This window comes from Vulpes lagopus, chromosome X (genome assembly GCF_018345385.1).
Source record: "Vulpes lagopus strain Blue_001 chromosome X, ASM1834538v1, whole genome shotgun sequence".
Taxonomy (NCBI): Eukaryota; Metazoa; Chordata; class Mammalia; order Carnivora; family Canidae; genus Vulpes; species Vulpes lagopus.
Window position 1 is genome coordinate 44,214,393 of NC_054848.1, and position 72,089 is coordinate 44,286,481.

Sequence of the window (72,089 nt, forward strand, 5' to 3'; positions counted from 1 at the left end):
GAGAGTAGTGTAAAGTACCCTTTCTAAACTTGATACTATTCAACCAATGAAAATCTATCATCTTGCCCCAAGAGCTATCACCACATTGCAGTAAGATGCTATGATAAAATGGTTTCTTTCTTCTTCCTTCCAGTTGCTACTTTTTATGTCACCAGCATGTCAGGGTTTGTCCTACTACTTAGCTTAACTGCCTAGAATGTCTGTTATGAAGTTTAGGTTCAGTTTCAGTATGATAGAAATTGTTAGTAAGAGAAGGCTGATAGCCTTGCTATAGAGAAGTCCCACAGAGTGAAGATTGCACAATACATCATCTGGGCTTTGATTTGTTCTTTGTTCTAAAGGGTCAGAAACTATTTTATCAGAATATTAAGGACTCATAGACTAAATTGACTGACTTGGGGGCTGAGCTATACAAAGTAAATTCATACAAGACTAATGTATAAATAAGAAATGTCTCTAAATTTACTATGTGCAGAATGGAATTCTAGTGCTCTCATTTAGTGTTCCTCCTTTCCCTGAATTATAGTGTAGAGGCTATATTAGAAAATCAAAAGGTACTTCGGTTAAACTTGCAATTAGAAAAAAAAAAAAAAAAGCTTGCAATTAGAGCCCAGGTGGTGAGTCCCAAGTATGTTCTTCCAAAGCCACTGGAAGTCTTGATAAACTGATACTATCTCACCACGTGTTTATTTAACTGGTTTAACTTTCTAGGGTTATTTTATTACCAAGTCCATAGGTGGTATCTCACTGTTGTCTTCCATGTTACTTGAGTTGAGCTCCCTTTCATAGTCTTCTTTAGGTGGTCTTAGTTTGGCAAGATTTTCATCATGAAATCCAGCTGTATTATCTCAGGCTGTGGTTGCTCAGTCTGCACCATCAATCACTGTATTCTCAGGGATGACCTCAAATGTATTCAGATTGCAACAAGCCACAGTGATGCAACCACTTGTCAGTATTACATTTCATTCCACATATGCTTTTGATACAATAACATTATGATTTCCCATTTTTCATGGCTTGGGAATAACAGCCAACTTCAAAATCATTATTGGTGCCAATGATCATAGGTTTCAGGTCTGGATCATCAGCATTAGGGGTGATATTATCAAGGTAAGCATTTATGATAAGCACCTGTTCTTCAAATAGGTTACTTCACCCACTATTAGCCTGACTTCTGCAATAATTTGTGCTTTAGAGTGAATCACTGTCCTAGGTCCTGTAGTTATATCACCCCAGGTTTCACTTTCTACATACACAACTGCTCCAGGAGGAATCTTTACTCTTTTGAGCCTTCTCTGCCATGGTTTGGCCCCTGTCTCTCATGGAATTATTTTTTTAAATGTTTACCATAGCATATAATGCATGTATTGTATTTTCATTACTGATATAAAATTTCCTTTAAATGGAGTTGAGTAAAAGATGATACAATATATAGGAAATATTAAGAAATATGTGGGTTTTGAGTATATCTTGTAAAGCTTAAAGTTATAAGACATGCATAACTGAGGTGCTATTAAAAACAATATGCTAAAGTCAGGCTTTATGGGTACTTTGCTAGATAGCAGGTGGGCTGCTAAAAATATTTTTGTTAATGAGATTATCCTAGAAAGCCTCACAGTACACAAAAAGTTTGCTTGAAAGCTGATCTCAAAAGTTATAGAAATTATACCTCAAAAATAGTATCCACTATATCAAGTCCTTATTACAAGTGTGCATTTATCCTATCTGTGTTGCCTATAAAATATTTATTATGATAGCAAATAGTTCTGCCCACGGTATTTACACAAGTGTTCTTTACCCTGGATATTCAAAGATCAATGAAACATTGTTTGTCATAGTCATATATTTCACAACCGTATGTTGGAAGCAGACAAATAAAAACACACATAGACGCTGAGATATAAATGGGTACACACTGTAGTGGGAATACTAAGGAGGGGCACAGAGGAAGTGAGTGAGAGAAATTGACAGAGAAGGAGTATCCCAAAATTCCAAAATGGAGGAGAGTTGTCCATTCCTTGCTAAGGTTGAGGTATTCATTTGTACATAACCATTACTTTCATCTTTGAATTCACATTCTTGGTTTTGTCAGTGTAAACCTAAATAAAATATATCTCTATATTTTTTATAAATTTATTTTCTATTGGTGTTCAACTTGCCAACATATAGAATAACACCTAGTGCTCATCCCATCAAGTGCCCCCCTCAGTGCCCATCACCCAGTCACCTCCACCCCCCGCCCACCTCCCCTTCCACCACCCCTAGTTCGTTTCCCAGAGTTAGGAGTCTCTCATGTTCTGTCTCCCTCCCTGATATTTCCCACTCATTTTTCTCCTTTCCCCTTTATTCCCTTTCACTATTTTTTATATTCCCCAAATGAATGAGACCATATAATGTTTGTCCTTCTCCGACTGACTTATTTCACTCAGCATAATACCCTCCAGTTCCATCCACAACGAAGCAAATGGTGGGTATTTGCCGTTTCTAATGGCTGAGTAATATTCCATTGATATATAGACCATATCTTCCTTATCCATTCATCTTTTGATGGACACTGAGGCTCCTTCCACAGTTTGGCTATTGTGGACATTGCTGCTATAAACATCAGGGTGCAGGTGTCCCGGTGTTTCATTGCATCTGTATCTTTGGGGTAAATCCCCAGCAGTGCAATTGCTGGGTGGTAGGGCAGATCTATTTTTAACTCTTTGAGGAACATCCACACAGTTTTCCAGAGTGGCTGCACCAGTTCACATTCCCACCACCAGTGCAAAAGGGTTCCCCTTTCTCCACATCCTCTCCAACATTTGCGGTTTCCTGCCTTGTTAATTTTCCCCATTCTCACTGGTGTGAGGTGGTATCTCATTGTGGTTTTGATTTGTATTTCCCTGATGGCAAGTGATGCAGAGCATTTTCTCATGTGCTTGTTGGCCATCAGGGTCCTTTCTGATTCCACACAAATCTTAAGATGATTTGTTCCAATTCTCTGAAGAAAGTCCATGGTATTTTGATAGGGATTGCATTAAATGTGTAATTTTCCCTGGGTAGCATTGACATTTTCACAATATTAATTCTTCCAGTCCATGAGCATGGAATATTTTTCCATCTCTTTGTGTCTTCCTCAATTTCTTTCAGAAGTGGTCTGTAGTTTTTAGGGTATAGATCCTTTACCTCTTTGGTTAGGTTTATTCCTAGGTATCTTATGCTTTTGGGTGCAATTGTCAATGGGATTGACTCCTGAATTTCTCTTTCTTCAGTCTCATTGTTAGTGTATAAATGCCACTGATTTCTGGGCATTGATTTGTATCCTGCCACCCTGCCGAATTGCTGTATGAGTTCTAGCAATCTTGGGGTGGAGTCTTTTGGGCTTTCTATGTAGAATATCATGTCATCTGCAAAGAGGGAGAGTTTGACTTCTTCTTTGCCCATTTGAATGCCTTTTTATTTCTCTTTGTTGCCTGATTGCTGAGGCTAGGACTTCTAGTCCTATGTTGAATAGCAGTGGTGAGAGTGGACATCCCTGCCGTGTTCCTGATCTTAGGGGAAAGGCTCCCAGTGTTTCCCCACTGAGAATATTTGCTGTGGGCTATTCATAGATGACTTTTAAGATGCTTAGGAATGTTCCTCTATCCCTACACTCTGAAGAGTTTTGATCAGGAATGGATACTGTATTTTGTCAAATGCTTTCTCTGCATCTATTGAGAGGATCATATGGTTCTTGTTTTTTCTCCTGTTGATATGATCTGTCACGTTGATTGCTTTACAAGTGTTGAACCAGCCTTGCATCCCAGGGATAAATCCCACTTGGTCATGGTGAAAAATCTTTGGGATACAGAAAAGGAGTCCTGAGGGGGAAATGCTTTGCTATACAAGCATCCATCAAAAAACTGGAAAGAACTGAAATACAAAAGCTAACCTTGCACCTAAAAGAGTTGGAGAAGGAACAGCAAATAAAACTTTCACCCAGCACAAGACAGTTAATAAAAAAAAATCGAGCAGAATTATATCTTCTTTATCCAATTATCTGTTAATGGACATCTCGATTCTTTCCACAGTTTGGCTATTGTGAACATTGCTGCTATAAACATTGGGGTGCAGGTGTCCCTTCAGATCACTACATTTGTATCTTTGGGGTAAATACCTAGTAGTGCAATTGCTGGGTTGTAGGGTAGCTCTATTTTTAAACTCTTGAAAAACCTCCACACTGTTTTCCAGAGTGGCTGCACCAGCTTGCATTCCCACCAACAATGCAAGAGGTTTCTCCTTTCTCTACATCCTGGCCAACATTTGTTTCTTGTCTTTTTAACTTTAGCCATCCCAACTGGTATAAGGTAATATCTCATTGTGTCTTTGATTTGTATTTCCCTGTTGCCAAGTGATGTGTTTGTGGTCTTTTTAGATTTTTTCTGGTAGTTGATTTCTAGTTTCAAAACATTGTGGTAAAAAAAAATGCATGGTATGACTTCAATCTTCTTCATTTGTTTAAACTTGTTTTTTGGGGCTAATATGTGATCTATTCAGGAGAATGGTCCATGTGCACTTGAAAATAATGTATATTCTTCTGTTTTAGGGCAGAATGTTCTGAATATTTCTGTTAAATCCATCTGGTCCAGTGTGTCACTCAAAGCCACTGATTCCTAGCTGATTTTCTGTTTGGACGATCTATTCATCAATGTATATGTGGTGTTAAAGTCTCCTATTATTATTGTATTTCTATCAATTGTTTCCTTTATGTTTGCTATCAATGGTTTTATGTACTCAGGTGCTCCTATGTTGGGTGCATAAATATTTACAATTGTTACATCATCTTGTTGGATTGTCCCTATTATTATTATACAGTACCCTTCATTTCTTGTTAAAATCTTTTTTTAAAAGATTTTATTTATTTATTCATGAGAGACACAAACAGAGAGAGGCAGAGACACAGGCAAAGGGAGAAGCAGACTCCATGCAGGGAGCCCAACATGGGACTGGATCCCAGGTCTTCCAGATCACGCCCTGGGCGGAAGGCGGTGCTAAACCGCTGAGCCACCCAGGCTGCCCTTTTGTTAAAGTCTGTTTTGTCCAGCATAAGCATTGCTACTTGTGTTTTCCCATTGCATCCATTTGCATAATAGATGTTTCTCCATTCTCTCACTTTCAATATGGAGATGTCTTTAGGTCTAAAATGAGTCTCTTGTAGGCAACATAGAGATTGGTCTTGGTTTTTAAAATACATTCTGTCACCCTATGTCTTTTGATTGGAACATCTAGTTCATTTACATTTGAATTACTTATGGATAGATATTTATTTTATTTCTATTTTGTTACGTCTTACCACTGCTTTTGTAGTTTTTCCTTGATCCTTTCTTCTCTTGTTCTCTTTCATGTTTTTTTTGTTTTGTTTTGTTTTTTAACTTTCTTTAGTGATATACTTGGTTTCTTTCTCTTTATTCTTTTCCTATCTATTACTGGTTTTTGATTTGTGGTTACTATTAAGTTTTTGTATATAACATCTTCTGCATGTAGCAGTCTATATTAAATTGATGGTCACTTAAGTTTGAATCCATTCTTTACTCATCTCCTCCCCACATTTTGGGTATATGGTGTCATATTTTCCATTGTTTTATTTTATGAATCCCTTGACTAATTTTTACAGAAATATTTATTTTTACTGATTTTGTGGGTTTTTTAAATTTTTATACTATAACTTATGATCTTACCTTCCTACTCAGAGTCTTCTTTTTTAAAGATTTTATTTTTTTAAGATTTTTATTTATTTATGAGAGACACACACACAGAGGGAGGCACAGACACAGGCAGAGGGAGAAGCAGGCTCCATGCAAGGGAGCCTGAGGTGGGACTCAATCATAGGTCTCCAGAATCACACCCTGGGCTGAAGGCAGGCGCTAAACTACTGAGCCACCCGAGCTGCCCAGATTTTATTTATTTATTTATTTATTTATTTATTTATTTATTTATTTGAGAGAGAGAGAGAGAATGAGTAGGAGGGGGAGCAGAGGGAGAGGGAGAAGCAAATTTCCCACTGAGCATGGAGCCTGATGTGGGGCTCAATCCCAGGACCCCGGGATCATGACCTGAGCCAAAGGCAGACATTTAACCAACTGAGCCACCCAGGCACCCCATCCACTCAAAGAGTCCTCTTTAATATTTCTTATAGAGCTGGTTTCGTGGTCATGAACTCCTTTAGTTTTTGCTTGTCTGAGAATCTCTTTATCTCTCCTTCTATTGTGAATGATAACTTTGCTGAATAAAGTATTCTTGGCTGAAGATTTGTCCCTTTTGGCACTTTGAATATATCATCCACTCCTTTCTGGCCTGCAAAGTTTGCTGAAAGATTTGCTGATAGCCTTATGGGATTTCCCTTGTATATAAGTGTCTTTTTCTCTCTTGCTGCTTTTAAATTTTTTCTTTAGTACTAGTTTTTTGCCGTTTTGGTTACTATGTGTCTTGGTGTGGAGCTTTATGTGTTGATTTTTTTGGGAATCTCTGTACCTCCTGAACCCTGATATCTATTTCCTTCCCCAGATTAGGGAGATTTTCAGCTATTATTTCTTCAAATAAATTTGCTTCCCCCTTTTCTCTCTCTTCTCCTTCTGGGATCCCTACAATATGCATATAATTATGCTTGAGTCACTAAGTTCCCTAAGACTATTTTTCATTTGCATAATTTTTCCTCTCATTCACTCAGCTTGATTAGTTTTTATTACTCTGTCTTCCAGGTCATTATTTAATTCATTTGCTTCATCTAGCCTCCTATTTTATCAAGTGTATTTTAAATTTCATTTATTGTGTTCTTCATCTCTGACTGGCTCTTTTTTATCTCTTTGTTAAGTTCTCATTGATATCTTCCACTCTTTTTTCAAGTCTGGTGTGTATCTTTATGACCATTACTTTAAGTTCTCTATCAGGTGTATTACTTTTATCCATCTTGGTTGGGTCTCTTGCTGTGATTTTGTTCTGTTCTTTCATTTAGGATATATTCCTCTGTATCCTCATTTTGTCTACCACTGCTGTTTCTTTATTTTAGAAAAGTCAGCTATGTCTTTCGCTCTTGAAAGTAATGGCCTTATGAAAAATAGGTCCTATACCACCCTGCAGTGCAATATCCTCTGTTCCCTAGGACCTGGAACTTCAGGGAGTGTCTCCTGTGTGTACTATGTGCCTTCTGTAGAGTTCTGGCTGGTTTTTCCTTCATTCCAGTTGTCTTCTGTGGCTCTCTTTGCCTACTATGAGCTGTGTTTGTTTACTAGTGAAGGTGGCATGTGTTTTAACAAGATATACACCAGTCTGATTGCTAAGTGAGACCTGCCACCACCACCACTGGAACTGAATTCTCATAAAACATGTGGATCAGGAGATTAAGTGTTGGTGGGATTTATGCAGGTCTTCTGGGGGAGGGGTCCACAGTGCTGGAACTGAGGCAAGTATGACTAGGAAGGGTAGTATACATGCACCCCAATGTTTGTAGCAGTATTATTTACAATGGCCAAATTATGGAAACAGCCCAAGTATCCATCAACTGATGGATAAAGATGTGGTATATATGTACACAATGGAATATTACTCAGCTATCAAAAAGAATGAAATCTTGCCATTTGTAATAGCATGGATGGAGCTAGAGAGTATTATGCTAAGCAAAATAAGTTAGTCAGAGAAACACAAATACCATATGATTTCACTCAAGTGTAGAATTTAAGAAATATAACAATCATAGGGGGAAAAGGAGAGAGAGGCAAACCAAGAAACAGATTCTTTACTATAGAGAGCAAAACTGATTATTACCAGAGTAGGGGGCTGGGTGGTGAGGGATAGATTAAATAGGTGATGGGATTTAAGGAGTACACTTGTGATGAACACTGAGTGATATATATAAGTGTTAAATCACTATATTATACACCTGAAACTAATATTACACTGTATGTTAACTAACTGGAATTTAAATAAAAACTTTTTAAAAAGAAAAAAGAGTGTGTTTTGCAGAGCACAAGTGTTTAATTTTAACTGACTCTAAGTTATTAGTTTTTTCTTTCATAGATTGCACATTTGGTATTGTATCTAAAATATGATTTCCAAACCCAAGGTCACCCAGATTTTTCCTATGTTATCTTCTGAGAGTTTCATAGCCTTGTGTTTTGCTTTTAGATCTATGGTCCAGTTTAGGTTAGTTTTTGTGAAAGATGTAAGGTCTTGTCTACATTTATTTAGTTTGCAAGTGGATGTCCAGTTGTTCTAACACCATTTGTTGAGAAGACTGTATTTTTCCATTAAATTACCTTTGCTCCTTAATCAAAGATCATTTTTGTATATTTTTATGGATGTATTTCTTGGCTCTCTTCTGTTCCATATATCTCTTTTAATTATTTTTCCAATACTATACTGTCTTGATTACTGTAGGTTTATGGGAAGATTTGAAGTTAGATAGTGCCAGTCCTCCAACTTCTTTTTTCTTCAATATTGTGTTGACAATTCTTATTTTTTGTCTTTGAACATAAATATAAAATCATGTTTTCAATATCTGCAAAATAACTTACTCTTACTTTGATTAGAATTACATTGAATCCATAAATCAAATTGGGAAGAACAGATGTCTTGACTATTGAGTTTTCCTATATGTATATATGGAATATTTCACCATTTATTTAGTTCTTTGATTTTTCATCAAAGTTTTGTAGTTTTCCACACATAGATCCTATACATATTTCTCTAGATTTATACATTTCACTTACAGACTTAATACAATCCCAGTGGAACTCAACATAACCATGTTAATATGCCCCTATTAGAATAACATTGAAAGAATATATAATTTAAGAATAGAAAATCTGGTTGGCTCAGTGGTTGAGTGTCTGCCTTTGGCTCAGGTTGTGATCCTGGGATCTGGGGATTGAGTCCCACATGAGGCTCCCTTCGAGGAGCCTGCCTCTCCCTCTGCCTATGTCTCTGTGTCTCTCATGAATAAATAAATAAATAAAATCTTTTAAAAAAAGAATAGTACTATATGTTGGCAAATCGAACTCCAATAAAAATATACAAGAAAATAAAATAAAAAAGAATAGTAAAATCATTTTTAAGAGCATAGCATTCCAATGTTTGGAGTTACAATTATTAAAAATTTCATTAATATTGCTTAAGTATTATTTCCTAATTATTTGAACTTTAACTCCCATCTTTTATCTTCACCAACAAGGAGAGAGACAAGAGCAATCCTCACACTTGCTTTTGTAACAGAAATTTTATCTATGTATAAAGGGGTTAATGCTTAACATTGCCTAGGATCAAAGAAAAGGAATGGGTCATCCAACATTGGTAAAGAACAAGTCTATGCACTAGGCCCCAGATTAAACATTTCCTCTTCCTTAATTCTCATAACGTCTTGCTATTAATGCCAATTATATAAATGGAAACCAAAAGTTGGAGTGGAGTTAGGATTTGAGTTCAAGTTTTTCTAGATCCCTAGCACTGCCATCATGACTTATATAAAGAATTATTTCATTGACTGCTGGTTTTTTATTATGGCATTTTTAGTGGCACACAGAGTTTACAGCTTAGATATGATCCTCACCTGCTTAAAAACACTAGGTTCCCCGAACTGTGTTTGCTGTGTTGTTTTTTTTTATGCTGTGTTGTTTTTTATTCTTCTGCATGATATAATTAATAATATAGACCTTTATCCTAGTATAGATCTGTATTCTAATCACATTTCTACCAGTTAATAGTTGTGTAACCTTGGACCAACTGTTTAAGTAGTTGGAAACTCAGTTCCCTTGGCATTCATAAAACTTCATAAAGTGACTCAGAAAAAGATAATATTTTGTTTTGCCATGAGTCCATGCAACCATTTTGATAAACTCTGCATGTCCACAAGGATTCAATGACATTTTGGGTAGTAATAATATTATTGTATTGCCTATATTGTGTGATGTTAGGTGTATTATTACCCAGCCTAGTGTAGAATGTAAAGAAACAAATTTGGCCCGCATCTAGCCACATTGGAATCAAAGCCTCAAATAAAAATAATCAAGTTAGGGGTATCTGTGTGGCTCAGTCAGTTAAACATCTGCCTTCAGCTTAGGTCATGATCCGAGGGTCCTAGAATTAAGCCCCACATCGGATTCCCTGATCAGTATGGAGTCCGCTTCTCCCTCCCCGTCTGCCTCTGCTCCTGCTCATGTTCTCTCTCTCTCTCTCTCAAATAAATAAAAATCTTTTTAAAGATTTTATTTATTTATTCATGAGAGATACACAGAGAGGCAGAGACACAGGCAGAGGGAGAAGCAGGCTCCTCGCAGGGAGACTGATGTGAGACTTGATCCCAAGGCTGGGATCATGCCCTGAACCAAAAGGTAGATGCTCAACCATTGAGCCACTTAGGCGTCCCCAAAATCTTTGAAATAATAGAAATAAGCAAGTTAAAAATTATAATATAGGAAAATCTGAATTCTCTCTAAGCATCTTAGTAATTTCCATGGAACTGGTGGGTATAAGCTTTGCAAAGAACTTCCAAATAGAATCATATCACCTTGCAGAGGAAGAGACCAAGAATGTATTTGATCAACTAGAATACACTAACACCAAGTATATGTTGGGTACTGCGCTAGGTATGGACACAGAGATGAAGCATATAGAAATCCTGTCTTCAAGATGCTCAGAGAAGAATCGGGGGCGGGGGGAGAAACATAAACAGATAAATAAATCATAACCTTTCTTCATTATCAATTCTGTGCCATGTAAATTTGCAAATATATAGATATAGATGTTTTCATTCTTTTTAAAAATTTTCTAAAAGATTTTATTTATTTATTCATGAGAGACAGAGACAGAGACACAGGCAGAGGGAGAAGCAGTCTCCATGCAGGGAGCCTGACATGGGACTCGATCCTGATCCCAATCCCGGGTCTCCAGGATCACACCCTGGGCTGAAGGCGGCGCTAAAGTGCTGAGCCACCTGGGCTGCCCCAGATGTTTTCATTCTTTGAAAAAAATTATCTTTTAAAATAAAACTTAACTCTAAGGTTAAAAACTAAGAATACAAAATTATGTTATAAAATATTTTTAATGAAATTAAGTTTCAGTATAAGTAATAGTAAGCCAATATGTGTATTATACTATTATATATAATTTCATTATATATTTATTGTATATTATATATATTATTTGTATAGGTATCAGTGATAGAGGGTAGATAGCTAGTGAATGCTGGATATGGGACTTTACACTTAAGTATGCTTGACACTAAGCTGATCCTTTTTCTGCTTATTATGGCAACACTTTACTTATTCCATATGTAGTGGCATGTATAATTCCCAATGAGACAGTTATCCTCAAAGGGATTCACATTTTGAAAATCCAGGCACACAGCAAGCCTTAGCATCCCCATAAAGGGCAAGGTCACTGTCAGTCAAAACTCAGATAAGTAATGTGCTAAAACCAACAGGTCATTTGTACATATCCTGACTTTTGTGTGTATTAAGAAGGAGCAGAGAGCTTGGGAAGTGAGAACCACAATATTGGGCCCTTCTATGGAAGGCAGATTTTTTACCCAGTATGAAGGGTTACGAAGCTGCAGTGGCCTCTATGTTTCTGCCATCTTAGTAAAGTCTAGTGCTAAGAGATCAGTTCTTCAGAAACAGTTGTCTGGGAAAGGGAAGATGAAAGACCTGGCTCAGAGCCTTGAACCGTCATAGCTAGACAAACCTTTCACCTCCAGGGTTCCCATATGAGGAAGTACCAGAAAAAGGTTTTTTAGAGACTTTAACAGATTTTAAGTAGAGCCAAAAGAGCTATGGAACATGTTTTGGTAGCTAGAAATGAAACACATTGCAGGTTGGAGTCAAGAGACCCAGAATTGAAGACTGACTCTACTATTAGCTACCTGGGTGGTATTAATTTTAGAACAGTCCCTGATACATTGTATTCACTCTGTAATATTCATCAAATGAATATGTTTGCCCAACTAGACCAAGAGACCCTTGAGATTAGGGACCCTATTTCACTGGTTTTTGTAAATTCAGCATCCAGTTTACTGTCTAAATACTGTTAAGCACCAGTAAATTTTGAGTTAATCACTATTTTGTAAGTAACATTGATAAGAAAATCATTTGCCCAATGTGGACATAGCACCAAAGATATTATTGATGTAGGCACCACTTATTTTGCTTTTATGTATAGGTATGAAGCAAACCCTTCTAATAAGATGTGAGTTTTTGAAGACAAAAATATCTGACTCATTATCTTTGGCATTCCACATGGTAACTAGTATTTAATAGTACATGTAAGAATTTACTACAACTTTCCTTGATCTCAATCATTCTAGTGTCACTCTTAATGATTTTTACTTTATCTGTGCACAGTCTGTACTTTTACATAATATGTTTTTGTTTTGTTGAAAGAAAAAATATCTTTTAAAATGAATCATAGCTCTAAGATTAAAAACTAAGAACACAACATAATGTTATAAAGTATTTTAAAATGAAATTAAGATTCAGTACAAGTAATAATAACCTGGTGATATGCATTATACTAAGTACTTTATATATCTTCTCTCTTTCAATCATTATGATAGTGCTTCTACAAAATATTTTTCCCATTACCACAGATGAGATTAAGACTCAAGGAAGTTAGGAATAGTCTAGGGTCACACAAAGACACAAAAGACAAAGGGAAAAACAAAAACTCTGACTCAAGTTTTTTGGGTGCTAAAGCCCACTTGGAGTACACTGTGGCAGTTTCCCAATTATTCCTAAGTGCTTCCTCCTGATCCCTTTCCCCCTTTTCTCAATGATTCAGCCCTCTGGTTTTCAGGCCATCTCTTCTTCATACTTTCAGCAATTTCTCACTCCACAGGCCATTCCCCAGGTCCTCTGGCTCACTGCCTGTGCATCTAACATTGAAGCATACTAGAAGAGAGGAAAATGGATATTTTTAAGTCTTTCTGAGAACATAAAGCAATTGTTATTTACACCTTCCTGAGAACTATTAAGGAGTGACCATCTGAGAAGGGCTCTTTGTGATCTAGTTTCTGGGTATGAGAATGCAGATAGAGGCCTGAAAGAGAGAAGGAACTTGTCCTCCTTGTACAAAGAACTGGAGGAGGAGATAGAGCCTGGAAGATAGAGGTTTCTGTGGAGGGAGGCAGGGACAGTGAGCTATGGGCTGCAAGAACTGTAGGAGATAAGGGAAGATACAGAACTCAGCTCATGGTAGGCACCCACTAAATGTCCTTGGGTTTTAAGTAGAGAGAGATGTGGTAAATTATGGTGAATTGTGTAATGAGGAAATTTCTTTCCAAGTTGAAGCTGTGAGCAGGAACTTTGCCTGTGTGTTCACAAAAATCTTTCCTGTGTTTTCAGAAGCTGAGTAGATAGATCAAGAAAACTTGAGACAGCAGTGATTTAAGGTGAGACAGGATTCAACAAATAATGGGTCTAGGGCTGGTAATCAAAGCCAAGAGATAGAATATGCAGTAAGAGGAAGAGGGAGAGGAATGATATCATTTATTGGCACCCTCCCTCCACCATGTCAGGTATTTTATGTATATTATTCCGTGAAATTTTCAGATCCAATCTGCAAAGCAGATGTCCCCCCCACACACATGACAGATGAGAAAATAGGTTCAGAATACCTATGAAGGAATTAGCAGTCCACTAAAGTGGCATAAAGGTGATTTTAAATATAAAATATCTGAATAAACAGCAGTCATAGAAACATTTAAATTTAAGTAGAATCTACCAAAAATACAACTGCTATTGACCTGTCCCTCCCAGGAATTTTCCCGATTAAAGGAGAACTGACAATTAGTAACAGAAGGTATGAATTCAGCTTCTCTAACCCCCTCTCCAAAAATAAAACACACACACACACATACTCACACACACATGGAAATGTTGAGCCTAGAAGGAGATGGACTAACCATTGTCATTAGCATCAAAAAACCTGACAGAACCTTGCATGAATTTCCCACTGAAGTCCTAACCTCTCTCCCTTTTGTTAAGTTGGTATATATACTTTTCTTTCTGGCTATTCATTGAGTTACTCATTACTGAGTGCTCCCACTTATGCATGTATTTTCTCCTGTTAATCTATTTATTGCCATTTAATTTACAGGCCTTGACTATTTAAACCTAAATTAGAGGAAAAAAACTTTCCTCCCAACAACTAAATGTCTTGCCCAGGTTCACACAGATTGCAAATAGCAGGGCACTGGATTTTACCTCTTGTCATTTGTGCCTCAAAGAAATTGGATTTTAGAGTAGAAATGTGTATTTCATGAAGGCCTCTCTACCTCCTTGGCAGAGAGCAATGTGATTCCCTGGAACAGACCCTAGAGCAACCACAGAACTGACCCAGGACATATCCATCTTCCTTAGACTCACATAATCATCGTCTATGTTACAGCTCCCAAACCTGATGAAGCTGAAGCAAACTATGTGAGTGGATGGGCCATAGAAATAACCTGTGTGCCGGCAATTTTTCTTTAGTCAAACTCAGAGTAGAGTGACAGTTAAGGCCAGTAATGGTCACTTTCCATAAATATCTTTATACTAGAATATTCTGGAGGAGTCAGAATTTCTGAGAAAAGGCTGACTTGAGATGGGAACATGTGTCAGAATAGCCAGGATAGTCTTTGGATTTAGTGAGATTATGCTATGTAACTGAGGACAAGTCACTTAATATCATTGAGCCTCAGTGCTATAAAATGTACATGCTCTTATCTACTTCAAGAATCTTGTGGAGAACAGGTGTAATATTAGCCAAGAGTTTACCACAGCTGATTAAGCTTATAATATTAGCAGCTTTGGTCTTGATTACCCTTTTTAAAATTCTAATACACTTTGAAGATACCTTTATGTGTATTTGCATATATACGGCATTATCTAACACACATACAAGTGTGCTACATGTGCAAAAATAATGTTCTTTGTCTTGGTAACACACAATTTTTTGAAATCCACAGAATGCAGTCAGAAGGTTTTATCAGGGAAACATTCCTTGGGTACTACTATAAGATTTGAGAGAAATACAGTATCATCATTCCCGACCACCAACAACTTAATCAAAGATTCTTCTATACTACTTTATTTTTTTAAGATTTTATTTTATTTACTCATGAGAGATACAGAGCGAGAGAGAGAGGGGCAGAGACACAGGCAGAAGAAGAAGCAGGCTCCAAGCAGGGAACCGGACATGGGACTCAATCCCGGGTCTCCAGGATCACGCCATGGGCTGCAGGCGGCGTTAAACCACTGCGCCACCAGGGCTGCCCTTCTATACTACTTTAAACATAATAGTCACTATTATGTTTGAGTAAGTCCCCCAGTAAGGCTAAACCATATATGTGATCTATGAAATATATAAATATTGGAAGTCACACATTGTTTTATTTCTAAATTTTTGCTTTTGTTGTATTTTCTTATTTCTAGTTATTAAAAAGATAAACCAATATTTTAGAAGCATAGAAAAAGAACAGAATATTATTTGTAGAAAAGAAGAAAAAGAGAGGAGGGGCAAGATGGCGGAAGAGTAGGGTCCCCAAATCACCTGTCCCCAACAAATTACCTAGATAACCTTCAAACATCCTGAAAATCTACGAATTCGGCCTGAGATTTAAAGAGAGACCAGCTGGAATTCTACAGTGAGAAGAGTTCATGCTTCTATCAAGGTAGGAAGATGGGGAAAAAGAAATAAAGAAACAAAAGGCCTCCAAGGGGGAGGGGCCCCGCGAAGAGCCGGGCTGAGGCCGGGGCGAGTGTCCCCAGGACAGGAGAGCCCATCCCAGAGAAGCAGGAGCTGCACCAACCTTCCCCACGGAAAGGCGCCTGCAGGGAGTTAGAGCAGGACCCAGGAAGGCGGGGATGCCCTCGGGCTCCCTGGGACACTAACAGGCAACTGCGGTGCGCGCAGGAGAGTGCGCTGAGCTCCCTAAGGGCTGCAGTGCGCACGGAGGGACTCAGAGCGGCTCGGAGGGGCTCGGGCGGCGGCTCCGCTGAGGGGGCTGCGCGACCGGGAGTGCAAATCCAACAGCGCAGGCCCCGAAGCACAGGGCACCGGGTCACAGCCCAGGATCCGGCCTCCCCCGGGACAGACAGAGGCCGGGAGGGCCCAGGACAGCAAGGACGCTCCTGCCCCGAGCTGAACAGATCAGTGGTCCCACCCCGGAGCCTCCAGGCCCTGCAGACAGAGAGCTCTGGAGTTACTGTGGGAGCTGAATCCAGGTTTCCAGATCTGCCATAGCCACTGTGGCTGTTCCTCCTGGGGCCTCACGGGGTAAACAACCCCCACTGAGCCCTGCACCAGGCAGGGGGCAGAGCAGCTCCCCCAAGTGCTAACACCTGAAAATCAGCACAGCAGGCCCCTCCCCCAGAAGCCCAGCTAGACGGACCAGTTCCAGGGGAAGTCAAGGGACTTAAAGTATAAAGAATCAGAAGATACTCCCCCGTGTTTTTTGTTTTTTTGTTTTGTTTTGTTTTGTGTTTTTTTTCTTTCTTTCTTTTTGATTTCTGATTGCTTCCCCCACCCCTTTTTTTCACCTTTCTTTCTTTTTCTTTCTCTTTTTCTTCTCTTTTTTCCCTTTTTTTCTTCTTTCTCTTTATTCTTTTTCTCTTTTCTTTCCTTCTCTCACTTTCTTTTTCTCCTTTTCCCAATACAACTTCTTTTTGGCCACACTGCACTGAGCAAAATGACTAGAAGGAAAACCTCACCTCAAAAGAAAGAATCAGAAACAGTCCTCTCTCCCACAGAGTCACAAAATCTGGATTACAATTCAATGTCAGAAAGCCAATTCAGAAGCATAATTATACAGCTACTGGTGGCTCTAGAAAAAAGCATAAAGGACTCAAGGGACTTCATGACTGCAGAATTTAGATCCAATCAGGCAGAACTTAAAAATCAATTAAATGAGATGCAATCCAAGCTAGAAGTCCAAACGACGAGGCTTAACGAGGTGGAAGAACGAGTGAGTGACATAGAAGACAAGTTGATGGCAAAGAGGGAAAGTGAGGAAAAAAGAGACAGAAAATTAAAAGGCCATGAAGACAGATGAAAGGAAATAAACGACAGCCTGAGGAAGAAAAACCTAGGTTTAATTGGGGTTCCCGAGGGCGCCGAAAGGGACAGAGGGCCAGAATATGTATTTGAACAAATCCTAGCTGAAAACTTTCCTAATCTGGGAAGGGAAACAGGCATTTAGATCCGGGAAGTAGAGAGATCCCCCCCCTAAAATCAATAAAAACTGTTCAACACCTCGACATTTAATAGTGAAGCTTGCAAATTCAAAACATAAGGAGAAGATCCTTAAAGCAGCAAGAGAAAAAAAGTCCCTGACATTTATGGGAAGGGGTATTAGGGTAACAGCAGACCTCTCCACAGAGACCTGGCAGGCCAGAAAGGGCTGGCAGGATATATTCAGGGCCCTAAATGAGAAGAACATGCAACCAAGAATACTTTATCCAGCAAGGCTCTCATTCAAAATGGAAGGAGAGATAAAGAGCTTCCAAGACAGGCAGGAACTGAAAGAATATGTGACCTCCAAACCAGCTCTGCAACAAATTTTAAGGGGCACTCTTAAAATTGCCCTTTAAGAAGAAGTTCAGTGGAACAATCCACAAAAACAAGGACTGAATAGGTCTCATGATGACACTAAACTCATATCTGTCAATAGTAACTCTGAACGTGAACGGGCTTAATGACCCCATCAAAAGGCGCAGGGTTTCAGACTGGATCAAAAAGCAGGACCCATCTATTTGCTGTCTACAAGAGACTCATTTTAGACAGAAGGACACCTACAACCTGAAAATAAAAGGTTGGAGAACCATTTACCATTCAAATGGCCCTCAAAAGAAAGCAGGGGTAGCCATGCTCATATCAGATAAATTAAAATGTACCCCGAAGACTATAGTGAGAGATGAAGAAGGACACTATATCATACTCAAAGGATCTATACAACAAGAGGACTTAACAATCCTCAATATATATGCCCCGAATATGGGAGCTGCCAAATATTTAAGCCAATTAATAACCAAACTGAAGAAATACTTAGATAATAATACACTTATACTTGGTGACTTCAATCTAGCTCTTTGTACCCTCGATAGGTCTTCTAAGCACAACATCCCCAAAGAAACGAGAGCTTTAAATGATACACTGGACCAGATGGATTTCACAGATATCTACAGAACTTTACATCCAAACTCAACTGAATACACATTCTTCTCAAGTGCACATGGAACTTTCTCCAGAATAGACCACATACTGGGTCACAAATCGGGTCTGAACCGATACCAAAGATCGGGATAGTCCCCTGTATATTCTCAGACCATAATGCCTTGAAATTAGAACTAAATCAAAACAAGAGGTTTGGAAGGAACACAAACACATGGAGGTTAAGTACCATCCTGCTAAAAGATGAAAAGATCAACCAGAAAATTCAGGAAGAATTAAAAAGATTCATGGGAACTAATGAGAATGAAGATACAACCGTTCAAAATCTTTGGGATGCAGCAAACGCAGTCCTGAGGGGAAAATACATCGCAATACAAGCATTCATTCAAAAACTGGAAAGAACTCAAATACAAATCTCACCTTACACATAAAGGAGCTATAGAAAAAGCAGCAAATGGACCCCACGCCCAGCAGAAGAAGAGAGTTAATTAAAATTCGAGCAGAACTAAATGAAATCGAGACCAAAAGAACTGTGGAACAGATCAACAGAACCAGGAGTTGGTTCTTTGAAAGAATTAATAAGATAGATAAACCATTAGCCAGCCTTATCAAAAGAAAAGAGAAAAGACTCAAGTTAATAAAATCATGAATCAGAAAGGAGAGATCACTACCAACACCAAGGAAATACAAACGATTTTAAAAACATATTATGAACAGCTATACACCAATAAATTAGGCAATCTAGAAGAAATGGACGCATTTCTGCAAAGCCACAAACTACCAAAACTGGAGCAGGAAGAAATAGAAAACCTGAACAGGCCAATAACCAGGGAGGAAATTGAAGCAGTCATCAAAAACCTCCCAAGACACAAGAGTACAGGGCCAGATTGGCTTCCCAGGGGAATTCTATCAAACGTTTAAAGAAGAAATCATACCTATTCTACTAAAGCTTTTTGGAAAGATAGAAAGAGATGGAGTACTTCCAAATTCGTTCTATGAGGCCAGCATCACCTTAATTCCGAAACCAGACAAAGACCCCACCAAAAAGGAGAATTACAGACCAATATCCCTGATGAACATGGATGCAAAAATTCTCAACAAGATACTAGCCAATAGGATCCAACAACACATTAAGAAAATTATTCACCATGACCAAGTAGGATTTATCCCCGGGACAGGAGGCTGGTTCAACACTCGTAAAACAATCAATGTGATTCATCATATCAGCAAGAGAAAAACCAAGAACCATATGATCCTCTCATTAGATGCAGAGAAAGCATTTGACAAAATACAGCATCCTTTCCTGATCAAAACACTTCAGAGTGTTGGGATAGAGGGAACTTTCCTCAACATCTTAAAAGCCATCTATGAAAAGCCCACAGCAAATATCATTCTCAATGGGGAAGCACTGGGAGCCTTTCCTCAAAGATCAGGAACAAGACAGGGATGTCCACTCTTACCACTGCTATTCAACATAATACTGGAAGTCCTAGCCTCAGCAATCAGACAACAAAAAAACATTAAAGGCATTCAAATTGGCAAAGAAGAAGTCAAATTCTCCCTCTTCGCCGATGACATGATACGGTACATAGAAAACCCAAAAGCCTCCACCCCAAGATTGCTAGAACTCATACAGCAATTTTGCACCGTGGCCGGATACAAAATCAATGCCCAGAAATCAATGGCATTTCTATACACTAACAATGAGACTGAAGAAAGAGAAATTAAGGAGTCCATCCCATTTACAATTGCACCCAAAAGCATAAGATACCTAGGAATAAGCCTAACCAAATAGGTAAAGGATCTATACCCTAAAAACTACAGAACACTTCTGAAAGAAATTGAGGAAGACATAAAGAGATGGAAAAATATTCCATGCTCATGGATTGGCAGAATTAATATTGTGAAAATGTCAATGTTACCCAGGGCAATTTACACGTTTAATGCAATCCCTATCAAAATACCATGGACTTTCTTCAGAGGGTTAGAACAAATTATTTTAAGATTTGTGTGGAATCAGAAAAGACCCCGAATAGCCAGGGGAATTTTATTTTATTTTTTTTTTTTTGATAATTAGTTATTAATTTTTTTTTTTAATTAACTTTTATTGGTGTTTAATTTACCAACATACAGAAAAACACCCAGTGCTCATCCCGTCAAGTGTCCACCTCAGTGCCCGTCACCCATTCCCCTCCAACACCCGCCCTCCTCCCCTTCCACCACCCCTAGTTCGTTTCCCCGAGTTAGGAGTCTTTATGTTCTGTCTCCCTTCCTGATATTTCCCAACATTTCTTTTCCCTTCCTTTATATTCCCTTTCACTATTATTCATATTCCCCAAATGAATGAGAACATACACTGTTTGTCCTTCTCCGATTGACTTATTTCACTCAGCATAATACCCTCCAGTTCCATCCACGTTGAAGCAAATGGTGGGTATTTGTCGTTTCTAATTGCTGAGTAATATTCCATTGTATACATAAACCACATCTTCTTTATCCATTCATCTTTCGATGGACACCGAGGCTCCTTCCACAGTTTGGCTATTGTGGCCATTGCTGATAGAAACATCGGGGTGCAGGTGTCCCGACGTTTCATTGCATCTGAATCTTTGGGGTAAATCCCCAACAGTGCAATTGCTGGGTCGTAGGGCAGGTCTATTTTTAACTCTTTGAGGAACCTCCACACAGTTTTCCAGAGTGGCTGCACCAGTTCACATTCCCACCAACAGTGTAAGAGGGTTCCCTTTTCTCCGCATCCTCTCCAACATTTGTTGTTTCCTGCCTTGTTAATTTTCCCCATTCTCACTGGTGTGAGGTGGTATCTCATTGTGGTTTTGATTTGTATTTCCCTGATGGCAAGTGATGCAGAGCATTTTCTCATGTGCATGTTGGCCATGTCCATGTCTTCCTCTGTGAGATTTCTCTTCATGTCTTTTGCCCATTTCATGATTGGATTGTTTGTTTCTTTGGTGTTGAGTTTAATAAGTTCTTTATAGATTTTGGAAACTAGCCCTTTATCTGATATGTCATTTGCAAATATCTTCTCCCATTCTGTAGGTTGTCTTTTAGTTTTGTTGACTGTATCCTTTGCTGTGCAAAAGCTTCTTATCTTGATGAAGTCCCAATAGTTCATTTTTGCTTTTGTTTCTTTTGCCTTCGTGGATGTATCTTGCAAGAAGTTACTGTGGCCAAGTTCAAAAAGGGTGTTGCCTGTGTTCTCCTCTAGGATTTTGATGGAATCTTGTCTCACATTTAGATCTCTCATCCATTTTGAGTTTATCTTTGTGTATGGTGAAAGAGAGTGGTCCAGTTTCATTCTTCTGCATGTGGATGTCCAATTTTCCCAGCACCATTTATTGAAGAGACTGTCTTTCTTCCAATGGATAGTCTTTCCTCCTTTATCGAATATTAGATGGCCGTACATTTCAGGGTCCACTTCTGGGTTCTCTATTCTGTTCCATTGATCTATGTGTCTGTTTTTGTGCCAGTACCACACTGTCTTGATGACCACAGCTTTGTAATACAACCTGAAATCTGGCATTGTGATGCCCCCAGCTAAGGTTTTCTTTTTTAAAATTCCCCTGGCTATTCGGGGTCTTTTCTGATTCCACACAAATCTTAAAATAATTTGTTCTAACTCTCTGAAGAAAGTCCATGGTATTTTGATAGGGATTGCATTAAACGTATAAATTGCCCTGGGTAACATTGACATTTTTACAATATTAATTCTGCCAATCCATGAGCATGGAATATTTTTCCATCTCTTTGTGTCTTCCTCAATTTCTTTCAGAAGTGTTCTATAGTTTTTAGGGTATAGATCTTTTACCTCTTTGGTTAGGTTTATTCCTAGGTATCTTATGCTTTTGGGTGCAATTGTAAATGGGATTGACTCCTTAATTTCTCTTTCTTCAGTCTCATTGTTAGTGTATAGAAATGCCATTGATTTCTGGGCATTGATTTTGTATCCTGCCACGCTACCAAATTGCTGTATGAGTTCTAGCAATCTTGGGGTGGAGGCTTTTGGGTTTTCTATGTAGAGTATCATGTCATCGGCGAAGAGGGAGAGTTTGACTTCTTCTTTGCCAATTTGAATGCCTTTAATGTCTTTTTGTTGTCTGATTGCTGAGGCGAGGACTTCCAGAACTATGTTGAACAGCAGTGGTGAGAGTGGACATCCCTGTCTTGTTCCTGATCTTAGGGGAAAGGCTCCCAGTGCTTCCCCATTGAGAATGATATTTGCTGTGGGCTTTTCGTAGATGGCTTTTAAGATGTCGAGGAAAGTTCCCTCTATCCCAACACTCTGAAGGGTTTTGATCAGGAATGGATGCTGTATTTTGTCAAATGCTTTCTCTGCATCTAATGAGAGTATCATATGGTTCTTGGTTTTTCTCTTGCTGATATGATGAATCACATTGATGGTTTTACGAGTGTTGAACCAGCCTTGTGTCCCAGGGATAAATCCTACTTGGTCATGGTGAATAATTTTCTTAATGTGTTGTTGGATCCTATTGGCTAGTATCTTGTTGAGAATTTTTGCATCCATGTTCATCAGGGATATTGGTCTGTAATTCTCCTTTTTGGTGGGGTCTTTGTCTGGTTTCGGAATTAAGGTGATGCTGGCCTCATAGAACGAATTTGGAAGTACTCCATCTCTTTCTATCTTTCCAAACAGCTTTAGTAGAATAGGTATGATTTCTTCTTTAAACGTTTGATAGAATTCCCCTGGGAAGCCATCTGGCCCTGGACTCTTGTGTCTTGGGAGGTTTTTGATGACTGCTTCAATTTCCTCCCTGGTTATTGGCCTGTTCAGGTTTTCTATTTCTTCCTGCTCCAGTTTTGGTAGTTTGTGGCTTTCCAGGAATGCGTCCATTTCTTCTAGATTGCCTAATTTATTGGCATACAGCTGTTCATAATATGTTTTTAAAATCGTTTGTATTTCCTTGGTGTTGGTAGTGATGTCCCCTTTCTCATTCATGATTTTATTAATTTGAGTCTTCTCTCTCTTCTTTTTAATAAGGTTGGCTAATGGTTTATCTATCTTATTAATTCTTTCAAAGAACCAACTCCTGGTTCTGTTGATCTGTTCCACAGTTCTTTTGGTCTCGATATCATTGAGTTCTGCTCGAATTTTAATTAACTCTCTTCTTCTGCTGGGGGTGGGGTCTATTTGTTGCTTTTTCTCTAGTTCCTTTATGTGTAAGGTGAGCTTTTGAATTTGAGATCTTTCCAGTTTTTGAATGTATGCTTGTATTGCGATGTATTTCCCCCTCAGGACTGCTTTTGCTGCATCCCAAAGATTTTGAACGGTTGTATCTTCATTTTCATTAGTTTCCATGAATCTTTTTAATTCTTCCTTAATTTCCTGGTTGACCTTTTCATCTTTTAGCAGGATGGTCCTTAACCTCCACGTGTTTGTGGTCCTTCCATATTTCTTGTTGTGATTAAGTTCTAATTTCAAGGCATTATGGTCTGAGAATATACAGGGGACTATCCCGATCTTTTGGTATCGGTTCAGACCCGATTTGTGACCCAGTATGTGGTCTATTCTGGAGAAAGTTCCATGTGCACTTGAGAAGAATGTGTATTCAGTTGAGTTTGGATGTAAAGTTCTGTAGATATCTGTGAAATCCATCTGGTCCAGTGTATCATTTAAAGCTCTCGTTTCTTTGGAGATATTGTGCTTAGAAGACCTATCCAGGGTAGAAAGAGCTAGATTGAAGTCACCAAGTATAAGTGTATTATTATCAAGGTATTTCTTGAGTTTGGTTATTAATTGGTTTAAATATTTGGCAGCTCCCACATTCGGGGCATATATATTGAGGAGTGTTAAGTCCTCTTGTTGGATAGATCCTTTGAGTATGAGATAGTGTCCCTCTTCATCTCTCACTATAGTCTTCGGGGTAAATTTTAATTTATCTGATATAAGGATGGCAACCCCTGCTTTCTTTTGAGGACCATTTGAATGGTAAATGGTTCTCCAACCTTTTATTTTCAGGTTGTAGGTGTCCTTCTGTCTAAAATGAGTCTCTTGTAGACAGCAAATAGATGGGTCCTGCTTTTTTATCCAGTCTGAAACCCTGCGCCTTTTGATGGGGTCATTAAGCCCGTTCACATTCAGAGTTACTATTGATAGATATGAGTTTAGTGTCATCATATCTATTCAGTCCTTGTTTTTGTGGATTGTTCCACTGAACAACTTCTTAAAGGGGAATTTTAAGAGTCCCCCTTAAAATTTCTTGCAGAGCTGGTTTGGAGGTTACATATTCTTTCAGTTCCTGCCTGTCTTGGAAGCTCTTTATCTCTCCTTCCATTTTGAATGAAAGCCTTGCGGGGTAAAGTATTCTTGGTTGCATGTTCTTTTCATTTAGGACCCTGAATATATCCTGCCAGCCCTTTCTGGCCTGCCAGGTCTCTGTGGAGAGGTCTGCTGTTACCCTAATATTCCTCCCCATAAAAGTCAGGGACTTTTTTTCTCTTGCTGCTTTAAGGATCTTCTCCTTATCTTTGGAATTTGCAAGCTTCACTATTAAATGTCGAGGTGTTGAACGGTTTTTGTTGATTTTAGGGGGGGATCTCTCGATTTCCTGGATCTGAATGCCTGTTTCCCTTCCCAGATTCGGAAAGTTTTCAGCTAGGATTTGTTCAAATACATATTCTGGCCCTCTGTCCCTTTCCGCGCCCTCGGGAACCCCAATTAAACGTAGGTTTTTCTTCCTCAGGCTGTCATTTATTTCCCTTAATCTATCCTCATGGTCTTTTAATTGCCTGTCTCTTTTTTCCTCAATTTCCCTCTTTGCCATCAACTTGTCTTCTATGTCACTCACTCGTTCTTCCACCTCGTCAAGCCTCGTCGTTAGGACTTCTAGCTTGGATTGCATCTCATTTAATTGATTTTTAATTTCTGCCTGATTAGATCTAAATTCTGCAGTCATGAAGTCTCTTGAGTCCTTTATGGTTTTTTCTAGAGCCACCAGTAGCTGTAAAATAGTGCTTCTGAATTGGCTTTCTGACATTGAATTGTAATCCATATTTTGTAACTCTGTGGGAGAGTGGGCTGTTTCTGATTCTTTTTTTTGAGGGGTTTTCCTTCTAGTCATTTTGCTCAGTGCAGAGTGGCCAAAAACAAGTTGTATTGGGAAAAGGAGAAAAAGAGAGAGAAGGAAAGAAAAGAGAAAAAGAAAAAAGAGAAAGAAGAAAAAAATAGGGGAAAAGAGAAGAAAAAGAAAGAAAAAGAAAGAAAGGAGAAAAAAGAAAAAAGGGGGGGTGGGGGAAGCAATCAGAAATCAAGAAGAAAGAGAGAAAAAAAAGCACAAAACAAAACAAAAAAAAAAAACAAAAATAAAACAAAAACAAAAACAAAAAAACAAAAAACAAAAAAAACCACGGGGGAGTATCTTCCAATTCTGTGTAGTTTAAGTCCCTTGACTTCCCTTGGAACTGGTCCGTCTCGCTGGTCTTCTGGGGGAGGGGCCTGCTGTGCTGATTCTCAGGTGTTGGCACTTGGGGGAGCTGCTCTGCCCCTGCCTGGTGCAGGGCTCGGTGGGGGTTGTTGACCCCGTGAGGCCCCGGGAGGAAGCCACAGTGGCGGGGGCAGCTCTGGGACCCTGGATCCAGCCCCCGCAGTAGCTCCGGGGCTCTCCTTCTGCAGGGCCTGGGGGCTCCGGGGCGGGGCCGCTGATCTGCTCAGTTCCAGGCAGGAGCGTCCTTGCTGTCCTGGGCCCTCCTGGCCTCTGCCTGTCCCGGGGGAGGCCGGATCCTGGGCTGTGTCCCGGCGCCCTGTGCTCCGGGGCCTGCGCTGTTGGATTCGCGCTCCCGGCGGTGCAGCCCCCTCCGCGGAGCCGCCGCCCAAGCCTCTCCGAGCTGTTCCCGGAGCCGCGCAGCCCCCTCCGCGCGGAGCTTCTTCCTCTGCGCGAGCCGCCGCCGCTGAGCTGTTCCCGGAGCCGCGCAGCCCCCTCCGCGGAGCCGCTGCCCGAGCCCCTCCGAGCTGTTCCCGGAGCCGCGCAGCCCCCTCCGCGCGGAGCTTCTTCCTCCGCCCGAGCCGCCGCCGCTGAGCTGTTCCCGGAGCCGCGCAGCCCGCCAGGGGAATTTTAAAAAAGAAATCCATAGTTGGGGGCATCACAATGCCAGATTTCAGGTTGTACTACAAAGCTGTGGTCATCAAGATAGTGTGGTACTGGCACAAAAAGAGACACATAGATCAATGGAACAGAATAGAGAATCCAGAAGTGGACCCTGAACTTCATGGTCAACTAATATTTGATAAAGGAGGAAAGACTATCCATTGGAAGAAAGACAGTCTCTTCAATAAATGGTGCTGGGAAAATTGGACATCCACATGCAGAAGAATGAAACTGGACCACTCTCTTGCACCATACACCAAGATAAACTCAAAATGGATGAGAGATCTAAATGTGAGACAAGATTCCATCAAAATCCTAGAGGAGAACACAGGCAACACCCTTTTTGAACTTGGCCACAGTAATTTCTTGCAAGATACATCCACAAAGGCAAAAGAAACAAAAGCAAAAATGAACTATTGGGACTTCATCAAGATAAGAAGCTTTTGCACATCAAAGGATACAGTCAACAAAACTAAAAGACAACCTACAGAATGGGAGAAGATATTTGCAAATGACGTATCAGATAAAGGGCTAGTTTCCAAAATCTATAAAGAACTTATTACACTCAACACCAAAGAAACAAACAATCCATTCATGAAATGGGCAAAAGACATGAAGAGAAATCTCACAGAGGAAGACATGGACATGGCCAACATGCACATGAGAATATGCTCTGCATCACTTGCCATCAGGGAAATACAAATCAAAACCACAATGAGATACCACCTCACACCAGTGAGAATGGGGAAAATTAACAAGGCAGGAAACAACAAATGTTGGAGAGGATGCGGAGAAAAGGGAACCCTCTTACACTGTTGGTGGGAATGTGAACTGGTGCAGCCACTCTGGAAAACTGTGTGGAGGTTCCTCAAAGAGTTAAAAATAGACCTGCCCTTCGACCCAGCCATTGCACTGTTGGGGATTTACCCCAAAGATTCAGATGCAATGAAACGCCGGGACACCTGCACCCCGATGTTTCTAGCAGCAATGTCCACAATAGCCAAACTGTGGAAGGAGCCTCGGTGTCCATTGAAAGATGAATGGATAAAGAAGATGTGGTTTATGTATACAATGGAATATTGCTCAGCCATTAGAAACGACAAATACCCACCATTTGCTTCAACGTGGATGGAACTGGAGGGTATTATGCTGAGTGAAATAAGTCAATCGGAGAAGGACAAACAGTGTATGTTCTCATTCATTTGGGGAATATAAATAATAGTGAAAGGGAATATAAAGGAAGGGAGAAGAAATGTGTGGGAAATATCAGGAAGGGAGACAGAACATAAAGACTCCTAACTCTGGGAAACGAACTAGGGGTGGCGGAAGGGGAGGAGGGCGGGTGGTGGGGGGTAATGGGTGACGGGCACTGAGAGGGACACTTGGCGGGATGAGCACTGGGTGTTATTCTGTATGTTGGTAAATTGAACACCAATAAAAATTAATTTATTAAAAAAAAGAAAAGAAGAAAAAGCCACTATGGAAAATAATATGGTGGCTCTACAAAAAAATAAAAATAAAACTACCATATGATCCAGTATCCTGTTTCTGATTATTTATCTGAAATAATTGAAACCAGGATCTCAAAGACATATCAGCACTCTTATATTCATTGCAGCACTATTCATAATTGCCAAGTGTAAAACAACATACATGTCTATCCACAGATAAATGAATAAAGAAAATGTGATAGATCTCAAAAGAAAATTCTGCAGTATGTGACAACATGGAGAATACCTGAGGACATTATGCTAATTGAAATAAACCAGTCACAGAAAGACAAATACTGCAAGATTCCACTTACATGAGTTGTCTAAAGTAGTCAAATTCATAGAATCAAAGACTGGAATTATGGTTGCCAGGGTAAGGGGAAGGGAAAACAGGGGAGTTATTAATCAACAGGCATAAAGTTTCAGTCAAGTAAGATGAATAAATTAAGGATCTCATCTGAAACATTCTACTTATAATCAACAATAATGCATTATACACTTAAAATTTTGTTCAGAGGATAGATCTTATCAAGTGTCCTTATGATGATAAAATCAAATTTTAAAAATACTTTATAGTTTTCAGACTACATGTCTTTTAGCTCTTTGGTTAGGTTTAATCCTAGTTATCTTACTTTTTTGTGCAGTTATAAATGGGGTTGATTACTCCATTTCTCTTTCTGCTGCTTCATAATTGGTGTATAGAAACACAACAGATTTCTGTACATTGATTTTGTATCCTGTGACTTTACTGAATTCGTGTATCAGTTCTAGCAGTTTTTTGGTGGCATCCTTTAGATTTACTATATAGAATATCATATCACCTGCAAATAGTGAAAGTTTTATTTCTTTGTTGATTTGGATGCCTTTCATTTCTTTTTGTTGTCTGCTGAAGCTAGGTCTTCCAATACTATGTTGTATAATGGTGATTAGAATGGTCACCTCTGTCTTGTTCCTGACCATAGAGGAAAAGTTTTCATTTTTCCCCCATTGAGGTTGATATTAGCTGTGGGTTTTTCATATATGGCCCTTATTATGTTGAGGTATGTTCCCTCTAAACCTATTTTGTTGAGGTTTTTATAAAATCATGAATGGATGTTGTACTTTGTCAAATGCTTTTTCTTTATCTATTAGAAAAGATCATATGGTTCTTATCATTTCTTTTATTATGTGGTGTGTCATGTTGATTGATTTGTGAATATTGAAATACCTTTGCATTCCAGAATAAATCCCACTTCTTAGTGGTGAATGATTTTTAAAAATGTATTGTTGGATTCGGTTTGTTAGCATTTTATTGAGAATTTTTGCATCCATGTTCATCACAGATATTGGCCTGTAGTTCTCTTTCAGTAGAGTCTTTATCCAGCTCTGATATCAGGATAATAGTGGCCTCATAGAATGATTCTGGAAGTTTTCCTTCCATTTCTATTTTTTTTGAATAGTTTGAGAAGAATAGTTTAAAGAATAGTTTAACTCTTCTTTAAGTATTTGATAGAATTCCCCTGTGATGCCATGTGGTCCTGGACTTTTGTTTGTTGGGAGTTTTTTGATTACTGATTCAATTTATTTGCTGTTTGTTCAGATTTTCTATTTCTTACTATTTCAGTCTTAGTAGTTTATATATTTCAAACCAAGAAACAGACTCTTTTCTTAAGATTTTATTTATTTATTTGAAAGAGAGAGAGAGAGAGAGAGAGAGAGAGAGAGAGAGAGAGAGAATGAACCAGGAGAAGGAGCAGAGGGAGAGGGAGAAGCCAACTCTCTGCTGAGCAGGGATCCTGCTAAGGGGTTTGATCCCAGGACCCTGGGATCATGACCTGAGCTGAAGGCAGCTGCTTAACCAACTGAGCCACCCAAGTGCTCACTACCCCACTTTTTATATTTTATTTGAAATAGACTGTTAACTATAGAAAACAAACTGATGGTTACCAGAGGGGAGATGGAAGGGGGTGATATAGGTGATGGGGATTAAGGAATGCACTTGTGATGAGCACTAGGTGATGTATGGAAGTACTGAATCACTGTATTGTACACTTGAAATTAATATTACATTGTATGTTAGCTAACTGTAATTTAAATAAAAACTTAAAAAATACTGTAAAAATCATGTAATCAAAACTTTCATGGAAGAGGTTGTGATGGGCAAAGTAAAGTTCATAATGGCACCACTCACTGTGGACAAAATTGAAAGACAAAGCAAAGATGAACTTTCAGCTTTTCTGTGTGGCTTTTTATATTATCAGTAATGCTCTTGCCATGGTCAAAGTTGGTTTTTTTTTTCAGAAAGGCAAATCAAGACAGAACTCTTCCCCCTCTAGATGAGGGATCAATATTAGAGAAAAAAATTAAAATAAATTAAAAAAGGAAAAAATCTCCCTCTTTCTATCTCCATATATGAACAGTGTTAATTTAATTTAGTTCTTCCTGGTTTTCTTTCTTCTTGGTGGTGGGAGATAACACACATAAGTGAAGTGAAAAACAAAGACAAAAAAATTAAATTTCCTTACTACTTACAGCACACTGACAAGTCCTTGAAACAGCACAGTGACATTCCTCTAGGAACTCAGCTGCCTTGATGTCAATGCTTTTCTAAGGGCAAAAGACAATCTTAGCTTAACATTATCCCTACCCACCCCCAGGATTTTAAAAGTCTACCCTAACATATAAAAAAAATTCCTTTAGAAACTTCCCTTATCTCAATCCCCAAGATATTTGTTGGCAATCACCCCCCAGGCATATGATCCACCAATACACATCTGAAGGGTCTCATGACTAAGGTTTTATTAGACAGTAATAAATGAGATTTTCCTAAAAATAGCTAGCTCCCTCAGGGTTCTGGAAACCTTGCTTCCAAAATTTGTTATAGACTTATGCTATCCCTAACCCCCTCCCAACTTGAATGTATATTATGGGCCACTCTTTATGATCCCAGTGCAGCTCTCTCTGCCCAGGGGTCCTGTCTCTGTGCTTTAATAAAACCACCTTTTTGTACCAAAGACTTCTCAAGAATTCCTTCCTGGTCATTGGCTCTGAACCTCAACATCTTTCCTACATCACAGGAAGTGCACAAAACAATGAATTAATGCAAAGTAAATACAAATGTAACCACCCAAGTCAAAAAATATAAAGGTCTCTAATTATTAGGTACTTTTTTATTTCAATTTTTATAGTTATCATGAAAGCTGTAATAAGTTCCTTCTCTACAAAAATTTTAATAAAACTCCTTTGGCAGCAAAACATCTAATAGAATTCAGATTGTGTCAATGTATATGCATGTATATGTCAGTGTGTGTATACATCCTACCTATTCTGCTTAAATATATCTACATACATTAGAGATGCTGAATAAATACTTATGAATTTATTTATTTGAAAAAGAACATTTCTAGTGATTCAGCAATTCCATACACCACCTGGTGCTCATCACGGACAAGTGCACTCCAGAAACTAATAGAACACTGTATTTTAACTAACTGGAATTAAAATAAAAACTTAAAAAGCCAAAAATTAAAAATAAAAAATTTATTTTCTAATACTAAAATGAATACATAAGACTTATAGAAAATAAGAGAAATTTCAAAAAAAGAAAATTATCAAATTTTTGCTATTTTAACCAACCTGCAGTATGTAACATAGTAATCAAAATTTAGATCACAGATTTACGTTTCTAGAATTATAGAAAATTATATTTCTCAGACCAATTTTCTCAATGAAAACAGTTCAAAATACTATGGTAAATAAAATTGTGATCTATACTTTTGGGAATATTTTGGCTGCAATTATTAATCATAATTTGGATTATAATTCAATGTCAGAAAGCCAATTCAGAAGCACAATTATAAAGCTACCAGTGGCTCTGGAAAAAAAGCATAAAGGATTCAAGAGACATCATGACTGCAAAATTTATATCTAATCAGACCAAAATTAAAAATTAATTAAACGAGATGCAATCCAAACTGGAGGTCCTAACAATAAGGGTTAGCGACGTAGAAGAATGAGGGAGTGACACAGAAGACAAGTTGATGGTAAGGAAGGAAGCTGAGGAAAAAAAGATAAAAACAATTAAAATATCATGAGGATAGGTTAAGGGAAATAAATGACAGCTTCAGAAGGAAAAATCTACATTTAATTGGGGTTCCAGAGGACACTGAAAGGGACAAAGGACCAGAAAGTGTATTTGAAAAAATCATAGCTGAGAACTTCCCTAACTTGGGGAGGGAAACAGGCATTCATATTCAGGAGAGAGAGAGATCCCCCCCTAAAATCAATAAAAACCATTCAACACCCCAACATTTCATAGTGAAACTTGCAAATTCCAAAGATAAAGAGAAGATCCTTAAAGCAGCAAGAGACAAGAGATCCCTAACCTTCATGGGGAGAAGTTTAGGTTTTTGGTTGTGTTTTTTTTATTTTTTTAAGATCCCATTTATTTATTCATGAGAGAGAGAGAGAGAGAGAGAGAGAGAGAGAGAGGAGACACAGGCAGAGGGAGAAGCAGGCTCCATGCAGGGAGCCCGACAGGGAACTCCATCCCAGGACTCCAGGATCGCGCCCTGGGCCAAAGCCAGGTGCTAAACCGCTGAGCCAGCCAGGGATCCCCCAAGAAGTATTAGGTTAACAGCAGACCTCTCCACAGAGACCTAGAGGGCCAGAAAGGGCTGGCAGGATATATTCAGGGTCCTAATTGAGAAGAACATGCAGCCAAGAATACTTTATACAGCAAGGCTGTCATTCAGAATAGAAGGAGAGACAAAGAGCTTCCAAGATAGGCAGAAACTGAAGGAATATGTGACCAACAAACCAGAAATATTAAGGGGGATTCTGTAAAAGAAATACGAAGTCCAAGGACACGATCCAAAAAACAGGGACTGAATAGGTATTATGATGGCACTAAATTCATATCTTTTAACAGTACTCTGAATGTGAATGGGCTTAATGACCCCATCAAAAGACGCAGGGTTACAGACTGGATAAAAAAGCAAGACCCATCAATTTGCTGTCTACAAGAGATTCATTTGAGACCTTAGGACACCTCCAGCCTGAAAATGAAAGGTTGGAGAATGATTTACCATTCAAATGGTCCTCAAAAGAAAGCAGGGGTAGCCATCCTCATATCAGATAAATTAAAGTTTATCCCAAAGACTGTAGTAAGACATGAAGAGGGACACTATATCATACTTAAAGGACCTATCCAACAAGAGGACCTAGCAATCATGAATATTTATGCCCTGAATGTGGGAGCTTCCAGTATATCAATAAATAAATAATCAAAGTTAAGACATACTTAGAAAATAATACACCAATACTGGGAGACTTGAACATGGTGCTTTCAGCAATTCATAGATCTTCTAAGCACAACATCTCCAAAGAAACAAGAGCTTTAAAGGATACACTGGACCAGATGGATTTCACAGATATCTACAGAACTTTACATCCAAACGCAACTGAATACACATTCTTCTCAAGTGCACATGGAACTTCCTCCAGAATAGACCACATACTGGGTCACAAATCAGGTCTTAATTCATACCAAAAGATTAGGATGGTCCCCTGCATATTTTCAGACCATAATGCTTTGAAACTTGAACTCAATCACAAGAAGAAATTTGGAAAGATTTCAAACACGTGGAGGTTAAAGACCATCCTGCTAAAAGATGAAAGGGCCAACCAGGAAATTAGTGAAGAATTGAAAAGACTCATGGAAACTAATGAGAATGAAGATACAACCATTCAAAATATTTCGAATACAGCAAAAGCAGTCCTAAAGGGGAAATACATCACAATGCAAGCAACCATCCAAAAACTGGAAAGAACTCAAATAAAAAAGCTAACCTTGCACCTAAAGGAGCTAGAGAAAAAACAGCAAATAGATCCTACACCGAACGGAAGAAGAGAGTTAATAAATATTTGAGCAAAACTTAATGAAATTCAGACCAGAAGAACTATGGAACAGATCAACAAAACCAGGAGTTGGTTCTTTGAAAGAATTAATAAGATGGATAAACCATTAGCCAGCCTTATTAAAACAAAAGAGAAAAGACTCAAGTTAATAAAATCACGAATGAAAAAGGAGGATCACCACCAATGCCAAGGAAATACAAATTATTTTAAAAACGTATTATGAGCAGCTTTATGTCAATAAATTAGGCAATCTAGAAGAAATGGACATATTTTTGGAAAACCACAAATTAGCAAAACTGGAACAGGAATAAATAGAAAAACTGAACAGGCTAATAACCAGGGAGGAAATTGAAGCAGTCATCAAAAACCTGCCAAGACACAAAAGTCCAGGGCCAGATGGCTTCCCAGGGGAATTCTATCAAATGTTTAAAGAAGAAACCATACCTATTCTACTAAAACTGTGGGAAAGATAGAGATGGAGTACTTCCAAACTCATTCTATGAGGCCAGCATCACGTTCATTCCAAAACCAGACAAAGACCCCACCAAAAGGGAGAATTATAGACCAATATCCCTGATGAACACAGTCGCAAAAATTCGCAACAAGATACTAGCGAATAGGATCCAATAGTACATTAAGAAGATTATTCACCATGACCAAGTGGGATTTATCCCTGGGACACAAGGCTGGTTCAACACTCGTAAAGCAATCAATGTGATTGATCATATCATCAAGAGAAAGAACAAGAACCATATGATCCTCTCAATAGATGCAGAGAAAGCATTTGACCAAATACTGCATACATTCCTGATCAAAACTCTTCAGAGTGTAGGGATAGAGGGAACATTCCTCAGCATCTTAAAAGCCACCTATGAAAAGACCACAGCAAATATCATTCTCAATGGGGAAACACTGGGAGCCTTTCCGTAAGATTAGGAACACAACAGGGATGTGCACTCTCACCATTGCTATTCAATATAGGACTAGAAATCCTAGCCTCACTAATCAGGCATCAACAACAACAAAAATAAATAAATGCATCAAAATTGGAAAAGAAGAAGTCAAACTCTCCCTCTTTGCAGATGACATGATACTGTACATAGAAAACCCAAAGACTCCACCCCAAGATTCCTAGAACTCATACAGCAAATCGGCAGCGTGGCAGGATACAAAATCAATACCCAGATGTCAGTGGCATTTCTATACACTAACCATGAGACTGAAGAAAGAGAAATTAAGGAGTCAATCCCATTGACAATTGCACCCAAAGGAATAAGATACCTAGGAATGAACCTAACCAATGAGGTAAAGTATGTATACTCTAAAAACTACAGAACACTTCTGAAAGAAATTGAGGAAGATACAAAGAGATGGAAAAATATTCCATGCTCATGGATTGGAAGAATTAATAGTGTGAAAATCTCAGTGTTACCCAGGGAAAATTATACATTTAATGCAATCCCTATCAAAATACCATGGACTTTCTTCAGAGCGTTGGAACAAATCATCTTAAGATTTGTGTGGAATCAGAAAAGACCCCAAATAGTCAGGGGAATATCGAAAAATAATACCATAGCTGGGGGCATCATAATGCCAGATTTCAGGTTGTAGGACAAGGCTGTGGTCATCAAGACAGTGTGGTACTGGGACAAAAACAGACACATAGACCAATGGAACAGGATAGAGAATCCAGAATTGTACTCTCAGCTTTATGGTGAACTAATATTCGACAAAGCAGGAAAGACTATCCACTGGAAAAAAGACAGTCTCTTCAATAAATGGTGCTGTGAAAATTGGACATCCACGTGCAGAAGAATGAAACTAGACCATTCTCTTACACCATACACAAAGAGAAACTCAAAATGGATGAAAGATCTACATGTGAGACCATAATCCATCAAAATCCTAGAGGAGAACACAGGCAACACCATTTTTGAACTTGGCCACAGCAACTTCTTGCAAGATACATCTATGAAGGCAAGGGAAACAAAAGCAAAAATGAATTATTGGGACTACATCAAGCTAAAAAGCTTCTGCACAGCAATAGAAACAGTGAAAAAAACTAAAAGACAACCTACAGAATGGGAGAAGATATTTGCAAATGACGTATCCAATAAAGGGCTAGTTTCCAAGATCTATAAAGAGCTTATTAAACTCAACAGCAAAGAAACAAACAATCCAATCATGAAATGGGCAAAAGACTTGAACAGAAATTTCACAGAGGAAGACATAGTCCTGGCCAAGAAGCACATGAGAAAATGCTCTGCATCACTTGCCATCAGGGAAATATTAATTAAAACCTCAATGAGATACCACCTCGCACCAGTGAGAATGGGGAAAATTAACAAGACAGGAAACAACAAATGTTGGAGAGGATGTGGAGAAAGGGGAACCCTCTTGCACCGTTGGTGGGAATGTGAACTGGTGCAGCCACTCTGGAAAACTGTGGAGGTTCCTCAAAGAGTTAAAAATAGAACTGCCCTTCCACCCAGCAATTGCACTGCTGGGGATTTACCCCAATGATACAGATGCAGTGAAACGGCAGGACACCTGCACCCCGATGTTCATAGCAGCAATGTCCACAATAGCCAAACTGTGGAAGGAACCTCGGTGTCCATCAAAAGATGAATGGATAAAGAAGATGTGGTCTATGTATACAATGGAATATTACTCAGCCATTAGAAATGACAAATACCCACCATTTGCTTCGACTTGGATAGAACTGGAGGGTATTATGCTGAGTGCAATAAGGCAATCGGAGACAGACAAACATTATATGGTCTCATTCATTTGGGGCATATAAAAAGTAGTGAAATGGAATAAAGGGGAAAGGAGAGAAAATGAGTGAAAATATCAGTGAGGAGGACAAAACATGAGAGACACCTAACTCTGGGCAACGAACAAGGGGTAGTGGAAAGGGAGGTTGGCAGGGGGTTGGGGTGACTGGGTGATGGGCAGTGAGGGGGCACTTGGTGGGATGAGCACTGGATTTTTTTTTTTTTATTTATGATAGTCACAGAGAGAGAGAGAGAGAGGCAGAGACACAGGCAGAGGGAGAAGCAGGCTCCATGCAACGGGAGCCCGACGTGGGATTCGATCCCGGGTCTCCAGGATCGCGCCCTGGGCCAAAGGCAGGCGCCAAACCGCTGCGCCACCCAGGGATCCCCTGAGCACTGGATTTTATGCTATGTCTTGGCAAGTTGAACTCCAATAAAAATGTTTCAAAAAATAAATAAATAAAAATTAATATTTGAGCAGTTATTCATAACATGTTGCACAGAAAACCATAGGCTGACTAGATTCTGAGTGGCACACCTTAATTTGTAGTTATCTGACCTTTCTGAGTCCTAGCTTATTGAATCGGCATCATATAAGCTACATTCCAAATTTTTTAGGAGAATGCAGAATTTGGTGACACATCTAGCACAGAATCTGGTACATAGTGCAAACATAGTTTACGGTAGCTGCAGTCTGATATAATTCACTCCCTGAATCTTTCCCCAAAGCATTAGAAAGGGATACCAAACAAGATTAGTAGAGAAAATAATTTACTTACCGATAGGATAACGTGTGCTGACAGGCAGAGGCTCTGGGACACTAGTCCCCATGAGGGTACACATAACTCCCAGTGTCATCAAGGAGCTTCAGAAATCTCACATATTGGGATGCCTGGGTGGTTCAGTGGTTGGACATCTGCCTTGAGCTTAGGGCGTGATCTGGGTCCTGGGATCGAGTGTTGCATCGGCCTCCCCACGGGGAGCCTCTTCCATCTGCCTATGTCTCTACCTCTCTCTCTCTGTGTATCTCTCATAAATAAGTAAGTAAACAAACAAATAAATAAGAAATCCCACATATTCCTGAGATTTTTTTTTTTAAAAAAAAAAAAGCTTGCACAAAGAGACTGTTGGTCTCGGAATGTATTGTCACTATGTAAAATAGCTCACATTTTCTTCTCATTTTTAAAAGCTTCAATTGCCTTTCTATATGACCAGCCTATTCTGGAGCTATACTTTATTAACAAGAACCAGTGGTAAAGGGTTATGACCACAGGCTTTGGTTCAGGCATTGATTTTTTTGGAATCTGGAAGGAAAACAGCTTTTTCCTTTCATTTTATTTTATTTCAGGTTATGTATTTCAGGACCATTTTTTTCCATAATAAATGGCTGTGTTTAGAGTTTCCCCAAATTACAAGAATGTTCTTTCTCTAGGAGAGAATAACAGGTAGATATCTAGTTTAGGAGTTTCACCTTAGCTTAAATCTGATAGCTTTAAATATCCATGTACACCTCAGAAGGAATCTTCCTTGACTTTTTTTTTAGATTTGCTTGTCTGTTTTTACAATTTCCATAATTCTTGTAAATAAATTCCAACCATGTGTTAGACACTTTATGGATGCATGGTTTAAGACCAAAAATTAAGGCTCAACATTATGTACTGCCTTAACATCTGGTAAAATTGGGAAGGCCTTGAATGGTCTAACCAGGAGTTTCTCTCCCCTCCTATTCCATGAATAAGATCCCCTAGCCAAACAACCTTTTTTATCAGGGTAACCAGGCACAGTTCCTGCTTATCCCTGAATAGCAGGTTTCACTTCTCTGACTGCCCATGGAATTATTCAAACAAGCAATCAAATCTACCAGTAGAAAATGGGGGGCACTTCATGTTCTTAATACTTAAAAGCCTGCTTTCCACAGCCCTGGTTATCTACTCTGTTGCCAAGGGCAACTCTGTGTGACCCTGCCTGACATGCAGTGTCTTCTCCCCCAAGTTGTGAATATAGGTGACTAATAAACCATTAGCAATCTCATCTGTTCAGTATTGGTGTTATGTGCTTGGCCATCCCCATAAGCACAGGGCAGGAACACCTCTATCACCAATGTAGTGAATAGGAGGCAATCTAACTGCTAATCATCACAAAGATCCTGTGACATAGATGTCTTTATTACAGTTTCACTGATGAAGAAATTAAAGTTCAGAAAATTATAGATAATTGCCCTCAACCACACAGTTAGGAGAGTGCCAAAATAGAGTTTAACTTGGTCCTTTGACACTTCAAAATCTGTGCTCATGTTATCCAACATACCCCAAATGTCCAAAAATTTGGAAAAATCTGCTTAAATATCCAATATGATAAACTTATTTTAAAATGTCCATATTAAAAAAAAATAAAATAAAATGTCCATATTAAAACAAACAAGCCAGATATTAGGCTCACTGTAAGCAAAACTCTTGTCACAATGAACCCATATTTGCATGTGAGTCTATTTCCCAAAATAAAATATAAAAGAGTCATTGTGTTTTCCTTGCAATGCACATTCATTCCCAGCTATTTCTTCTTTTCTCCCCCAAACCTCAGTGGCTAGAACCCTAGAAAATTTCTTTTTTTCCTAGACCTTCTTGCCAATAGGAATTTCAATATTTTATATATTCTGCTAACAAGATGGCCTCCCATGAGATTTGGAAGGTACAAGGGAAACAGAAGCCATCTTTCTTTGCAGCTACAGTGGCTTTGGTAAACATAGGCTTTAAAGAAGTTTCTGTTTTAACTTTCAGTCATCTGCCTCAGAGATGCAGACTATTCTTGGAGTTTGCTACAATTTTCTGATCTCTGGGAGATAGCAGAAACTCCTACTATTCTCCGAATTCTGTGGCAAAGGACCTAAAAACTAGAGATGACCTCCCCTTCAACTTCACTCATCTAATTCTGTATATTAAATCTCATCCACTGATAGCTTCAATTTTTTCCCCTATGCTCATTGAATCTTCAGGACTTTTCACTCATCCCTGTTAATAGATGACCAATTTAGGTCTCTGTCTAAGCCCCAAATTGAAATGATCACTCTCCAAACTATGTCTTCAATAAAGAATCCTTTTCAGAATGTAACATGGTGTGTCAACTATCTTCAAATTAAAAAATATTCACTGATTTTAAGTGTCCACTCAATGTTTTTTAGTAAATTTAGAGTTGTGCAACCATCACCAAAGTCGAATTTAGACATTTCCACACACATACCCAAAAATAATCCCATCTGCCTATTTGCACTCAATCTCCATTCTTATCCCAGCCCCATACAACCATTAATCTATTTTCAGTCTCTATATATTTCAGTCTTTATATTTTTAGGCCTTTCATAAAAATTGAATAATACAATATGTAGTCTTTTGTATCTGGTTTATTTTACTAGCAAAATGTTTATGAGACTTCCATGTTATAATATTTAACAATCCTGCATACTTTAATAGCACTTAAAATGCTTAATAGTATTTTGTATGAATATACTTCAGGTTGTAAACATTCACAGATTGATAGACATTTGGGCTGTTTTCATTTTTTGGCCATTAATAATAATGCTGTTACAGACATTCAACAATCTTTGTAGGAACATATGTTTTTACTTATCTTGAGTGAATGTGTAGGAGTACAGTCATATCGTAAATTTATGTTTAGCCATTTAGTAAACTTATGTTTTCCAAAATGAATGCATTATTTTACATTTCCACCCTCAATGGATGGGCTTCAATTTCTCTACATCCTCATAAACACTTTTTATTGTTTGTCACTTTGATTACAATTATTCTACTGGATATGAATTAGTTTAGATTTGTAGTTCTCTAATGAGTAAAGATGAGGTTTTTATCATGTAGTTATTGGATAATCATATATCTTCATTGATGAAATATCTATTAAAATATTTTGGGGGCAGCCCGGGTGGCTCAGCAGTTTAGCGCCGCCTTCAGCCCAGGGCGTGATCCTGGAGACCATGGATCGAGTCCCACATCGGGCTCCCTGCGTGGAGCCTGCTTCTCTCTCTGCCTGTGTCTGCCTCTCTCTCTCTTTGTGTCTCATGAATAAATAAATAAAATCTTAAAAAAAATAAAATAAAATATTTTGGCCACTTTTAATTGGCTTATTTGTCCTTTTGCTACTTAGTTATAAGAATTGCTTATATACTTAAGATAAAAGCTCTTATCAGATACATGATTTGCAAATATTTTTACCAATGGGTGGCTTGTTTTTTCTTATTCTTTTGAAGTCTAGTGGTATTGGCTGATGAAGTACAATTTACTATTTTTTCCTTTTGTAGATTGTGTTTTTAGTGTTGTATGCAAGAGATCATTGCCTAATACTAGGTCATGAAGATTTGAATCTGATTTTTCTGAAAGTATGAAAGTACTGTTTTAGCTACTGCATGTAGAGTTATCTATTACGAGTTAATTCTTTGTACAATGTGAGGTAAAAGTCTAAATATGTCGTTTTGCCAGTTAAAGTTCAGTAGTCCCAGCACCAGTTTTTCCAGCTTTATTGAAATAATATTGACGTATAACATTGTGTAAATTGAAGGTGTACAAGGTAATGATCTGATACACATGTATTGTGAAACGATTATCACAGTAAAGTTAGTTAATATGTCCATCATCTTACATAATTATTTATTTGTGGTGAGAACATTTAAGATTTACTCTTAGCAACTTTGAGGTATATAATACAGTATCATTAACTATAATCACCATGCTGTACATTAGATATCCAGAAACTTTTTGTCTTTTAATTGGAAGTTTGTACCCTTTGACTGACATCTCCCTATTTTCCCTTTTCCCCAACCTTCAGAAACCACCATTCAACTCCTTGTTTCTCTAAGTTTGGCTTTTTAGATATCACATAGGAATATCATATAGCATTTATCTTCTGTTTGAGTTATTTCAGTTAGCATAATGCCTTCAAGGTCTACCTATCATTTCTGTCATCACAAATGGCATTATTTCCTTCTTTCCCATGGCCTAAGAATATTCCTGTGTGTGTGTGTGTGTGTGTGTGTGTGCCACATCTTTACCCATTCATCTGTAGACAGACACTTAAGTTGTTTCTGTATCTTGGTTATTGTGAATAATGCTATAATGAACATGAGAATGCCAATATCTCTTTAAGATTCTAATTTCATTTTCTTTGGATATATACTCAGAAGTGGGATTGCTGGATCTGATGATAGTTCTATTTTTAACTTTTTGAGGAATCTTCATGCTATTCTCCATAGTGACAGCACCAATTTACATTTCCACCAACAGCACACATTCTCTTTTCTCCATATACTTGCCAGCACTTCTTATCTCTTATCTTTTTTTATAATAATAGCCATTCTAACAAATGTGAAGTGGTATCTTATATTTTGGTTTGCAAATATATTCTCCCACTACACAGGTTGCCTTTTCATTTGGTTAACTGTGTCTTTGGTTGTACAGAAGCCTTTTAGTTTGATGTAGTCTCATTTATTTATTTTTGCTTTTGTTCCTTGTGCTTTTGGTATCATATCCAAAAATTCTTTGCCAAGACCAGTGTCAGGGAGATTTATACCTGTGTTTTCTTCCAGAAGTTTTATGGTTTCAGGTCTTTTGTTTAAGTGTTAAATTCATTTTAAATTAATTTTAATGAATGTTAAAAGGTTCAAATTTAATTATTCTGCATGTGGTTATCCAGCTTCCCCAACATAATTATTGAAGAGACTGTCCATTCCCCATTGAGTATTCTTGACTCTTTTGCCAAATATTAGTAATCATCTTTCTGGCCATACATGCCAACTATTTGTTGATTGTATTTCTGGGTTCTCAATTCTGCTCCATTGGTCTGTCTTTTTTCATGCTAGTTTCGATTACCATCACTTTATAACATAGTGTGAAATCAGGAAATATGATGCCCCTAGCTTTATTCTTTCTCAAGATTGCTTTAGCTATTTAGGTATTTTTGTGGCTCTCGGAATTTTGGGATTAGTTTTTCTATTTCTGTAAAAAAAAATGCCATTGGAATGTGAAAAGAATTGTACTTAATCTTTATATGGCTTAGGGTAGTATGGACATTTTAACAATATTGTTTCAATCAATGAACATGGGATACTTTTCCATTTACTTGTGTTTTGTTCAATTTGTTTAATCAATGCCTTACAGTTTTCAGTGTATAGATCTTTCCCTTATTTGGTTATGTTTATTCCTAAGTATGCTATTGAGACTTTTCCAGCTTTACTGACTCATAGCTGACATGTAGCATTGTGTTTAAGGTGTATAGTATGTTGATTTGATACATTTACATATTGCAAAATGACTACCACAACAGCATTAACTAACACCTCCAGCCTATCACATACTTATTATTTCTTTTTTTTTGTAGTGAGAACATTTAATACCTACTCTCTTAGCAACATTCAAGCAAATAATATGGTATTATTAGCTATAATCACTGTGGTGTACACTAGATCCCCAGAACTCATTATTCTTATAACTGGAAGTTTGTACCTTTTGACCAGTATCTCCCCCACCACCATACTCTGGAAACTACCACCCTGAACTTTATTGTTTTTGATGTTTTTGTGAATAGGGTTATATTTCTTATTTCTTTCTCAAATATTTTATTGTTAGTGTATACAAACACAGTAAGTTATTGTATATTAATTTTGTATTCTGGGGATCCCTGGGTGGCGCAGAGGTTTGGCGCCTGCCTTTGGCCCAGGGCGCGATCCCGGAGACCTGGGATCCAATCCCACATCGGGCTCCTGGTGCATGGAGGCTGCTTCTCCCTCTGCCTATGTCTCTGCCTCTCTCTCTCTCTCTCTGTGTGACTATCATAAATAAATAAAAATTTAAAAAATTTTGTATTCTGCAAATTTACTGAATTTGGTGATTAGTTCTAGGTTTTTTTGATTGAGTCTTTAGGACTTTTTTAATATAAGATCATTATATTTGCAAATAGCAACACTTTTACTTCTCCTTTACAATTTAGAAGTATTTTGTTTCCATTTTTTGCCTGATTTCTCTAACTAAAAATTACAGTACTCTGTTGAATAAAATTGGTAGGAGTAGGCACCCTTGTCTTGTTCCTGATCTTAGAGGAAATACTTTCAATAACATTATTGATGGGCTTTTTACATATGGCCTGTATTATGTTGAGGCATGTTTCTTCTATACACAATTTATTGAGAGTGTTTATCATGAAATGATGCTGTATTTCGTCAAATGCTTTCTCTGCATCTATTGAGATGATCATAAGTTTTGTATCTTTCATTCTAATAATGTGGTATATCATATTTATTGATTTATATATGCTGAACAATCCTTGAATCTCAGGAATAAATTCCATTATATCATGGCATATGATCCTTTTAATATGCTGTTAAATTTGGATTACTTTTATAAATATGTTCATCAGGAATATAAGTCTGTAGTTTTCTTTTTTTGTAGTGTCCTTATCTGATTGGTATTAGGGTGATGATAGACTCATAAATTGAATATGGGAGTGTTCCTTTTCTCTTTAATTTTTTGGGGGGAGTTTGAGAATAATTGATATTATTTCTTCTTTAAATGTTTGGGGAAATTGACAAGTGAAACCATCTGGACCTGGGCTCTTGTTGGAAGGTTCTTGGTTACTAATTCAATCTCCTTATTTGTAATTGGTCACTTCATATTTTCTATTTCTTCATGATTCAGTCTACATATGTTGTATGTTTCTAGGAATTTATCCCTTTCTTCTAGGCTATCCAATTTGCTGACATGTAATTGTTCATAGTAGCTTTTTATCCTTCTTTGTATTTCGGGTATCAGTTGCAATGTGTCCTCTTTCATTTCTGATTTATTTATTAGACTCTTCTCTCTTTTTTTTCTTAGTATAACTAAAGGTTTATTAATTTTATCTTTTCAAAGAACCAACTCCTAGGATCTTCAATCTTTTCTATGGTTTTTCTGGTCTCTATTTCGTTTATTTCTGATCTGACTTTTGTAATCTCCTTTCTTCTACTAAGTTTTTAGACTTAGTTTGCTCTTCTTTTTCTAGGTCATTGAGGTTTAAATTTAGATTATTTTTTATGGAAGGAATAAACAATGAGAATAAAAGGTACAGCATAGGGAATATACTCATTGATATTGCAATAGTATTGTATGCTGATAGATGATAATTATATTTCTGGTGATCATAGCATAACATATAAAAATTTTGAGTCACTATGTTATATACCTGAAACTAGTGTAACATTGTATGTCAACTATACTCAAATTAAAAAATTAAAATAAAAAATAATAAAGTTACGTTGTTTATTTTAGAGCTTTCTTTATTCTTAATGTAAGCATGTCTTGTTATAAAATTCCTTCTTAGAAATGTTTTAGCTGCATCCCATATGTTTTCATATGTTGTAATAACATTTTCATTTTCCTTTAATATATTATTTACTCCCTTTTGATTCATTCTTGATTGATTCTTTCAAGAGTGTAATGTTTAATTTCCACCTGTTTGTGTATTTTATAATTTTCCTTATGTTCTTTATTTATAGTTTTATACCATTGTAGTTGGAAAGGATAATTGGTATGATTTTAATTTTCTTAAAGTTGTTAAGACTTGTTTTGTGATCTATCATATGATCTATACTTGAGAATGTTCCAAGTGTGCTTGACAAGAATGTTTATTCTGCTGCTTTTCAATGGAATGTTCTGTATATATCTGTTAGGCACATGTGGTATAAAGTATAGTTCAAGACCAATGTTTCCTGTTAATTTTCTGTCTGTAAATTCTATTCATTGTTAAAAGTGGGATATTGAAGTTCACTACTACTCTTATATTGTTTTCCTTTCAGATATGTTAGCATTCACTTAATATGTTTTGGTTTTCAATGTTGTGCACATATATATATTTATATTGTATCCTTTTGATAATTGACCCTCCTTATCATTATATAGTGACCCTCTTTTCTCTTGTTATGGCTTTTGAGTTAAAGTATATTTTGTCTGGTATAAGTGTTGCTATTCCTATGCTCTTTTGGTTTCCACTTAAATGGGATATCTTTTTTTATCCTTTCATTTTGAGCCAAGTGTGTTCTTAAAACTAAACCAAATCTCTTATAGGTAGTATATAGCTGGATCTTGGGTTTATTTTTTGAGGTTTTATTTAAATTTCTCTTGACTAACATACAATGTAATGTTAGTTTCAGGTGTAAAATTGAGGTAATCAATAATTATATATAGTATATGCATCTTTCCCCTATTTTGTTAGTTCAAACAGAACAAGTAAAAAACAAACAAACAAACAAACAAACAAACAAACAAACAAACAGAACAAGTGGTAGTGGAACAAATGCCTTCCTTAACCAGATCAACTGTTTAAACTACCTCCGACCACCTCCCCTCTGGTAACCATTTTGTCCTCTATAGCAAAGAGTCTGTTTCTTGGTTTGCCTCTCTTTCCTCCCAAGATGTTCATTTGTTCTGTTCCTTAAATTCAACATGAGTGAAATCATATGGTATTTGTTTTTCTCTGACTTATTTCACTTAGCATAATAATACTCTCTAGCTTCAACAACATCATTGAAAGTGGCAAGATTCCATTACTTTTTATGGCTGAGTAGTATTCCATTGTATATATATACCACCTCTTCCCTATCCATTCATCAGTTGATAGACATCTGGGACCTTTGCATTATTTGGCTATTGTACATGATGCTGCTATAAACATCAGAGTACATGTATCCCTTTGAATTAGTTTTTGTATCCTTTGGGGAAATACCCAGTAGAACAACTGCTAGGTTGTAGGGTAGTTCTATTTTTAATTTCTTGAGGAACTTTCATTGTGCCTGCACCAGTTCGCATTCTCACCAACAGTGCTAGAAGGTTCCCCTTTCTCTGCATCCTCACCAATACCTGTTGTTACATGTGTTGTTCATTTCAGACATTTGGAGAGGTGTGAGATGATATCACATTGTAGTTTTTATTTGTATTCCCCTGACGATGAGTGATGCTGAGCATCTTTTGATGTATCTGTTAGCTATCTGTGTGTCTTCTTTTGAAACATATCTATTTGTGTCGTCAGCCTATTTCTTAACTGGATTATTTGCTTTTTGGGTGTTGAGTTTGGTAAATTCTTTATATATTTAGGATACGAACCCTTTATCCAGTGTGTCATTTGCAAATATCATCTCCCATTCCATGGGTTACCTTTTAGTTTTATTGACTGTTTCCTTTGCTGTACAGAAGCTTTTTATTTTGATGTAGCCCCAATAGTTTATGTTTGCTTTTGTTTCCCTTGCCTCAGAAGACATATCTAGTAAGAAGTTGCTATGGCTGCTGTTAATGATGATACTGCCTGTGTTGTCCTCTAAGATTTTAATGATTTTCTGTCTCACATTTAGTTCTTTGATCCATTTTGAATTCATTTTTATGTATGGTATAAGAACGTCCAGTTTCATTTTTTGCATGTTGCTGTCCAATTTTCCCAAAAGCATTTGTTGGAGAGACTGTCTTTTTTGCATTGGATATTCTTTCCTGTGTTGTCAAAGATTAGAGTTGACCACATAGTTGTGGGTCCATTTATGGGCTTCCTATTCTGTTCCATTGATCTATGTGTCTATTTTTGTGCCAGTATCATACTGTCTTGATCAGTACACCTTTGTAATATAACTTGAAGTCTGGAATTGTGATTTTATTATTAGTTTCTAGTTTCATTCCATTGTGGCAAGATAGAGTACATTGTATAATTTTAATCTTTTAACATTAATTCAAACTCATTTTGTGGTCTAACATACATTCTATTCTGGAGAACACCCCATATGCAGTTGGTTTATCCTATTCTGTTCACTAAGCCTCTCAATCTCTATGTTTATATTTTTGCCCAATTTGGAGAGTTTTTAAACATTATGTCTTTGAATACTTTTCAGTTTCACTCTTTCCTCTCTTTTTGGGTCTCTGATGATATAAATGCAGCTCTTATGTTATGGTCTTACAGCCCACTGGAACTCTTCATTTTGCAAGCCAAATTTTTCTCTATTGCTCAGAGTGGGTAAATTCTATCTGTCTGTCTTCAAGTTTACTAATTCTGTCTTCTGTCATCTCCTCTCTATTATTGAGCCTGGGATGGGCTCATAGGATGTGAGTTCTCTTTGAATTTGTTATTGTGTTTTTTTATTTTTGTAATTTTCATTTATTTCTCTTTTGAAAATTTTTTCCTAAGATTTTCTATTTTTCATTTGTTTTAGGAGATTGTATGATTTTTTTGATGAACCATTTTTATGATAGCGAATTTAAAATTCTTATCAGAAAATTCCAATAGGGGATCCCTGGGTGGCGCAGCGGTTTGGCGCCTGCCTTTGGCCCAGGGCGCGATCCTGGAGACCCGGGATCGAATCCCACGTCGGGCTCCCGGTGCTTGGAGCCTGCTTCTCCCTCTGCCTGTGTCTCTGCCTCTCTCTCTCTCTCTCTCTCTATCATAAATAAATAAAATTAAAAAAAAAAAGAAAAAAAAAAGAAAAAAAAAAGAAAATTCCAATAGCTAATTCATCTGTCTTCTTGTCTGTTGATTGTCTTTTCTTATTTGTGTTGTGATTTTCTGGTTCTTGGTATGATATTTAATTTTCTATTTTGTACAGGACATATTTGATAATGTAATATGAGATGCAAGATCATATTTAATATTTTTAAACCAGCATAACTCCTGCTAATGTATACCACAAGAGCCAGGTAAGTGTATATGTTTAGCTGCTGCTGGGCACCGCCTATAGTACCCTGGCAAAAGTAGGCACTCATTCACACTGCCTTATTGCAGATTGTTGGAATGGAAATTCAGCTTCCTGGGGGCAAGATGGCGGAAGAGTAGGATCCCTAAGTCACCTGTCCCCACCAACTTACCTAGATAACTTTAAAATCATCCTGAAAACCTATGAATTCGGCCTGACATTTAAAGGGAGAACAGCTAGAATGCTACAGTGAGAAGAGTTTGCACTTCTATCAAGGTAGGAAGATGGAAAAAAATAAATAAATAAGCATCCAAGGGGGAGGGGCCTCCGTGAGGAGCCAGGCTAAGGCCAGGCAGAGAGTACCTCCAGGAAAGGAAAGCCCAGTCCCGGAGAAGTAGGAACTTTACCAATCCTCCCAGATGGAAAGGCGCTCTCAGGGAACTTGGGCAGGATCCCAGGAGGGGCATTGGAGCCCCCAGGTTCCTGGGGTCACTAACAGAGGAAGTGCGCCACAGGGGAGAGCACACCACACACCGTGAGCTGAGCTCGGTAAACGGCTAGAGCACGAGCCGGGTGGGGGCCTCGGGAGCCACTCAGGTGGCGGCTCAGGTGGCAACTCCACGCAGAGGCGGCTGTGCAGCCCCGGGAGCGCGATTCCAGAAGTGCAGGCTCCAGAGCTCAAGGCACCAGGGGACATAGCCCAGGATCTGGCACTCCCCTTGGGACAGGCTGAGGCTGGGAGGACACAGAACAGCGAGGATGCTCCTACTGCCGAGCAGCCCCGAGCTGTGAGGATCAGAGTCCCCGCCCCTGGAGCATCCAGGCCCCTGCAGACTGGGAGACTGTGGTAGTTACTGCTGGAGCTGACTCCAGGGCTGGAGAGATAGCCACCACCACTGTTGTTCCCTCTGGTGTAACCTTGTGCCTGGGACTGAGCAGGGCCACAAGGGAGCAGGGGCCTCACAGGATAAACAGCTCCCACTGAGCCATGCACCTGGCAGGGGGGGAACAGGGCAGCTCCTCCAGGTGCACATACTTAAGAATCAGCACAGCAGGGCCCTCCCCCAGAAGACTAGCTGGAAGGACAGGGGAAGAGCAAGTTCTTAATCAAGCAGCGCTGGAAAGCACCAGGGGAAGTGGAGGAACTTACAGTATATAGAATCAGAGGATATCCCTCCTTGTTTTGTTTTTTTGTTTGTTCCCCCCCCCCTTTTTTCCCCTTTTACCTTCCTTTTTCCAGTACAACTTGTTTTTAGCCACTCTGCACTGAGCAAAATGACTAGATGGAAGAACTCACCACAAAAAAAGAATCAGAAACAGTACTCTCTCCCAGAGTTACAGAATTTGGATTACAATTCAATGTCAGGGAGGCAGGGAAAGATGGTGGAAGAGTAGGGTCCCCAAGTCACCTGTCCCCACCAACTTACCTAGATAACTTTCAAATCATCCTTAAAACCTACAAATTCGGTCTGAGATTTAAAGAGGGAACAGCTGGAATGCTACAGTGAGAAAACTGCACTTCTATCAAGGTAGGAAGATGGGGGAAAAAATAAAGAAATAAAAAAAAACATCCAAGGGAGAGGGGCCCTGCAAGGAGCCGGGCTAAGGCCGCTGGCGAGTGCCCCCAGGACAAGAAAGCCCAGGCCCTGAGAAGCAGGAGCTTTGCCAATCTTCCAGGACAGAAAGGCACTTCCAGGAAGCACGGGCAGGATCCCAGGAGGGGAAGGGATGCCCTCAGGCTCCCAGGGGCACTAACAGAGGAACTGTGCCCCGGGGGAGAGCAGGCCACACTCTGCGGGCCCAGCTCCCTAAAGGGCTGGAGTGCATACCCAGCAGGGCCTCCGGAGAAGCTCAGGTGGTTGCTCCATGAAGAGGGGGGCTGCGCGGCCTGGGAGCAGCTCGGTAGGTGGCTCCAAGCGGAGGGGGCTGCGTAGCCAGGGAGTACGATTCCAGTGGTGTAGGCCCCAGATCCCAGGGCACCAGAGGACACAGTCCAAGATCCTGAATTCCCACAAGGACAGACAGAGGCCAGGAGGACACAGGAGAGCAAGGACACTCCTGCCGCTGGGCACCCCCAAGCTGTGCATATTGGCGCCACCTGCCCCCTAAGCATCCAGGCCCCTATGAAATGGGAGCTAAGGTAGTTACTGCAGGAGCTGACTCCAGAGTTGGAGACCTGGCCACCGCCACTGTTGTTCCTCCTCCTGGTGTTGCCTTGCCCTGGGACAGAGCAGGGGCCTCACAGGATAAACAGCTAACACTGAGCCATGCCCCTGGCATGGGGCTGGGCAGCTCCCCCAGGTGCACACACCTGAGAATCAGCACAGCAGGACCCTCCCTCAGAAGACCAGCTAGAAGGACAGGGGAAAAGCAAATTATTGACCAAGCAGCACTGGAAAGTTCCAGGGGAAGGCGAGGGATTTACAGTATAAAGAATCAGACGATATCCCCCCTTGTTTTATGTTTTCTGTTTGTTAACACCCCCCCCCCCCGGTTTTTTTTCTCTTTTTCTACTTTTTCCAGTACAACTTGTTTTTAGCCACTCTGCACTGAGCAAAATGACTAGAAGGAAAAACACACCACAAAAGAAAAAATCAGAAACAGTACTCTCTCTCATAGAGTTACAAAATTTGGATTATGATTCAATGTCAGAAAGCCAATTCAGAAGCACAATTATAAAGCTACTGGTGGCTCTGGAAAAAAGCATAAAGGATTCAAGAGACTTCATGACTGCAGAATTTAGATCTAATCAGGCCAAAATTAAAAATCAATTAAATGAGATGCAATCCAACCTGGAGGTCCTAACAATGAGTGATAACGAAGTAGAAGAAAGAGTGAGTGACATAGAAAACAAGTTGATGGCAAAGAAGGAAACTGAGGAAAAAAGATAAGAACAATTAAAAGAACGTGAGGATAGGTTACGGGAAAAAAATGACAGCTTCAGAAGGAAAAATCTACACATGATTCGGGTTCCCAAGGGTGCCAAAAGTGACAGAGGACCAGAAGGTGTATTTGAACAAATCATAGCTGAGAACTTCCCTAACTTGGGAAGGGAAACAGGCTTTCAGATCCAGGAGATAGAGAGATTCCCCCCAAAAATCAATAAAAACCGCTCACCACCTCAACATTTAATAGTGAAACTTGCAAATTCCAAAGATAAAGAGAAAATCCTTAAAGCAGCAAAAGACAGATATTGATAACCTTTATGGGGAGAAGTACTAGGATAACAACAGACCTCACGAAGCAGCAGGCCAGAAAGGGCTGGCAGGATATATTCAGGGTCCAAAATGAGAAGAACCTGCAGCCAAAAATACTTTATCCAGCAAGGCTTTCATTCAGAATAGAAGGAGAGATAAAGAGCTTCTAAGATAGGCAGAAACTGAAAGAATATGTGACCACCAAATCAGCTCTGCAAGAAATATTAAGGGGGACTCTGTAAAAGAAAGAAGTCCAAGGAAACAATCCATAAAAACAGGGACTGAATAGGTATCATGATGACACTAAATTCATATCTTTCAAAAGTACCTCTGAACGTGAATGGGCTTAATGATCCCATGAAAAGGCGCAGGGTTTCAGACTGGATAAAAAAGCAAGACCCATGTATTTGCTGTCGACAAGAGACTCATTTTAGACATAAGGACACCTACAGCCTGAAAATAAAAGGTTGGAGAACCATTTACCATTCAAATGGTCCTCAAAAGAAAGCAGGGTAGTGATCATTATGTCAGATAAATTAAAGTTTATCCCAAAGACTGTAGTAAGAGATGAAGAGGGACACTATCTCATACTTAAAGGATCTATCCAACAAGAGAACCTAAAACTCATGAATATTTGTGCCCTGAATGTGGGAGCTGCCAAGTATATCAATCAATTAATAACCAAAGTTAAGACATGGTTATTAATTGCTCCGACATGGATGGAATTGGAGCTTATCAGATAAAGAGGACTTATGTATGGTTACTTATACTTGGTGACTGAATATACTTATACTTGGTGACTGAATATAGCGCTTTCCACAATCGACAGGTATTCTAAGCACAACATCTCCAAAGAAACAAAAGCTTTAAATGAATATACTTATACTTGGTGACTGAATATAGTGCTTTCCACAATCGACAGGTCTTCTAAGCACAACATCTCCAAAGAAACAAAAGCTTTAAATGATACACTGGACCAAATGATTTCACAGATATTTACAGAACTTTACATCCAAACGCAAGTGAATACACATTCTTCTCAAGTGCACATTCTTCTCAAGTGCACATGGTACTACAAAGCTGTGGTCATCAGGACATTGTGGTACAGGCACAAAAACAGACACATAGATCAATGGAACAGAATAAAGAATCCAGAAATGGACCCTCAACTATATGGTCAACTAATATTCAACAAAGCAGGAACTATCAACTGGAAAAAAGACAGTCTCTTCAATACATGGTGCTGGGAAAATTGGACATCCACATGCAGAAGAATGAAACCAGACCACTGTCTTGCACCATACACAGAGATAAACTCCAAATGGATGAAAAATCTAAATGTGAGACAGGATTCCATCAAAATCCCAGAGGAGAACTTAGGCAACACACTTTTGTACTTTGCCACAGCTACTTCTTGCAAGATACATCAATGAAGGCTAGAGAAACAAAAGCAAAATGAATTATTGGGACTTCATCAAGATAAGAAGCTTCTGCACAACTAAAGATACCATCAACAAAACACAAAGCAACCTTCAGAATGGGAGAAGATATTTTCAAATGACCTATCAGATAAAGGGCTAGTATCCAAGATCTATAAAGAACTTATTAAACTCAACACCAAAGAAACAAACAATACAATCATGAAATGGGCAAAAGATATGAACAGAAATCTCACAGAGGAAGACATAGACATGGCCAACAAGCACATAAGAAAATGCTCCGCATCCCTGGCCACCAGGGAAATACAAATCAAAATAACAAAAAGATACGACCTCATACCAGTGAGAATGGTGAAAATTAAGACAGGAAACAACAAAGGTTGGAGAGGATGTGGAGAAAGCGTAACCCTCTTGCAATGTTGGTGGGAATGTGAACTGGTGCAGCCACTCTGGAAAACCGCGTGGAGGTTCCTCAAAGAGTTAAAAATAGATCTGCCCTACAACTCAGCAAGTGCACTGCTGGTGATTTACCCCAAAGATACAGATGCAGTGAAACGTTGAGACACCTGCACCCCGATGTTTATAGCAGCAATGTCCACAATAGCCAAACTGTGGAAGCAGCCTCGGTGTCCATTTAAAGATGAATGGATAAAGAAGATGTGGTATATGTATACAATGGAATATTACTCAACCATTTTAAATGACAAATACCCAACATTTGCTTCAACGTGGATGGAACTGAAGGGTATTATGCTGAGTGAAATAAGCCCTTCTCAATTGTTTGTTTTTTTGCTGTTGAGTTTTAAGAAAAATGACAAATGGCAGATAAATGTGATAGACTATTTCTATTTTCTTAAGTTTTATAAAATATGTTTGACTATAGAAAGTGAAACTTATAACACTGATTCTTGGATTATCATAGTATGTAGATGTAAGACATATGACAACTATAAAGGGAAGATGATGTTACTTGAAATGATAGAACATTGAAGTATATTTTTAAATGAAAGGCATATATATTTTAATTGCTAGGAAACTACTAACATTATTTTTTTATGATTTTAAATTTTAATATAATTAACATGCAGTTTTATATTATATTGAGGTGTACAATATAGTCTTCTATAGTTCTCTACATGATAAGTGTACTCTTTTTTTAATAAATTAATTTTTATTGGTGTTCAATTTACCAACATACAGAATAACACCCAGTGCTCATCCCGTCAAGTGTCCCCCTCAGTGCCTGTCACCCATTCCCCCCCACCCCCCGCCCTCCTCCCCTTCCACCACCCCTAGTTCGTTTCCCAGAGTTAGGACTCTTTATGTTCTGTCTCCCTTCCTGATATTTCCCACACACTTCTTCTCCCTTCCCTTATATTCCCTTTCACTATTATTTATATTCCCCAAATGAATGAGAACATACACTGTTTGTCCTTTTCCGATTGACTTACTTCACTTCTGAAAGAAATTGAGGAAGACACAAAGAGATGGAAAAATATTCCATGCTCATGGATTGGCAGAATTAATATTGTGAAAATGTCAATGTTACCCAGGGCAATTTACATGTTTAATGCAATCCCTATCAAAATACCATGGACTTTCTTCAGAGAGGTAGAACAAATTATTTTAAGATTTGTGTGGAATCAGAAAAGATCCTGAATAGCCAGGGGAATTTTTAAAAAGAAAACCATAGTTGGGGGCATCACAATGCCAGATTTCAGGTTGTAGGACAAAGCTGTGGTCATCAAGACAGTGTGGTACTGGCACAAAAACAGACACATAGATCAGTGGAACAGAACAGAGAACCCAGAAGTGGACCCTGAACTTTATGGTCAACTAATATTCGATAAAGGAGGAAAGACTATCCATTGGAAGAAAGACAGTCTCTTCAATAAATGGTGCTGGGAAAATTGGACATCCACATGCAGAAGAATGAAACTGGACCACTCTCTTGCACCATACACAAAGATAAACTCAAAATGGATGAGAGATCTAAATGTGAGACAAGATTCCCTCAAAATCCTAGAGGAGAACACAGGCAACACCTTTTTGAACTTGGCCACAGTAATTTCTTGCAAGATACATCCACGAAGGCAAAAGAAACAAAAGCAAAAATGAACTATTGGGACTTCATCAAGATAAGAAGCTTTTGCACAGCAAAGGATACAGTCAACAAAACTAAAAGACAACCTACAGAATGGGAGAAAATATTTGCAAATGACCTATCAGATAAAGGGCTAGTTTCCAAAATCTATAAAGAACTTATTACACTCAACACCAAAGAAACAAACAATCCAATCATGAAATGGGCAAAAGACATGAAGAGAAATCTCACAGAGGAAGACATGGAAATGGCCAACATGCACATGAGAAAATGCTCTGCATCACTTGCCATCAGGGAAATACAAATCAAAACCACAATGAGATACCACCTCACACCAGTGAGAATGGGGAAAATTAACAAGGCAGGAAACAACAAATGTTGGAGAGGATGCAGAGAAAAGGGAACCCTCTTACACTGTTGGTGGGAATGTGAACTGGTGCAGCCACTCTGGAAAACTGTGTGGAGGTTCCTCAAAGAGTTAAAAATAGACCTGCCCTACGACCCAGCAGTTGCACTGTTGGGGATTTACCCCAAAGATACAGATGCAATGAAACGCCGGGACACCTGCACCCCGATGTTTCTAGCAGCAATGTCCACAATAGCCAAACTGTGGAAGGAGCCTCGGTGTCCATTGAAAGATGAATGGATAAAGAAGATGTGGTTTATGTATACAATGGAATATTACTCAGCCACTAGAAACGACAAATACCCACCATTTACTTCAACATGGATGGAACTGGAGGGTATAATGCTGAGTGAAGTAAGTCAATCGGAAAAGAACTACTAACATTATTAATATAGGAAGACAAACAATCAAAAGATAAATACAATGGCATACTAAAAAGATTCAGATAATATAAATAGGGTAATAATGTTGAAAAAAACTAGGGGGAAAACAACAAAAAAAGCCCCCAAAGCATACAATAAAATAGTAGAGCTAAATTCAACATACCAATAATTATGTTAAATATAAATTTTCCGTCTCTTTGTGTCTTCCTCAATTTCCTTCAGAAGTGTTGTGTAGTTTTAGGGTATACATCATTTACCTCTTTGGTTAGGTTTATTCCTAGGTATCTTATGCTTTGGGGTGCAATTGTCAATGGGATTGACTCCTTAATTTCTCTTTCTTCAGTCTCATTGTTAGTGTACAAAAATGCCACTGATATCTTGGCATTGATTTTGTATCCTGCCACACTGCCAAATTGCTGTATGAGTTCTAGCAATCTTGGGGTGGAGTCTTTTGGGTTTTCTACGTACAGTATCATGTCATCTGCAAAGAGGGAGAGTTTTACTTCTTCTTTGCCAATTTGAATGCCTTTTATTTCTTTTTGTTGCCTGATTGCTAAGGCTAGGACTTCTAGTACTATGTTGAATAGCAGTGGTGAGAGTGGATATCCCTGTCTTGTTCCTGATCTTAGGGGAAAGGCTCCCAGTGTTTGCCCATTGAGAATGATGTTTCCTGTGGGCTTTTCGTAGATGGCTTTTAAGATGCTGAGGAATGTTCCCTCTATTCCTACACTCTCAAGAGTTTTGATCAGGAATGTATGCTGTATTTTGTCAAATACTTTCACTGCATCTAATGAGAGGATCATATGGTTCTTGTTTTTTCTCTTATTGATGTGCTCTATCATGCTGATTGTTTTACAAGTGTTGAACCAGCTTTGCATCCCGGGGATAAATCTCACTTGGTCATAGTGAATAATCCTCTTAATGTACTGTTGGATCCTATTGGCTCATATCTTGTTGATAATTTTTGTATCTGAGTTCATCAGGGAGATTGGTCTATAACTCTCCTTTTTGGTGGAGTCTTTGCTTTTGGGATCAAGGTAATGCTTGCATCATAAAAGGAGTTTGGAAGTATTTCCTCCCTTTTTATCCTTTGAAACAGCTTTAGTAGAAAAAGTATTGTTTCTTATTTAAACGTTTGATAGATCCTCTGGGAAGCCATCTGGCCCTGGACTTTTGTGTCTTGGGAGGTTTTTGATGACTGCTTCAATTTCCTCCCTGGTTATTGCCCTGTTCAGGTTTTCTATTTCTTCCCACTCCAGTTTTGGTAGTTTGTGGCTTTCCAGGAATGCGTCCATTTCTTCTAGATTGCCTAATTTATTGGCGTATAGCTGTTTTAATATGTTTTTAAAATCGTTTGTATTTCCTTGGTGTTGGTAGTGATCTCTCCTTTTCATTCATGATTTTATTAATTTGAGTCTTCTCTCTCTCTTTTTAATAAGGTTAGCTAATGGTTTATCTATCTTATTAATTCTTTCAAAGAACCAACTCCTGGTTCTGTTGATCTGTTCCACAGTTCTTCTGGTCTCGATTTCGTTGAGTTCTGCTCGAATCTTTATTAACTCTTTTTTTCTACTGAGTGTAGGGTCCATCTGCTGTTTTTTCTCTAGCTCCTTTATGTGTAAGGTGAGCTTTTGTATTTGAGTTCTTTCCAGTTTTTGAATGGATGCTTGTATTGCGATGTATTTCCCCCTTAGGACTGCTTTTGATGCATCCCAAAGATTTTGAACGGTTATATCTTCATTCTCATTAGTTTCCATGAATCTTTTAAATTCTTCCTTAATTTCCTGGTTGACCCTTTCATCTTTAACAGGATGGTCCTTAACCTCCACATGTTTGAGGTCCTTCCAAACTTCTTGTGATTTAGTTCTAATTTCAAGGTATTATGGTCTGAGAATATGCAGGAACGATCCCAATCTTTTGGTTTGGTTCAGACCCGATTTGTGACCCAGTATGTGGTCTATTCTGGAGAAAGTTCCATGTGCACTTGAGAAGAACGTGTATTCAGTTGAGTTTGGATGTAAAGTTCTGTAGATATCTGTGAAATCCATCTGGTCCAGTGTATCATTTAAAGCTCTCGTTTCTTTGGAGATGTTGTGCTTAGAAGACCTATCGAGGGTAGAAAGAGCTAGATTGAAGTCACCAAGTATAAGTGTATTATTATCTAAGTGTTTCTTCACTTTGGTTATTAATTGGTTTAAATATTTGGCAGCTCCCACATTCGGGGCATATATATTGAGGATTGTTAAGTCCTCTTGTTGGATAGATCCTTTAAGTATGATATAGTGTCAATGGGGGACTTTAACACCCCCCTTTCATCAATGGACAGATATTCTAAACAGAAAATCAACAAGGAAACAATGGCTTTGAATAACACACTGGACCAGATTGATTTAATACATATATTCAGAACATTCCATCCTAGAACAGCGGAATACACCTTCTTTTCAAGCACACATGGAACGTTCACCTGAATGTATCACATATTAGGCCACAAAACAACCTCAACAAATTCAAGAAGATCTAAGTTATACCATGCTTCCTTTATGACCACAAGGCTATGGAATTAGAAGCCAACAAGGAAAAATCTGAAAAGAACTTAAATACATGGAGGTTAAATAACATACTATTAAACAATGAATGGGTCAAACAAGAAATAAAGAAGAACTAAAAATTAAAATGTACATGGAAATAAATGATAATGAAAACATAATTGTCCAAAATCTTTGGGTTTCAGCAAAAGTAGTGGTTCTAAGAAGGAAAGTTACTAAAATACAAGCTTACTTCAAGAAGCAAGTAAAATTATGAATAAACAACCTAAATTACACCTAAAGGAGCTAGAAAGAAAGAAGAACAAATAAAACCTAAAACCAGCAGAAGGAAGAAAATAATAAAGATCAGTGCAGAAATAAATGATATAGAAACTAAAACAACAACACCACCAATAGAACAGATGAATAAAACCAGAAGTTGGTTCTTGGAAAAAAAATCAATAAAATTGATAAAGCTCTAGCTAGACTTATCAAGAAAAAAGAAAAAGATATGAAATAAATAAAATTACAAATCAGAAAAGAGAAATAATAACCAACACTACAGAATTACAATCATTGGAGAATATTATGAAAAACTATATGCCAAATAATTGGACAATGTAGAAGAAATGTATAAATCCCTAGAAATATATGAATCACCAAAACTAAAACAGGAAGAAATAGAAAATTTGAACAGACTGATAACCAGCAAAGAAACTGAATCAGAAATAAAAAACTCCCTACAAACAAAAGTCCAGGACCAGATAGCTTCATAGGTGAATTCTACCAAACATTTAAGGAAGAATTAATACCTGTTCTCAAACTATTACAAAAAATTGAAAAGGAAGGAAAACTTCCAAACTCATTCTATGAAGCCATTATTACCCTGATACCAAAATCAGATGAAGGCACCACTAAAAAAGAGAACTACAAGCCAACATCACTGATGAACATAGATGCAAAAATTCTCAACCAAATACAAGCAAAGTGAATTTAATAATACTCAGAAAAAAATCATTCACCACAATCAAGTGCCATCTATTCCTGGATTGCCAGGGTGGTTTAATATTTGCAAATCAACATAATATATCTCATCAATAAAAGAAACGATAAACACCATATGATTATTTCAATAGACACAGAAAAAGTATCTGACAAAGCATAACATCTATTCCTGATAAAAGGTCTGAACAAAGTAGGTTTAGAAGGAACATACCTCAAAGTAATAAAGGCCACATATGAAAAACCCACAGCTAACAACATCCTCAATGGAGAAAAACTGAGAACTTTTCCCCTAAGGTCAGGAAAAAGACAAGGATGTACAGTCTCATCACTTTTATTTAACACAATACTGGAAGTCCTAGCCACACCAATCAGAGAACAAAAAGAAATAAATGGCATTGAAATTGGTAAGGAAGAAGTAAAATTTTCACTACTTGCAGATGACATGATATTCTATATAGAAAACCTGAAAGACTCCACCAAAAAACTGCTAGAACTAATCAACAAATTCACTAAAATCACAAGATACAGAATCAATGTACAGAAGTCTGTTGCATTTCTACACACCAATAATGAAGCAGCAGAAAGAAAAATTGAGAAAACAGCCTCATTTACAATTGCACCAAAAATATAAAATACCAAGGAATAAGCTTACTCAAGGAAGTGAAAGACCTGTACTCTGAAAACTATAAAACACTGATGAAAGAAATTGAAGAGGACACAAAGAAATGGAAAGACATTCCATGCTCATGGATTGGAAGAACAAATAATGTTAAAATGACTATAGTATTCAAAGCTATCTACACATTTAATGCTATCCCTATCAAAATACAATAGCATTTTTTTTCACAGAGCTAGAATAAACAATCCTAAAATTTGTATGGAACCATCAAAGACCCAGAATAGCCAAAGCAACCTTGAAAAAGAAAAGCAGGGCAGCCCTGGTGGCTCAGTGGTTTAGTGCCACCTTCAGCCCAGGGTGTGATCCTGGAGACCTGGGATTGAGTCCCACATCGGGCTCCATGCATGGAGCCTGCTTCTCCCTCTGCCTGTGTCTCTGCCTCTCTCTGTGTGTGTCTCTCATGAATAAATAAATAAAATATTTTTTTTAAAAAAAGGAAAAAGCAAAGCTGGAGGCATCACAATTCCAGACTTCAAGTTATACTACAAAGCCATAATATATTAAAACAGTATGATACTGGCACAAAAAATAGACCCATAGATCAATAGAACAGAACAGAAAACCAAGAAATAAAGCCACAATTATATGGTCAATTAACCTTTGGCAAAGCAGGAAAAAATATCCAATGAGTAAAGGATAGTCTCTTCAACAAATGGGGTTCAGAAAATTGGATAGCAACATGCAAAAGAATGAACCTGGACCACTTTCTTACACCACACACAAAAATGAATTCAAAATAGATGGAAGACTTAAATGTGGTATAGGAAACCATCAAAATCCTATAAGAGATTATAAGCAGGACATAAAGAAAGATGGGCTTTTCTGTGTGATTGACATGATTGCCTAATTACTTCTACCCTGCACAAAATACATCACTACTTCTTGGGATCCCCAAAATACCAGGGCCCTTGTCACTGGACATTTGCCGCACAGTAGAGGACTATTACTCCTAGAGGGCTGATTGGTGATGACAGTTGATTCATGAGAGAAAAATACAGGAGGTTAAAAGGTACTCATTGTTAAGTTAGAGCAAAGGAACAGGTTTGAAAACCTTTTTCTTTCATCTCTGGATGGCAGGCCGGGACTGGAGATTGAAGAGATTGAAAGAGTTGAAGGATTTTGGCTTCTCTGTAATAAGCTTTATTGATTATTTCTATTATAATACACTCATGTGGGAATAAATGACTTAGTTTGAACTTTTATGGATTTTAAAAAATAGTTTAAAGAATTCACTTAGTAGGGATCCCTGGGTGGCGCAGCGGTTTGGCGCCTGCCTTTGGCCCGGGGCGCGATCCTGGAGACCCGGGATCGAATCCCACGTCGGGCTCCCGGTGCATGGAGCCTGCTTCTCTCTCTCTCACTGTGTGCCTATCATAAATAAATAAAATTTAAAAAAAAAAGAATTCACTTAGTAAAGGATTCAGCAACTCTCGAAGTGAGTTAAGTATATTGATCAATGGCTTCCCTATCCACTTTTACTTAAGTGGTAGCACACTGTACACACTGTTCTATATCTTGCTCTTTGGAATTAGCACTGTTATCATGGACGACCAAAAAAAACCCCTATGTTTATCAATGTAGGTAGTGATTAAATGAATTATGCTATACCCATTGAACTGAATATCATGGAAACATTATGAATGATTCAGTGTGTGGGGGGGAATCCCTGGGTGGGTCGGCAGTTTGGCACCTGCCTTCTGTGCAGGGTGTGATCCTGGAATCCTGGGATCGAGTCCCACATCGGGCTCCCTGCATGGAGCCTGCTTCTCCCTCTGCCTATGTCTCTACCTCTCTCTCTCTCTCGCTGTGTCTCTCATGAATAAATAAATAAAACCTTTTTAAAAAATGATGCAGGAATGCCTGGGTCGCTCAGTAGGTTGATTATTTTATTTCTGGTTATATATTACTTTCACAGAATGAAAATATCAACAAATAACAAAAGGTATGTATTAAAATCTCCATCCCACACTAGGTCCCTAGACATCCAGTTCCCATTCCCATATTAGGGCACTCAAGATTCAAAAAATTAAAATATGACAAGATTCTCATGACACAGTGTGTATATAAGCAAAGGAGCTCAGTGTACTAGTATCAGAGCTAGGATATAAATCTGTTCCTTTTGTGAACCAAGCTCTTTCCAACTTTCCAGGCCTCAGATATGTTGTTCCCACTATGTGGAAAAATTGTTCCTCCGTATTTGTCTGTCTCTTACTGTCTTTTTGGGTCTCAGCTTATAAATCTCTTCCTTTGGAGGCTACTCTAACCTGGGAGGGATTTCCATCCTATGTGGTGTCAAAGTATCCTGAATGTCTTGTATCTCAGAGAGCACTTATACACTTTTGCTATAGTTTCTTTTTTGTTTTCTGTCTCTTTCAGCAGAAATCATGAATTCTGCCTCACTCATTTTTGCATCCCAGAATCTAACACAGTTCCTACAAACAGATTTGGGAAAAATCTATCTTATTTGGACCCCAAGAACGACTTGGTCCTCATCATCTCCTCACCATCCAACACAGGTTAGAGTTGTATAAAAGGGCACAAATAAAGGAGTTGAATATTTAGTGAGTGGAAGATGATGGAAGCTCATCACTAATATCCCAAACGGACAAAGATCATTTTAAGGCTCAGGAAAATATGACTGGAAATAGAATTGGGGGCAGGAGATTTCTGGGAAGGGTTTTCTTACTCCTCAAAAGAGAAGTATAGGAGAGGGCAGTCTTTTTCTGTTGGATGCAATTGTGCCTAGACTTGATGCCTGGAACTCTTATTGCAGAGGAAATCATGCCAAGTGAAGTATCTTTTGATGTCAGAAGGCTCATTTCTTGGACCCTCTGGAGACAGATATCAACTATATGCTGACTTCAGGGAATCCTTCCAGACCTGCTGAATAGGAAGGAGCCAGCCAAAATGCTTGCTTCTCAATCCAGGATTGTACAATTTCTTCCAATATCCACTGGAGGTCGCTACTCCACTGCTGATATCGTCTGCTATAGTCCATTGAAGTAAATGTGAATCATTTACTTATAAGCCCTTGTAGCACAGAGCTCCTAAATGTACAATAGGTCCACGACTTAGGTGTATGGACAAAAAAGATAAGATAGGAGTATCAATGATCTTACCCTCAGACTTACATTCTTCATGTATAGCCTAAGGAGCCCAGGTGTCTTGGCATATTTCCTACCACACTGATGTGTGGCTAACATAGGCACAGTATAAATGTTCTTCATTTATGAATGACATGTACTACTCAGCAACTATAGGTAAAGAATACTATAATCCAGAATTGAGGGATTATCTCAGGCTGTGAAATGCAAAATGGCTAATTATACACAAGATTGTTAACTGTTTGCTCACCCATTTCACCACCGTCATGTGCAACTTCCTAATCTGTTCCTGTCTAACTTCAAAGCCCTTTTTCTTTCCTGAAAATAAGAGCTTCCAAAAGTGTGGAACACAGAAAACTGGTGACACCCACAAAAATCTTAATGCTATTTAGATATTAAAACTTAAAGAGTAATATATATTTTATTTGGCAATAAACAGATAGCATATCACAGCCATATCAAGGCTTTTGTGGGGTTGTGGGGAAGAGCATTGACATTACATATTCTTTGGAAATTTTTCATCAATTTTCTTCTAAATATCTCTGATCTTTCCCCCAGATTTCCTTCCCTATTGGCAATTACCCGGATTTTTTCCCCTCTCTTTCTCAATACTCCATCCCTTATCAGGCTTCTTTATTCCTCAATAGAAGCTTCCACATCTTTCTTCCCCTCCACCATCTGTTTTCTCAGAAGCCAGCTCCAAGCTTCCAGTTTGCATTCTTTTGACTAGGAACAATTTCTTCAAAAAAAGGACCCTTCTCCATAGTTTTTTTTTTTTTATTAAAATGCCATTGATTTCTGGGCATTGATTTTGTATCCTGCCACGCTACCAAATTGCTGTATGAGTTCTAGCAATCTGGGGGTGGAGGCTTTTGGGTTTTCTATGTAGAGTATCATGTCATCGGCGAAGAGGGAGAGTTTGACTTCTTCTTTGCCAATTTGAATGCCTTTAATGTCTTTTTGTTGTCTGATTGCTGAGGCGAGGACTTCCAGAACTATGTTGAACAGCAGTGGTGAGAGTGGACATCCCTGTCTTGTTCCTGATCTTAGGGGAAAGGCTCCCAGTGCTTCCCCATTGAGAATGATATTTGCTGTGGGCTTTTCGTAGATGGCTTTTAAGATGTCGAGGAAAGTTCCCTCTATCCCAACACTCTGAAGGGTTTTGATCAGGAATGGATGCTGTATTTTGTCAAATGCTTTCTCTGCATCTAATGAGAGTATCATATGGTTCTTGGTTTTTCTCTTGCTGATATGATGAATCACATTGATGGTTTTACGAGTGTTGAACCAGCCTTGTGTCCCAGGGATAAATCCTACTTGGTCATGGTGAATAATTTTCTTAATGTGTTGTTGGATCCTATTGGCTAGTATCTTGTTGAGAATTTTTGCATCCATGTTCATCAGGGATATTGGTCTGTAATTCTCCTTTTTGGTGGGGTCTTTGTCTGGTTTCGGAATTAAGGTGATGCTGGCCTCATAGAACGAATTTGGAAGTACTCCATCTCTTTCTATCTTTCCAAACAGCTTTAGTAGAATAGGTATGATTTCTTCTTTAAACGTTTGATAGAATTCCCCTGGGAAGCCATCTGGCCCTGGACTCTTGTGTCTTGGGAGGTTTTTGATGACTGCTTCAATTTCCTCCCTGGTTATTGGCCTGTTCAGGTTTTCTATTTCTTCCTGCTCCAGTTTTGGTAGTTTGTGGCTTTCCAGGAATGCGTCCATTTCTTCTAGATTGCCTAATTTATTGGCATACAGCTGTTCATAATATGTTTTTAAAATCGTTTGTATTTCCTTGGTGTTGGTAGTGATGTCCCCTTTCTCATTCATGATTTTATTAATTTGAGTCTTCTCTCTCTTCTTTTTAATAAGGTTGGCTAATGGTTTATCTATCTTATTAATTCTTTCAAAGAACCAACTCCTGGTTCTGTTGATCTGTTCCACAGTTCTTTTGGTCTCGATATCATTGAGTTCTGCTCGAATTTTAATTAACTCTCTTCTTCTGCTGGGGGTGGGGTCTATTTGTTGCTTTTTCTCTAGTTCCTTTATGTGTAAGGTGAGCTTTTGAATTTGAGATCTTTCCAGTTTTTGAATGTATGCTTGTATTGCGATGTATTTCCCCCTCAGGACTGCTTTTGCTGCATCCCAAAGATTTTGAACGGTTGTATCTTCATTTTCATTAGTTTCCATGAATCTTTTTAATTCTTCCTTAATTTCCTGGTTGACCTTTTCATCTTTTAGCAGGATGGTCCTTAACCTCCACGTGTTTGTGGTCCTTCCATATTTCTTGTTGTGATTAAGTTCTAATTTCAAGGCATTATGGTCTGAGAATATACAGGGGACTATCCCGATCTTTTGGTATCGGTTCAGACCCGATTTGTGACCCAGTATGTGGTCTATTCTGGAGAAAGTTCCATGTGCACTTGAGAAGAATGTGTATTCAGTTGAGTTTGGATGTAAAGTTCTGTAGATATCTGTGAAATCCATCTGGTCCAGTGTATCATTTAAAGCTCTCGTTTCTTTGGAGATATTGTGCTTAGAAGACCTATCCAGGGTAGAAAGAGCTAGATTGAAGTCACCAAGTATAAGTGTATTATTATCAAGGTATTTCTTGAGTTTGGTTATTAATTGGTTTAAATATTTGGCAGCTCCCACATTCGGGGCATATATATTGAGGAGTGTTAAGTCCTCTTGTTGGATAGATCCTTTGAGTATGAGATAGTGTCCCTCTTCATCTCTCACTATAGTCTTCGGGGTAAATTTTAATTTATCTGATATAAGGATGGCAACCCCTGCTTTCTTTTGAGGACCATTTGAATGGTAAATGGTTCTCCAACCTTTTATTTTCAGGTTGTAGGTGTCCTTCTGTCTAAAATGAGTCTCTTGTAGACAGCAAATAGATGGGTCCTGCTTTTTTATCCAGTCTGAAACCCTGCGCGTTTTGATGGGGTCATTAAGCCCGTTCACATTCAGAGTTACTATTGATAGATATGAGTTTAGTGTCATCATATCTATTCAGTCCTTGTTTTTGTGGATTGTTCCACTGAACTTCTTCTTAAAGGGGAATTTTAAGAGTCCCCCTTAAAATTTCTTGCAGAGCTGGTTTGGAGGTTACATATTCTTTCAGTTCCTGCCTGTCTTGGAAGCTCTTTATCTCTCCTTCCATTTTGAATGAAAGCCTTGCTGGGTAAAGTATTCTTGGTTGCATGTTCTTTTCATTTAGGACCCTGAATATATCCTGCCAGCCCTTTCTGGCCTGCCAGGTCTCTGTGGAGAGGTCTGCTGTTACCCTAATATTCCTCCCCATAAAAGTCAGGGACTTTTTTTCTCTTGCTGCTTTAAGGATCTTCTCCTTATCTTTGGAATTTGCAAGCTTCACTATTAAATGTCGAGGTGTTGAACGGTTTTTGTTGATTTTAGGGGGGGATCTCTCGATTTCCTGGATCTGAATGCCTGTTTCCCTTCCCAGATTCGGAAAGTTTTCAGCTAGGATTTGTTCAAATACATATTCTGGCCCTCTGTCCCTTTCCGCGCCCTTGGGAACCCCAATTAAACGTAGGTTTTTCTTCCTCAGGCTGTCATTTATTTCCCTTAATCTATCCTCATGGTCTTTTAATTGCCTGTCTCTTTTTTCCTCAATTTCCCTCTTTGCCATCAACTTGTCTTCTATGTCACTCACTCGTTCTTCCACCTCGTCAAGCCTCGTCGTTAGGACTTCTAGCTTGGATTGCATCTCATTTAATTGATTTTTAATTTCTGCCTGATTAGATCTAAATTCTGCAGTCATGAAGTCTCTTGAGTCCTTTATGGTTTTTTCTAGAGCCACCAGTAGCTGTAAAATAGTGCTTCTGAATTGGCTTTCTGACATTGAATTGTAATCCATATTTTGTAACTCTGTGGGAGAGTGGGCTGTTTCTGATTCTTTTTTTTGAGGGGTTTTCCTTCTAGTCATTTTGCTCAGTGCAGAGTGGCCAAAAACAAGTTGTATTGGGAAAAGGAGAAAAAGAGAGAGAAGGAAAGAAAAGAGAAAAAGAAAAAAGAGAAAGAAGAAAAAAATAGGGGAAAAAGAGAAGAAAAAGAAAGAAAAAGAAAGAAAGGAGAAAAAAGAAAAAAGGGGGGGTGGGGGAAGCAATCAGAAATCAAGAAGAAAGAGAGAAAAAAAAGCACAAAACAAAACAAAACAAAAAAACAAAAATAAAACAAAAACAAAAACAAAAAAACAAAAAACAAAAAAAACCACGGGGGAGTATCTTCCAATTCTGTGTAGTTTAAGTCCCTTGACTTCCCTTGGAACTGGTCCGTCTCGCTGGTCTTCTGGGGGAGGGGCCTGCTGTGCTGATTCTCAGGTGTTGGCACTTGGGGGAGCTGCTCTGCCCCTGCCTGGTGCAGGGCTCGGTGGGGGTTGTTGACCCCGTGAGGCCCCGGGAGGAAGCCACAGTGGCGGGGGCAGCTCTGGGACCCTGGATCCAGCCCCCGCAGTAGCTCCGGGGCTCTCCTTCTGCAGGGCCTGGGGGCTCCGGGGCGGGGCCGCTGATCTGCTCAGTTCCAGGCAGGAGCGTCCTTGCTGTCCTGGGCCCTCCTGGCCTCTGCCTGTCCCGGGGGAGGCCGGATCCTGGGCTGTGTCCCGGCGCCCTGTGCTCCGGGGCCTGCGCTGTTGGATTCGCGCTCCCGGCGGTGCAGCCCCCTCCGCGGAGCCGCCGCCCAAGCCTCTCCGAGCTGTTCCCGGAGCCGCGCAGCCCCCTCCGCGCGGAGCTTCTTCCTCTGCGCGAGCCGCCGCCGCTGAGCTGTTCCCGGAGCCGCGCAGCCCCCTCCGCGGAGCCGCTGCCCGAGCCCCTCCGAGCTGTTCCCGGAGCCGCGCAGCCCCCTCCGCGCGGAGCTTCTTCCTCCGCCCGAGCCGCCGCCGCTGAGCTGTTCCCGGAGCCGCGCAGCCCCCTCCGCGGAGCCGCCGCCCGAGCCCCTCCGAGCTGTTCCCGGAGCCGCGCAGCCCCCTCCGCGCGGAGCTTCTTCCTCCGCCCGAGCCGCCGCCGCTGAGCTGTTCCCGGAGCCCCGCAGCCCCGCAGCCCCGCAGCCCCCTCCGCGGAGCCGCCGCCCGAGCCCCTCCGAGCTGCTCCGGGCCCCGCCGAGCGCTGCAGCCCTTAGGGAGCTCGGCGCACTCCCCGGGGCGCAGTTCCTCTGTTACTGTCCCAGGGAGCCCGAGGGCGTCCCCGCCTTTCTGGGGATCCTGCTCCAATTCCCGGGGAGCCCCTTTCCGCGGGGAAGGTTGGTGCAGCTCCTGCTCCTCCGGGCCGGGGCTCTCCTGTCCTGGGGACACTCGCCCCGGCCTCAGCCCGGCTCCTCGCGGGGCCCCTCCCCCTTGGAGGCCTTTTGTTCCTTTATTTCTTTTTCCCCGTCTTCCTACCTTGATAGAAGCGCGAACTCTTCTCACTGTAGCGTTCCAGCTGGTCTCTCTTTAAATCTCAGGCCGAATTCGTAGGTTTTCAGGATGATTGGATGGTTTTCTAGGTAATTTGCTGAGGACAGGTGACTTGGAGACCCTACTCCTCCGCCATCTTGCCCACCTCCCCCTTATCCATAGTTTTTAATAACATCAGGGCATTATAAATGGCAATGAGTTTTTCCTCTCAGAAAGCAGTCAAACAAATTACTCTGTTGCCCCAAAGCAGAAAATATAAGTACATATCATAAAGAAAAAAAGCCATTAACTTCATTGGATATTATGAGCATTCTGCCACAATCTTAAAAGTCATTCATTTTTACTGAAACCATCAGACAAAAACAGCACAGTGGTATCCAGAATTGTCAACAATCTTAAAAGTAGTAAAAAAAATGACTGAGTTCTGAAAGATGTATATACATGCATCTTTTCTGACAACAATGCTATGAAACTGGAAACTAAACACAAGAAAAAATATGGAAAGACCATAAGTACATGGAAGTTAAATAACATGCTAGTGAACGATGAATGGGTAAACTGAGAAATCAAAGACGAAATCCAAAAATATATGGAGATAAATGAAAATGAAAACACAACAATCCAAAACTTTTAGAATGCAACAAAAGGGCTTCTAAGAGGGAAGTTTATAGCAATACAGGCCTACCTCGAGAAGCAAGAAAAATCTCAAATAAGCAACTAACTTTACATCTAAAGGAGTGAGAAAGAACAAATGAAACCTAAAACCAGCAAAAGGGAGGAAATAATAAAGGTTAGAGTAGAAATAATTGACATAGAAAGTAAAAAAGAAACAAACAAAACAGATCAAAGAAAATAGGAACTGGTTCCTTGAGAAGATCAACAAAATTGACAACCATTTATTTAGGCAGACTCATCAAAAATATATATAGAGAGAGGATTCAAATAAGGAAATCAGGAGTGAAAAGAGAAATAAAACTCAACATCACAGAAATACAAACGCTTGTAAGAATGTGATGAAAAATTATACGCCAACAAATCAGACAACCTAGAAGAAATGAATAAATTCTTAAAAACATATAACCTCCCAAAACTGAATCATGAAGAAATGAAAAACTTTAACAGACCAATTATCAGTGATGAAATTGAATCAGTAATCAAAAAACTCCCAAAAAACAAAATTCCAGGACCACACAGCTTCACAGATGAATTCTATCAAACATTTAGAGACGAATTAATACCTATTCTTCTCAAACTATTCCAAAAATAGAAGAGGAAGGAAAACATCCAAATTCATTCTATGAGGACAGCGTCACCCTGATACCAAAACCATATAAAGACACTACAAAAAAGAGAACAACAGACCAATGTCTCTGATGAACATAGAGGCCAAATCCTCAAAAAAATTATTAAAATGTAAATGTATTAAAAGTACATTTTAAAAATCATTCAAGGGACCACTGGGTGGCTCAGTGGTTGAGCATCTGCCTTGGGCTCAGGGCGTGATCCTGGAGTCCCGGATGGAGTCCCACATCAGGCTCCCTGCATGGAGCCTGCTTCTCCCTCTGTGCCTGTGTCTCTGCCTCTCTCTCTCTCTCTCTCTCTCTCTCTCAAATAAATAAATAAAATCTTTAAAAAAATAAAAATAAATAAAAAATCATTCAACATGATGAAGTGGAATTTATTCCCATGATGCAAGTGTGTTTCCACATTCACAAGTCAATCAATGTAACATAGAGAAGCTAAGATGGCACAGTAGTAGGAGGACCCTAGGCTTTCCTCATACCTTGAGTACAGCTAGATAAATATCAAATAATTCTGAATATCCAAGAAATCAGTCTGAGGACTAATAGATCAAATTGTACAACTAGAGGGAGGGAGGGTGGGGCAAGATGGTAGAGGAGTAGGGTCGACAAGTCACCTGTCCCCACCAACTTACCTAGATAACTTTCAAATCATCCTGAAAACATATGAATTCGACCTGAGATTTAAAGAGAGAACAGCTGGAACGTGACAGAGAGAAGGGTTTTCGCTTCTAACAAGGTAGGAAAGTGGGGGGCAGGGGGGATCAAGTGGGGGAGGGGCCCCTGCGAGGAGCCAGGCTAAGGCCAGGGGCAGTGAAAGCCTTCCGGGACAGGAAAGCCCAGCCCCAGAGAAGCAAGAACTTTAAAAATCCGCACCGGATTCTTCCTGGACTGAAAGGAGCTTAGCAGGGAACTCAGGCAGGATTGCAAGAGGGGCAGTGGAACCTCCAGTTTCCTGGAGTCACTAATAGAGGAAGTGCACCCCAGGGGAGAGCACCCCACACAACCCGGCCCAATCTTGGTAAAGGGCTGGAGTGCATACCCGGTGGGGCCTCAGGAGAAACTCAGGCAGTGGCTCCAGATGGAGGGGACTGCGCCCTGATGCCTTCAGGAGCTGCAGCCACGGGAACGCAATTCCAGCAGCGCAGGCCCCGGATCCCAGGGCGCCAAGGGACATAGCCCACAATCCTTCCACTCCTCACGGGACAGGGGGAGACGGACGGCACAGGACAGCGAGGACTCTCCTGCCCAAGCTGTGAAGATCAGCACCCTCCACCCCCCTGAAGCATCTAGGCCAGTGCGGAATGGGAGACTGTGGTAGTTACTGCGGGAGCTGAATCCAGAGCTGGGGAACTGGCCGCTGCCAGTGTTGTTGTTCCTCCTTGTGTCACCCTGTGCCTGGGACGGAGCGGGGCTGCCAGGGAACAGGGGGCTCACAGGATAAACAGCTCCCACTGAGCCATGCACCTGGCAGCGGGCGGGGCAGCTCACCCAGGTGCACACACCTGAGAATCAGCACAGCAGGCCCCTCCCCCAGAAGACCAGCTGGAAGAACAGGGGAAGAGCAAGCTCTTGACCAAGCAGTTTTGGAAAGCTCCAGGGGGAGTCGAGGGATTTACAACCAGAGGATACCCTTCCTTTTTTTTCCTTCCTTTTTCGAGTGCAACTCATTTTTTATCAGACTGTAAATTTCCATTTTTTGTCTCTTTTCCTACCTTAACCATAATATTTTACCACCTCGTCATTTTTAAGATTCTTCCTCGTTGACTTACATACTTCTACAATTACAGGTCCTAGATATATTTTCCATTTCTAGATTCCCTTCAACATACTCAACTTAACTTTGGGAGATAAACAAGGTATGTTTGTTTGGTTTCGTTTTGTGTTTCTTGTTTTCTCTGCCTCATTTTATTTGACAATGGTGGAAGTTAATACCTTCTAAAACATGACCAGCATGCACTGAGAACCAAGTGGTATACCGTGCTGGTTCATTCTGTGAGATTCCTCATTCCCATTCTGCCCCTCTCTTTATCACATTTAGGTTTTGGTGGTCAATGTTGGGGCTTTCTACAAGTATTTCTGGTTTATATAAATTTGGAACTGAGTTTCTTCTAACATACAGAACTTAATATACTCAGAGCCAAGAGGATCACCCTCTAGAACCCCTCAGGTAGACTACATTCTCCCTCCACTACAACTTCGTCACCACAACCATCTCCAGTCCCTGCCCTTTTTTTTTTCTTCTCCTTTTTTTTTCTTTTTTCTTTTCTTTCTCTTTGGTATTCTTGACTTCTTTTTTTTTTCAACTACTTGGTTTTAAAATTTGTTTTCACTTTAGTGGTCCTTTTGTTTTATTTTGTTTTGAACTTTGTTTTCAATTTCTGGTCTCTGAAC

At 39.1% G+C, this 72,089-nt stretch overlaps 1 pseudogene; it reads right to left on the reverse strand.

Annotated features, from left to right (window-relative positions):
• Window positions 1-721: 721 nt before the first annotated feature.
• Window positions 722-37,272, reverse strand: LOC121482507 (annotated as a pseudogene).
• Window positions 37,273-72,089: the final 34,817 nt, after the last annotated feature.